Here is a 72089-nt window from a genome sequence, read left to right as displayed (position 1 = left end):
TGGTGAGGCATTGGCATCGGGTGTTGTCTTTCAGCATCCCTAGAGATGTCGGTCGATCACGATACACTTGCGACTTCAGGTAACCCCAAAGCCAATAATCGCAAGGGCTGAGGTCTGGGGACCTTGGAGGCCAAACATGACGAAAGTGGCGGTTGAGCACACGATCATCACCAAACGACGCGCGCAAGAGATCTTTCACGCGTCTAGCAATATGGGGTGAAGCGCCATCCTGCATGAACATCGTACATTCCAGCAGGTGTTTATCAGCCAGGCTGGGGATGATGCGATTCTGTAACATATCGGCGTACCTCTCACCAGTCACGGTAGCAGTTTTGCTGTCCAGCGCCATCTGTCGGACATTTTGTGAACTTTGTTTTTTTTTTGTTCTAATAAAACCCCATGTCATTCCAAGCGTGTGTGTCAATTTTTACCTCTCTATTTACATTATTCCGTGATTTATTAAGTTTTCAAATTTATACTGACTTTTTGACCACCCTGTAGAACGAACCTACTTGTGGACTGACGCATCCATCGTATCTCCACCCACGCGGTGGCAGACATTTGTGGGGAACTGTGTTGCTGAGATACAGGAAAATACAGCAGCTGTGGTGTGGAACCATGTATCTACAATTGGAAACCCAGCTGATTTGACTTCGCGAGGAGTGTCTCCTGCAGACCCGCAAAAAACAGCCTGTCGTGGGAAGGACCAGCTTGACTTAAGGAAGACATCACTTCACGGTCTGTCATAGACACCGCTAGTGATTTTGCAGCCCAGGAGCTGCCAGAAGAAAGGGCTGAAGTCCTCTGTCACATCAGCAGAGCAATTCGAGACGGTATCATCTGTCGATTCACAAAGTTGTCAAGATTACAGAAGATAATGGCATGCTGTCTTAGTTTCATTATTAACTGCAATACTGCAAAGACAATGAGCGTAACCGCTGAATTGTCTCGCAATGAACTGCAGTACACTTTGCTACAGTGTGTCAGGATAGGACAAGAAGATACATACTCAACGGAAATCTACCACTCGAAGACCATAAAGCTAGTGGATAAAAATAGGAAGCTCAAATCACTGGATGCTATCCTCGATGACATAAGACTGTTGCAGGTTGGAGGCAGGCTACAGAATGTTGATCTATCATATGAGTAGAAGTATCAACTCGTACTGCTACCTAACCATCACCTCACATGACTGATAGTGGAAAGTGAACATCGTCATCTTTCCCATGCTGGGTGTCAACTGCTGTTTACGTCTCTCAGAAAGCAATACTGGATACTGGAGGAAATGCAATCCAGTGTGTTCTGCACCAGTGCTCGCACCTGCCACACCCACGTGTAGAAGCTGTAACGCCTTTCTTCAATTGTGGAGTTGATTACACAGGACCGCTCTATGTGAAAATATACTCACAGAGGTCCAAATTAAAGGAAAAGTGCTACGTTGCCCTGTTTTTGTGCCTGGCTACGTGAGCAGTGCATTTGGAGGTAGTTGGCAAGATGACGAGTGAAGCATTCCTGTCGGCCCTCAGAAGGTTTGTTTCATGGCGGAGTAGGTGCCAAAACCTGTACAGAAACAATGGGAAAAACTTCGTTGGAGCTAGTCGGGAACTTCGTGAGTTACAAGCTGCTGTGAGCCGTCATTATCAGCAGATACAGGTGAAAAGTTATATGCGCGAAGAAGGCATTCCTCCTGCATCACCACACTTTGGAGGAATATGATAAGCTAGAATGAAGTCTTTCAAGTACCACTTGCGGCAAACGATGGGAACCAAATGTCCAACTTTCGAAGAGTTGACAACCCTGACTTGCCAGATTGAGGCTTGCTTGAACTCTCGTCCTCTCACACCACTGTCTTGCGATCCTACTGATCCCCAAGCCCTCATCCCAGGTCATTTCCTGATTGGAACCGCAATCACAAGCGTCCCTCAGCCAGATCTAGGTACAGCCAACCTGAGCTTGCTCCCGTGTATTTACTTGTGTTATTTTCTATGATTTACCAGGACTTGTGTTACATGTATTATGTTGGAAAGAAATTAATATTTCTTTGGCGGCCAGTCTGAGACTGAGACTGAGTCTCTGGACAGTGCTGCCCTCTCTGAGGTATGTGTACATGAGGGACAGTGGTCAGTCAGTGGGCCACCCCTCCAAGGGCACCCAACAGTACACTCGCCGCGGCGTGAGAGATTTGGCAGTTATGAATGGGCTGTCGGCCAGGTGGCTGTCCTTAGGTCGTGGCCGCGTGTGCCATGTAAACGGCAAAGATGTATATTTTGGTTGTTGACTTACCTATGAATAATAAGATCTCAACTCTCGTGTTTCATTACGATCTGAATGGATACGAACCATTATACAGTCCAATTCACGGTTCTCTGTTACATTTACGTTTTCTTCTGCAGCCACTAATAATAGGCCTACATATAACCAGATCTTGATCTGAAAATGGTGCTGGTTAAATATCACAGTATGTGAAAGGACATACTAAACGTACACTGAAATAACAACACTGTGACAAAGCTTGTTGCTTTTAAACATTTAACTTGTCTTACTTACCTTGTACCAGAGGACGACGAATCATTACTTTTACAATATGTCCGTCAGTATGAAAAATAGAATGTACTGAACTTCACCATAGGAATAAATATTTCAGTCCTTTTGTGCTGTTGAGCAATGGGTTACAGCCTCTGACAAGGTTTTGCTGCCGATGGATGGTTTAGCAGCTTTTACACAGTGGCTACCAAGTCGTAATTCCCATCGTAATGTTTGGCCAGTACAGTGGTTAATGTTGCAACGAAATGTCTGCCTCCCTAACAACAAACAACGACTTCCCTTTAATCCTCGTAGTAACATTGCTATTTCTGCTTGGTTGACAAATAGCTGCTCAATACTGTAGAATTAAGTGTAGCAATAATGTCCATCCGAGGCCGTTTAACAACGACTGCGCTCATTTTAATCACCACACAATGCAGTACATGGGCATCGCACCACACGCTACTTCACAATACTTCTGACTCACAAAGAGAACTGTTCTGGAACTTTCTGTCACAACGTTTCTCCCAACGTTTCTCTACGTGGAAGTCCCTTTATATTTTAACTTAAGCCTAAAGCCATGAGTCGTTACAGCTTTAATTACCCAGGTTCATAATACTTTCAATACTAAGATCTACTTAATAATATATAGAGATTAATACAAACAACATTATTTACAGATATATATTTAAAACACAGTTAAAGATTATTGGCTGTGTACTTCGCAGGCTGGTGGCAGCACCTTACAGCGGCGAGCTGCCCTACTTTACCCTGCTGTAGATGCAATATGCACCCTTAGCGCTCTATCATCTCACTGCCTGCTTTTACAACTATCCTGCTAGTGATAGTATTTTTTAAGTTAGAGAGAATAACATATAGCTTCTACGAAATGAAATGGAACAATTCGAACACTGTGTGGTGTATACTTAACTCGCTACAAAGTCTGTACCATGGTTTGTGATATGCCAATAGTTAGTTACTCAGTTTCATGTTCCATGTATCATGTACACGATAAATCATAATGATATGGAACTAATTATTATATAAAGATGTCTCTATATTTTTATAGATATGCCTCCATGCTGATCACTTATTGGTTATTACGTTTCTTAATTAAATACAGACAGATGTTAGTCAGTAATTCCTACCCATCACCATTTACACATTATAGTAATGGATAATCTTCCGCAGAATAGGAGATATCACAGAGAAATGTTTTCAGTTTAGTTTCAGATTTTACTTTCCTGTGTGTCAGGCATTTCATATCAGTTGGTAAATGATCAAAACTTTTAGTTGCAGCGTTGTGAACCCCTGTTTCTGCTACAGATAACCTTAATGTGGTGTAACGAATGTCATTTTTTTTCTTGTGGTGTTGTAATTATGTACATCATTGTTCCTGTTGAAGCGCAGTGAATTATTTACAACAAACTTCGTGAGATAACAACTATACTGTGAAACGGATAAATTGCTACTCACACACCGAGCACAAGGCAGGCACGACGAAAAGAGTATTCACGTAAGTTTTTAGCCAAAGCCTTCTTCAGACGGGAACCGCAGCACACATGCTTATTCATAGAGTCATACACACGAAAATCCCGCACACATGACCGCTGTCTCCGGCTGTTCTATACAGAATCTTTTGTTTAAAGGAGGAGGACGTGTGGACAATGAATAATAATCATCGGTGAGAGGAATTTAGGGGCTGCCCCAACAATCAGCGAGGTTACGTTGCCATGTGTTGTGTGGGGACGAGACCGTTGGTACAGTGTAGCCCGGATGTCGGTGCGTTTGCTATTTAGAAGGCAATGTAAAACACAGGAAAGAAGAGAAAGAACGGACAATGAGTAAAGTAAGGCAAATCTAAAGTCAAATGACAGAAATAAAACCACTACAAAAAAATAAAAACTGCAACAATAATTCATGTATACAAAAGATAATATTGCCTGAATTGCTCCACTTACGATTGAAATGTGATTCGTTTAAACTTAAGATAACGCTCGGATCGATTAGTGTAACTGTAAACAACGCAAGTTGGCATTGTTTATGAAATAACTACGTCTCCGCACCATCAAAGCACCTAACACGATGGAAACTGGGGACGGACATGTCAGAGTCACATCACGGGGAAGTGTCACCGCGGGGCGCGGTGTACTATGGGGTACGAATGTGGTGACCCTAATGTTTTGCTCTAGTTAAGGTGGCGGAAATCTGTGTAAGAGAGGTAACTATGTATTACGTTTATTTGTTGAATATGTTCGCGCATTATATTTGTGACATAATGACGCCCTCATCTTTTTTTAAGTCTATCGTTGTCGTGCTCAATATGAATCGCTGTCGTCTTCTAGTACCACTCGCTAGTTGCTAAAAATTATTATAAAACTTAGAGCGGTCATATTAAAAACCCACTTCTGCCCTGGCTTCCTCCCTTGGCTGATGAACATCGAAGGTACAAGTGTCTATTGAGTAATAAATGTGAATTGGTGTTACACATTTTCTTCAAGCATTGCTTGTTCATTACGAACCTTCACTCGCTCAGATATGTTTTCATATTAAAGTGAAGATAAATGTCAGGGATAGGTAGGATTCATAATTGATTTAAAGTGTTAATGTATTTTGTTCTTATCTGGAAAAGCAATTAGTGGAGACGGAACAGACTCATTTCAGTAGCGGTAATAGTTTGGGCCTGCAACTTCGAAACCTATTTCAGACATTATCTTTCACAATAACTCACAGAAAAATCATTTTACATTCTTGGCTTGTGTCACCAGATAAGAGAGGCAACTATGTATTACATTTTCTTGTTGAATACGTATACACACATTACATCACATTGTAAATATTATGGAGGTTTATAATCGGTGAACTTTTATCACAGTGTATTGTATCTACATTTTAGAAGCTGATCTGTAATAAAGCACTTGTTGAAGAGTGGGTAGCAGAGAATAATAGTTTGAGGGCCTTCATAATTTTTACAGAGTACACATTTAATCAATCAAATTTCCTTAAATACTGTCTTGATGAACTTTTATGCGTTTGAACATAGAGAAAGTTTGACTATAAGTGCATTTATACATGAAAACAGTTTGAAGTCCCCTTGCGTCAGTCACTGTGAGTTTTAACAATCAGGGAAACTTTCGCATAATAATAGATTGGCTACATTCTGCATACTGGTGTATGATAAGAGTTTAGTGAAGAGTGCAAGTATACACCATAACAGATTCTGTGTTCGTGTATGCTAAAAACTGTGCTAGATATCATACAAATGATGCTTATTCGAGGACGTAAGAATTACATACCTTCTCCGTTAGCACACGTTACTGTGACAAAGTTTATTGCTTTAGTCTTGCTTATCAACAGACAAATGCCAAGTAATAGTAAATAGTTGAATAGTAGTGGGTTCTCGCCAGATTCCATTTTTCTTTTGCATTCTGGAAGTAGAGAGTTTCTTTCATTCTTTCTTTCATTCTTGGTGTGTAAATACTGTCAATATTTGTTCCAAAATTATCTGCTAGATTTCAATTGGTGATCGTCTTTGTTCATCTTGCCACGCATTGTTGCTATTATTTGAGGAACATTGGTTCTAATCTCCTTATTGTTCAATTCACCCCATTTTATACGAGACTTCGTTATGAAAACACGTTCATAGTCCGACTGCTTACTCCATTAGAAGCATTTTGACGGTGAGCTACAATCCTGTTAAAAGAGGTAACATTAACTGAATTTACGGAATCAGAAATTCAGTCGAGTGTTATATTTGTCGTTGCCGCGACATGACTGCATTATATGAGTATATTCTGTTACTGTGACAGAAGCATTGCTATACCACTGTAGTGTTGCAACAGGTGAAATCGCGCTTTCGTGATATATCCTAAATAAGTTTTTCTCCAATTAGATAAAAGCTGAGCTGAAAGGAAGGAAGTAGTACCAACATTGAGGTCATTTGCTGTGAAAGCTCTTCTGCAGAAGATGAAGAGTACGTCGTTAACGAAGCGACTTGAAACTAAAGTAAAGGGTGCTGATAGAGAATTTGAACGTCAGTACCATATACAAATCTAGAAACAAAATGACTGCATCGTCTAATTCCTTATAAAACAGCTAGCCTTTCGCAGGCAGGGTTCTTACTGACTGAACTACCTAGAAACGATCGAAGTGCCTGCTTGACGACACTTTTGTAGCAGAGTGAAAGATTCATTCTACAAACTTTCAGAAACTTTCACCCAAGTATTACATTTGTATTCTACGTTAAAAAATTTCTCTTGTGGTGAAAGTCTCTTGCTTCAAATGTGTCTCTAAATTTTATTTACTGTTTGTTTCTGCCGTTGTCAGTTATTTGACAAAACTAATAGGAAGACTTCTACTTTCAGTAATTTTTTTGTTGATGTTCATTTTATAACATCTTCGCAAATACTGTCCACTCCTTTCAGTTGATCTTCCAAGCCCTTTGCCATATCTAATATACAATATCATTCTCAAACATAAAAGTTTTTATTTCATTCCCCAGACTTTATTAGAATTCCATAAAAGTGCAGTTTTATTAAAAAAATAAGTGGCGCTAAATAATAAAGCTAGAAAGCCAGAATTTCGGACGGAATGGAGATCGTAAATAACTGGTGCAAGTTTCAAAGTAAAAGAATGAAAATTAAAACCGGAATACACGTTTTTAAGAAAAATGGAAGGCGCTAAAAATTGGTCTTAGAAACGTAAAAATTGGTTTTTTGCCTAAGTTCACCCTAAAAACCATAACTAAGAGACCACGTTAAGCTACCTCTTATAGTTTTTGAGTAATTTAATGAAAAGCAAAGTTATTACTAAAATATACCCATTTTTGCTTAAGTTCACCCTAAAAACCATAACTACGAGACCACGTTAAGCTACCTCTTATAGTTTTTTGTGTAATTTAATCAAAACAAAAGTTGTTACTAAAATATACCCATTTGTAGTAGATTAAGTACCTGTAATTTTAATGATAGAAAATTTTAGTTTCAGCACATGATAAAACCTACTAAATAATAGACCTATACCAAATTGAAGAACCTTAACAGCAATAACATCCAATACAAGTTCTAGTAAAGGTATGGTTCAGAGGTAACGATCTACTGTTAGTTCCACTATAAAGATTCTAGAAGGCAAAGTTTTTATTCAAGCGATCCTATGGAGCTTTCAGACAACTTTCCAAAACACGTGTAAAAATTAAGAAAATTCTGAATTAACTCATAACTTTGTTATTAAAGGTTATGTGTCCGAGAAAGTGGTCGTTCAGAGGCTGCTGCCATGTGCATAAGCTAGATGACAACAGATGTTCTCTCGGCCGCCCTCTACAATACCTACATAAATACAGCCCGAGAGGCAGGAAAAAGGTTTACTTAGCACTCAACCACTGTAAGATCCACGTATGTTAAAAGTCAGATAGCGCTCTGCTTCGGATAACGTCAGAGACGAACTGTGACAAAACGCTTATTTTCTGTAATAACGGATAGTAAACTCGCGAGGACTGTTCACCGTTCTGGATCGCTTAGATTTCGCTAAAGTAACATAGTGTGCCGTCCGTGACAGTTACAAATCCGCGTGGCAAGTGGTGACTATTATTTCCGCTTCTGCAGCGAGCATTTAGTTTGAACATTTATTTGAGTATTAGTAGACAAGTTGGTAAGAACGTACAGTAGAGGTCGCCTCTGAACTGCTAGTTGTGCTGATTAGAATAGAAAGATTTACTGTCAATTGAACATAGTGACTTTCAAAGTGTTTTACGTGAGATATTGTAGTGTCCCCATCGAAATAATAAGAAAAGACTTAAAAACAGTATTTATAAAGAAGAGACATTTAAAAATTGAATAATATACATTTTTCTCATGTACCCGTAAAATAATAATTTCTCTGTGTAAGTTTCGAGTGCAAAGAAATAAACAAAATGATCTAAAGAGACGACAAGATACGCTCTTTTGTTAATTTTTTAGTCGTCTTCATTTCTTCTCTTGTCTTGGTTGCGTGTAGACGGACATCTTGCGAGTGCTGGCAAATGTAAGCATATTTGTACTAATTAAGCAGATAATATACTGATTTAATATTATTGTTTACTTTTAATTTGTAAGAGGTGACCCCGATTTCAGGTCCGCCTTCCTTGAATTAACCTGCATTCGAGTAATTTACAGCGCAACAATCGCAGCGGCCGATGCAGCCAACGACGCCATTACGTGGCGATATTAACTTATAAAAAATTAGCGGAAGCGAAAAACTCGCCCGCTATTAACATAATATACATTTTTCTCCACAGCCGCCCGACGTTGCAGAAAATACGTAGCTTTAAGATTCTTATTGCCAGTACAACAGCCGAGAGCCAGAGCCAGGACTCCGATTATAATGCAATGATTAACGGAGGTAATAAAAAATACTCTCACGCGTATGTGGGCCGCAGTTGTAATTAATAACTAAAGATTTTTTGCTTTAAAGTGAACTGACTAGCCGAGGAAATTAATATGAAAAGTTTATTCCATTGTTCAACTTATATGCTCATGTTTTAAGATTCAGTGACTCTAACGTTCATTAACGTGACAAATAATTTATACCGAAGATTAATATTGATAAAAAAGAGAACTTCACAAAAGCATTTAATTGTAAATCAAAATAAAATGAAATATCATTTTATTAAGGTCCACCACGTAAGTCGGCAACAATCACCATCACCAATAACTTTTTGTGGTAAATAATATATTAAATTACGACGGCCGACGGACGCGAGAATACTTTGCTGAATATATGTTTGAACTAGAACTTTATACCTTCATATACAGGGTGTTACAAAAAGGTACGGCCAAACTTTCAGGAAACATTCCTCACACACAAAGAAAGAAAATATGTTATGTGGACATGTGTCCGGAAACGCTTACTTTCCATGTTAGAGCTCATTTTATTACTTCTCTTCAAATCACATTAATCATGGAATGGAAACACACAGCAACAGAACGTACCAGCGTGACTTCAAAATGTCCTCCGTTAGCGAGGATACATGCATCCACCCTCTGTCGCATGGAATCCCTGATGCGCTGATGCAGCCCTGGAGAATGGCGTATTGTATCACAGCCGTCCACAATACGAGCAGGAAGGGTCTCTACATTTGGTACCGGGGTTGCGTAGACAAGAGCTTTCAAATGCCCCCATAAATGAAAGTCAAGAGGGTTGAGGTCAGGAGAGCGTGGAGGCCATGGAATTGGTCCGCCTCTACCAATCCATCGGTCACCGAATCTGTTGTTGAGAAGCATACGAACACTTCGACTGAAATGTACAGGAGCTCCATCGTGCAAGAAATCACATGTTGTGTCGTACTTGTAAAGGCACATGTTCTAGCTGCACAGGTAGAGTATCCCGTATGAAATCATGATAACGTGCTCCATTGAGCGTAGGTGGAAGAACATGGGGCCCAATCAAGACACACCAACAATGCCTGCCCGAACGTTCACAGAAAATCCGTGTTGATGACGTGATTGCACAATTGCTTGCGGATTCTCGTCAGCCCACACATGTTGATTGTGAAAAATTTTCAATTTGATCACGTTGGAATGAAGCCTCATCCGTAAAGAGAACATTTGCACTGAAATGAGGACTGACACATTGTTGGATGAACCATTCGCAGAAGTGTACCCGTGGAGGCCAATCAGCTGCTGATAGTGCCTGCACACGCTGTACATGGTACGGAAACAACTGGTTCTCCCGTAGCACCCTCCATACGGTGACGTGGTCAACGTTACCTTGTACAGCAGCAACTTCTCTGACGCTGACATTAGGGTTATCGTCAACTGCACGAAGAATTGCCTCGGCCATTGCAGGTTTCCTCGTCGTTCTAGGTCTTCCCCAGTCGCGAGTCATAGGCTGGAATGTTCCGTGTTCCTTAAGACGCCGATCAATTGCTTCGAACGTCTTCCTGTCGGGACACCTTCGTTTTGGAAATTGTCTCGATAGAAACGTACCGCGCTACGGCTATTGCCCCGTGCTAATCCATACATCAAACTGGGCATCTGCCAACTCCGCATTTGTAAATATTGCACTGAGTGCAAAACCATGTTCGTGATGAACACTAACCTGTTGATGGTACGTACTGATGTGCTTGATGCTAGTACTGTAGAGCAATGAGTCGCATGTCAACACAAGCACCGAAGTCAACATTACCTTCCTTCAATTGGGCCAACTGGCGGTGGACCGAGGAAGTACAGTGCATACTGACGAAACTAAAATGACCTCTGACATGGAAATTAAGCGTTTCCGGACACATGTCATCATAACATCTTTTCTTTATTTGTGTGTGAGGAATGTTTCCTGAAAGTTTGGCCGTACCTTTTTGTAACACCCTCTATAATCAGTCCTGATCCCGCTAAATAGAAAGAGAATAGAAACATTTCTTTCAGTGGGCTGGACCAGAATGTGGTCGTGCGGACTGGAAACTAAAGATCTGTATGTTCTCCGTCGCTTTCTGGCTGACCACAAAAATAGTTGCCAGGCTCGCGTGAACTACCAAAGCCGCGCGGGATTAGCCGAGCGGTCTGAGGCGCTGCAGTCATGGACTGTGTGGCTGGTCCCGGCGGAGGTTCGAGTCCTCCGTCGGGCATGGGTGTGTGTGTTTGTCCTTAGGATAATTTAGGTTAAGCAGTGTGTAAGCTTAGGGACTGATGACCTTATCAGTTAAGTCCCATAAGATTTCACACACATTTGAACATTTTGAACTACCAAACAAAACAACCATCATCCATCCGCCTTTCATAAATTTTACCCGCCGGCCCACAAGTCCTTTCTCAAGTAGTGTCCACCTCTCATGATCTGCAGCTCTTGGACCTGTAAACTGCTTTGTGGCCAAGTTGTAGAAAACCTTCCGCTCCCTGCAGTTTAGTCGTCTGATAACTTTAAATTCCAGATTGTTTATTCCAGCTGACACTGCGAAAGGATTTGTTTACATTTACAAATGTTATTAATGGTGTACGGAATGAGTTTTTCGATGAAAAAATCGATTTTTGGGTAAATGCATTTTCGAAAAAATTAGACTCTCCCGTTTAATGCCATGTATAAAATATTTGGATGACGTGAGTAGAACTATTTTAAATATTTTTTAAAATAATTTCGACACACGTCTGATTCATCTTCATCAGTATCTGATGTCCCAGTAGCGACAAACCTGAACACTGGTAGTGATACATTGACTGATGCTGCTGCCACTACACCGGAAAGTGCTTCAAGAAGAAAACTAGCTGGAATTGAAGAAGAATACAAGAAACTAAATGCTGGGACTATAAAATATGAGGTAATTGACGTCTCTTTATTATCAGACGTTTTGGAGAACAATGTGTGCTGCAAACAATGTGGAAAATGTGGTTTTTCATTGAAAACAAATTTACATGTAGGACTTGCTTGTGAATTAGAGTTGATGTGCAGTTATTGCAAACACAGTGTTACTTTCTTCAATTCCTCACATGTTACTGCAGATACAGGTAAACTATACGATATAAACATTAGACTGGTTTATGGATTACGGTGTATAGGAAAGGGCAGGGCTGCAGGTGCCATGTTGTGTGGTGTGATGAACCTCCCTCCTCCACCTTCAAAATTTAACAAACACATAATTGCAATAGGCTCTGCTGTAGAAGATGTGGCACAGGAAAACATGAAAGGTGCTGTTGAGGAAGCAGTTGTTGAAAATAATAATAGCAGAGACTTGTCCATAGCTTTTGATGGAAGCTGGCAGAAGAGAGGCCACACATCTCTGAATGGTGTAGTAACAGATACAAGTGTGGACACTGGTAAGGTAGTTGATGTAGCAATACTTTCCAAGCATTGCAGATGCAAGGAGAAAATGAAAAATAAACATGAAGAGGAGTGCATGGCAAATTACTATGGGTTGAGTGGTGGTATGGAAATTGCTGGTGTAAGAAGTATTTATCAACGCTCAGTAAAATGGTACAACGTTAGATACGTAAATTATCTTGGAGATGGTGACTCAAAGGCTTTCAAAGAAATTGAGGAACTGAGGCCCTATGGTAACGATGTGAAAATTTCCAAACTGGAGTGTGTTGGCCATGTTCAGAAAAGGATGGGATCAAGACTTCGACGGCTCAAGGCTAGCATGAAAGGCAAGAAACTGAGCGATGGAAAAACTTTATATGGGAAAAATAGACTGACAGATGCTACAATAGATCATATTCAGAAGTGCTATGGTCTAACAATAAGACAGAATACAGCAGATGCAGAATTAATGAGAAGAGCAGTCTGGGCTCTTTCATACAGCTTCAAACAATGAGAATCTCCAACATGGGCTGTGTCCGAAAGGAGACGATAGTTGGTGCAAGTACAACAGAGGCAAGGTAACTAAGAAAAAATACAGTCACCCTCATAACCTGCCAGCTGCCATAATGGATTAAATAAAAGCAATATTCCGAGACCTCGTAGATATTAGTCTACTAAAGAAATGTCTTCATGGCCGGACTCAAAATCCTAATGAGTGTGTGAACCATGTGATATGGAATAGACTACCTAAAACTGTGTTTGTGGGTATAAACACACTTCACTTTGGCGTTTATGATGCTGTTTCATCATTCAATGAGGGCAATATAACAAAGTGCAAAGTTCTGCAGAAGTTGGGGCTCTGTGTAGGACTACGAACTGCCGCAGCTATGCTTTATTTGGACAAGGAACGGCTCAGGTCTTCAGATAATGCCATAAAAGTATATTCAAAGATGGCTAGACAGCATAGCAGAGCCATCACGAGGAAGCTGTTGGACGATTCTGATGATACAAGCTATGGAGCAGGCTTATACTGAAGTAAAAACTTTGAAGCTAATTTCCTGTAACTTTAGTTTTTTTGTGTATAAGGTACATTTTCTCAGAGCCTATTTATAGTAGAAAGATGAAATTTTCTGTAGTTGTTCCTTAAGACCTTCTAATATATCTGAATTAAAAGATATGTGGAACTATTTTGTATTAATGGATGTAAATTTTAAAATACTTGTTAAAATGTATAACTTTTTTTAACATTTACAAAAAATAAAATATCTGAAAAACTGTACATTATTTTTTCAAAATTAATAATTCAGCATAAAAGCAGAACATATCTCTGCGTTCTGTGAAAAAATCAAGAGTATCGCCCAAATAACAAATGAGAAAATGTTCCTAACTTTTAGCTCAATTTAACATTGTAAGCATAGGGCGTTCCGTATACCCTTAATATGGATGCTCTTGTCCACATGCTGTGTCCTTATGGATGATCCTACATTTCTCTGGAATCTGAAGTGATATTGTCCATTAAAAAAGGTACACAAATCAATTTTTTATTTTGATTTAGTTATTTTATAATAACAAGAACGTCAATCAGTAATTAGAAAACACCCGTTGCCGTAGTGATCCAGTCGTGGAGGGCGGCGACGTTGGTGTAGGCCCCTGGGTATCCAGGCACACCACAGCCCCGGCCCCAGGAAACGACGCCGTACTGCGTGGAGCCCACGACGAGCGGCCCGCCGTCGTCGCCGTCGCACGCCACGTTGTCGCCGTCGGCGTCGCCTGCGCACACCACGTTCTCCGTGACGCCGGACCCCAACTTCTCTCTGCACGTGGAGCGTGCCACGATGGACACGGTGACAGCGCGGAGCTGTTCGGACGCGTCCTCTCCAGAAGCCACGCTGCCCCATCCGGTGACGGTCGCAGAACTGCCGGCCTCGAGTTCCGACGTTGCCAGGCTCACCGCCTGCAAACGACGAAGGTGTCAACAGTGTTTCTGTGATCAGATAACCATGAATAAAATGCGTGTGTGTGTGTGTGTGTGTGTGTGTGTGTGTGTGTGTGTTCCAAAGAGTCTACGGCCAACGTCTAGGGATGATAGATCACGTAATGGGGGAACAAATTTCGCTAGAAAGGGAGGAAGAGAGAGTGAGGTTTAACGTCCTGTCGACATGGAGGTCTTAGAGATGGAGCACAAAAATACTGGCCGCGCCCATTCGAAGCAGCCACCCCAGCATTTGCCTGAAGCGATTTATGGAAATCATGGGAAACCTATAAAACTGCATGGCCGGACACAGACTAGAACCACTCCCCGGTGTGCTGACTGTTGGGCCACCTCCCGCGGTAACGTTTGTTAGAGACGAAATGTTCATTTAACGATTCTCGGTGACGCTATGTGTTCTTTAGTATTCGCCCGCCCTGGGACGATCAGATTTCACTGAATTAGCAGGGTCTACTAACCAGCCGTGCAGCACAGTACCTACCCCAGTAAACTGATACGGTGGTTTTCAACAAGGAATCGAGAAGCGAATCAGGAACTTGAAGTGGCTCAGCCACACAGAGCAGGTGACGGGACGATAGGCAACACGAATTGCATACGAACGCCTCTAGCGACGTTACAAGTCTTAAATGACGCCTAGTATCGCCAGGAAGTATCAGTGAAAATTTTCTCTCTAACAAAGGTCGTTCCTTTAACGTGAACTACCACCCCAGAAGTCTGTCACAAAGTCTTTGAAACACTCTGCATACATACAGAATAACAGTCGTCAGGCACGTTTCCTGTGGTGTTTGGGCAGATATTTGCAATTTCGTTTTTGTAATGTTCAATTGGAATCAGCCCAAACAAAAACAACTCATCGCGTCTTTTCATGCGACACACAGTGCCGGCGGAAAGCGTCGGTTTGTTTCTCACTACAAACCAAATCATTTTTAAAGAGAGATTTTACCTGCTGGGTCGACAGTGCGATCCCATATTAATCTAGTGCGATAGTCGGGTTATCGGTAGAAATCGACAAATTGGGATAAAACGAGAAAAATGACCAGTACTCCAGAAACGACTGAACACCGCTGCTGCATGGTGCTAGCAGTCAGTGCAGGCCAGGGTGGTGCGGTCGTTGTCGGAATGCTGATTATTTCTCGTTTTTTGCTGTCCCTTTTAATTTATACCGATAGAACGAATATCGTACTAATTTTCGATCACTCTCTCGAATGGCCAAGTAAAACGCCGCTTTAAAAATCATTTCATTTTTAATAGGAAACAACCCAACACTATCCGTCGACTCCGGGCGTCGCTTGAAAGTCCTGATAAGAAACTTTTCTTTGGACTGGCTCCAGTTACACACTGCAAAAAGTAAATTGCACATATCTGTCAAAACATCATAGAAAGTACGCCTGAGAACTCTTAGGTTGACAGACAATTCCTATTACGAAGGAACTTAGCAGATGATGTTTTGATAAGCAATCAATGTCCGAAAATTTGTGGTTTTGATGTAAAATAAGTTTGAATATCGGATCACTTTCAAATCCCTCGGTTCACGGTACACACACAGCAGCTCTGAATTAACCCATGGCATGGATAATGTCAGTAGAAGCCGACCTCGGGGAAGATCAGTTTCGATTCCGTAGAAATACTGGAACACGTGAGGCAATACTGACCTTACGACTTATCTTAGAAGAAAGATTAAGGAAAGGCAAACCTACGTTTCTAGCATTTGTAGACTTAGAGAAAGCTTTTGACAATGTTGACTGGAATACTCTCTTTCAAATTCTAAAGGTGGCAGGGGTAAAATACAGGGAGCGAAAGGCTATTTACAATTTGTACAGAAACCAGATGGCAGTTATAAGAGTCGAGGGGTATGAGAGGGAAGCAGCGGTTGGGAAGGGAGTGAGACAAGGTTGTAGCCTCTCCCCAATGTTATTCAGTCTGTATATTGAGCAAGCAGTAAGGGAAACAAAAGAAAAATTTGGAGTAGGTATTAAAATCCATGGAGAAGAAATAAAAACTTTGAGGTTCGCCGATGACATTGTAATTCTGTTAGAGACAGCAAAGGACTTGGAAGAGCAGTTGAACGGAATGGATGGTGTCTTGAAGGGAGGATATAAGATGAACATCAACAAAAGCAAAACGAGGATAATGGAATGTAGTCGAATTAAGTCGGGTGATGCTGAGGGTATTAGATTAGGAAATGAGACACTTAAAGTAGTAAAGGAGTTTTGCTATTTGGGGAGCAAAATAACTGATGATGGTCGAAGTAGAGAGGATATAAAATGTAGACTGGCAATGGCAAGGAAAGCGTTTCTCAAGATGAGAAATTTGTTAACATCGAGTATAGATTTAAGTGTCAGGAAGTCATTTCTGAAAGTATTTGTATGGAGTGTAGCCATGTATGGAAGTGAAACATGGACGGTAAATAGTTTGGACAAGAAGAGAATAGAAGCTTTTGAAATGTGGTGCTACTGAAGAATGCTGAAGATTAGATGGGTAGATCACATAACTAATGAGGAAGTATTGAATAGGATTGGGGAGAAGAGAAGTTTGTGGCACAACTTGACCAGAAGAAGAGATCGGTTGGTAGGACATGTTCTGAGGCATCAAGGGATCACCAATTTAGTATTGGAAGGCAGCGTGGAGGGTAAAAATCGTAGGGGGAGACCAAGAGATGAATACACTAAGCAGATTCAGAAGGATGTAGGTTGCAGTAGGTACTGGGAGATGAAGAAGCTTGCACAGGATAGAGTAGCATGGAGAGCTGCATCAAACCAGTCTCAGGACTGAAGACAACAACAACAACAACAACGTGGATAATGTCTCGAGCACTCGTCGTTGCATTTTCTTCTACGTGACGACGAATGCCCTCTTCAAAGTCGAGCTCCACAATCAACCCTCCCAGCTGTGGACATCCTAGTTTCTCGCAGGCATTGTTGAAAACAAGAGGTTCCCAACCTTTTTGAGATCAACATCCGCGAACGGGAAAATATGTCAACTTAAGAAAGTTTAGAACCTAACTAAAATTTAAAGTAAATAACAGACATTTAAAATTTCATAACTGATTCTTATGTTACTTAATGAGTGAACTAATAAACTTCTGTGGTTTGCAGGTATTTTATTAAACTAATAATTAGTGAATCAATGAAAAGTTTGTAACTTTAAGGCGTATCATAAGTCATGTAGAAAGTTTATTTGGGTTTTCATTTTTGTTGTCATTTCTGCAAGAACAGAGGATCTAGTTTCACTTATATCAGTTGTAGCAGGTTTAGTCAGCATCCATCAGGCGCTTTTGATAATAACAGATACTCACCACAAACTATTCACTACAATGTTGCCACTTCCGTACTATCAAAGCCTACTTCCAGTGCATTGTCGTCGAAAACTGAGGAATCGTATTTTGGCTTGACTTTTTTGTTACCTGAAGGAATTCTTTCATTTACTGAAAATTGTGTTTGAATTCAAGTATTTACCCGTTGATATTCCAAATTAGGAAATCTGATCCTAATTTAATTAATTACTGATAAGAGTTGAAAATGAGAAGTGGACACACAGTAAATAAAGGGAACAGTAAAACTGACACTGTGTATTTCTCAGAATTAAGCTTCCAACGTATCTGAAACTGGAAACTTCAGTCAGAAGATTTTTTGACTTACTGCAGTGAGATATGGACTTTGATTACGAAAATCATTCGGAAACTAAGGGTTGCTCTGCTAGTAATTGTTAGATTGTTTGCTGGAAAACTAAACAGGATACTGAACAAATGAATTAGAGGCAGTGACGTGTAAACGCTTGGTGAGGGATTATTGAAGACTACATGATTGGTCCTCACTTCACTGAAGAAATCTGAATGCGTAAAAGATACGCACAGTTTCTTGGTGAAGAGCTACCAGGTCTCTTACAGAAGACACCACTTGAAACACAGCATAATGGGTGACCGAGTCATTACTCACTTGTGACCGGGTAAGCGCCCACCTATGCTGGCTTGGGTGTGAAGGCGTTATCAGTTGGTCTGCACGTTCGCCTGATTTGGCACCAGCGACCTTTTTTCTCTGGGGTAAACGCTAGGATAAAAACTATGCACGACTTCCACCGACCCAAGAGGATTTAAAATATTGCTTTGTGACAGCTTCTGCAGCGATATGGAAGGATTCTCTTCAGTCTGTCGAAACGTCCGTCCACCAGTGACTGCAACCGTGTATTGCAGCAGACGTTGGACATGCCACACCTTTCTTAAAGCTTGTGGCATAAACAAAAGCTGTACCGTTATCATACTTAACTTTTGAATCACACTTAGATGTCCGTCGTTTACCTTCTAGTTGGCGTTTTGGTACAACCTCATCTAGCCATGAGTGATTATCTGTTTTAACTTTAATTTTTCTCCACTACTGCGTTTTTGTAAGTACACCCTTAGCTGCATCAGTCTGGAATGTGACTTAAGACTGGCGCAACGGTTTCGTATTACAGTACTAATTAGCATAAGAAAGCAGTCTGTTTCTTATTTAAAATGTATAAATCCAATATTCTAAATAATTCTGTTCCACCAGAACTGCAAATACGATCTTGAAGAGCGAAACGTGGTTGCATTGGGCTCTCTTAGATCTACAATACTAAAGCTTTTCAATTAGAGCCAATGTTCAAAAGTAATACCGCCAACTTCAGTACACTTCTTGATCCGCTCTTCAAATGGCCGTACATCAGACAGAAGCATATCTGCGGGAATATCAGCACAGGCGGTTCTGGTGCAGGACCATCTCTTCACGAGCTGTTGACACTTGCTATTACACCTTATCTTTTAAATAGCCCCACAGAAATAAATCCGGCGATGTCAAATCGGCAACCTAGCGGACCAATTAGTAGTACCACATCTGCCGATCCACCGACCAATGTAAAAACAGTCTAATACCTCCCGTGCTTCAATTGCGTATTGCTTTGGGCAACCGTCATACTAAAATCACATGCGTTGTCGAACGTCCACGGCAGCATCCTGCTTACTACCGGTAGTCCCTGTTCCATAAACGTTCGATGCTTGCTCGCATTCAACGTGCCATCGATAAAAAACGGTCCATTGAGTTTGTTCTCCATGATGTCACACCATATATTAACCGACCAAGGACGTTGATGACCAACTTTCCGTAACCAATGGGGATTGTCTACTCTCCAGTAATCCATGTTATGCCGGTTAGTGGTACCATGGTTTGCGAATGTAGACTCATCGGAAAATAGTACCTCAGCAAAGACCGTGGGGGTCATTTGCATTTTACTGACGTGCCCATTCACAAAACACTACCCGGTTATGGAAATCAGAGCCATGAAGTTCTTGATTCAGTAACACGTGGGATGGATAATACTTATGACGATGCAGTATTGTTACAATACTATCTATGAACATTCAGAAATCGCAGTATAATTGCCGCGCGCTTATCCGTGGGTTGTCGTGCACTGCCGCTAGTGCAGCCATTTCATTAGCATCTCCTGTAACACGTTTCGTTTCCTTTTTACCAGTCTGTACGCTGGCATCAGACATAAACGCGTCCACAACCTTGTAAAAGAACGAACGAGAGCGACTTTTCCCTAGAAAACTCTTGGCATACAAGGTGACCGCAACTTCAGCAGTTTTTCTAGGTTCTTCGTAAATCAGGATTATTCCGGTTTTTTTTCTGTGATTGCAACATTCATCGTCCACTGGCACGTCTGTTCTCCAAATGATAGGTTCAGTGCAGTGCCTGTTTGATACACTTTGTGACCAAAACTACCCGGAAACCCCCAAAAACGTACGTTTTTCATATTAGGTCCATTCTGTTGCCACCTACTGCCGGGTACTCCATATCAGCGACCTAAGTAGTCATTAGACATCGTGAGAGAGCAGAATGGGGCGCTCTGCAGAACTCACGGACTTCGAACATGGGTGTCACTTGTGCCATACGTCTGTAGGAGAGATTTCCACACTCCTAAACATCCCTAGGTGCACTGTTTCCAATGTGATAGGGCAGTGGAAACGTGAAGGGACACTTATAGCACAAAACTTACAGCCCGACCTCGTCTATTGACCGACAGAGATCGCCGATAGTTGCATAGGGTCGTAATGTGTAATAGGCAGATATCTATCCAGATCATCACAAAGGAATTCCAAAATACATCAGGATCCACTGCAAGTACTGTGACAGTAAGGTCGGAGGTGAGAAAACTTGGATTTCATGGTCGAGCGGGTGCTCATAATCCACACATCACGCCGGTAAATGCCAAACGACGCCTCGCTCGGTGTAAGGAACGTAAGCACTGGACGATTGAACAGTGGAAAAACGTTGTGTGGAGTGACGAATCACGGTACACAATGTGTCGATTCGATACAGGGTGTGGGTGTGGCGATTGCCCGCTGAACGTCATCTGCCAGCGTGTGAAGTGCCAACAGTAAAATTCGGAGGCGGTAGTGTTATGGTGTGGTCGTGTTTTTCATGGATGGTGCTAGCACCCCTTGTTGTTTTACGTGGAACTATCACAGCACAGGCCTGCTTTGATATTTTAAGCACCTTCTTGCTTCCCACTGTTGAAGAGCAATTCTGGGATGGCGATTGCATCTTTTAACACGATGGAGCACCTGTTCATAATGCACGGCCTGTGGCGGAGTGGTTATACGGCAATAACATCCCTGTAATGGACGGGCCTGCACAGAGTCCTGACCTGAATCCTAAAGAACGCCTTTGAGATGTTTTGAAACGCCGACTTCGTACCAGGACTCAGGACATCGATACATCTCCCCAGTGCAGCACTCCGTGAAGAATGGGCTGTCATTCCCCAAGAAACTTTCCAGCACCTGATTGAACGTACGCCTGCGAGAGCGGAAGCTGTCATCAAGGTTAAGGGTGCGCCAACACCATATTGAATTCCAGCGTTACCGATGGAGGGCGCCCCGAACTTGTAAGTCATCTTCAGCCAGGTGTACGGATACTTCCGATCACGTAGCGTACGTCATAGTTCACTACATGGTGTCGGTGGCGCGTCGAGCAGTTGCCTGTTTGATATGTCGGAGGAACAGAACTATGCGAAGATATTAAACACTGGCCTCTACTGCCCTCGCAGCATGGAGACGGAATCCAACGTGCATTGGATATTCAAGGGCCATGGAGTAGCATGTCGTAAATTATGATTGTGTTCCCATTTCTATTCCGCCTATTACAGCGCCATCTGAGGCGAAACGAAGAAAATGCTTCAGACAAAACGTATGTAGATTTTGCCACAGAAGCCTAATCTGCAATAAAAAAGGGTGTTCCCACTGAAGATTTCAAAGTTTCTCCCCATCACTCATGCATGGGGTGGGGTGGCGGACGGATTGTAGTAACGTTCGATGTCCCCCTCCGAGACAAACAAATTGGAATTTTGCCTTTTTTTGGTCCGATGTGTAGTTTTCGAGATTTTCAATGTCTTCAGTTACAAGGAACACTTTGTATATATGTACAGGATGTCAGGCGTTTAAATGTAGTGAGTGCAAATATTGTGATCATTCCTAACTTAATATGTAGCCACTTCAACTTGTAAATTGTTTTTCCTCTGCGTCTATCAGTCTTTCTGAAAACACGTTACATAGTTAACTACCTGCTGTTTTCTGTCTAGTTGTAACTGCACCACTAAGTGGACTACACCTGTCACTTTAGACTAACCATTTTCTGTTCATGTGTTCACAGTACAACATCTCAGCTGCTCTCAACGGAAAATAAGCATTAACGGCTTGCTCTTGCTACATGTACTTGGAAGTACTAGGTGTCCTACTAACACACGACTTCTAACAGCTATAGTCCACAGCTCGTCGTCCAGTGGATAGCGTTGCCCCCTCTGGATCACGGGGTCCCGGGTTCGATTCCCGGCCGAGATGGGGATTTTCTCTGCCCGGGGACTGGGTGTTCGTGTTGGCTTCATCATTCCATCATCATTCATGTAAATGGCTAGACTGGACTGTGTACAGATTGGGAATGTGTACAGTCACTAATGGCTGGCTCTGAGCACTACGTGACTTAACTGCTGAGGTCATCAGCCCCTAGAACTACTTAAACCTAACTAACCTAAGGACATCACACACATCCATGCCCGAGGCAGTATTCGAACCTGCAACCGTAGCGGTGGCGCGGTTCCAGACTGTAGGGCCTAGAACCGCTCGGCCACTCCGGCCGGCACAGTCACTAATGGCCGTGCAGTTGAGCGCCCCACAAACCAAACATCATCATCATCTAACAGCTATAATTATTAGCCCTCAAATGAAAGAAATACTAATGTAATATTATTCAGTACACTGTCGTCAGCCAGTAAGAAAAATATCTGCACCTGTAACCCCAACACACTTCATATGTATAATACCAGTGGTCTCCCTGATAAGATGTATTAACAAGTGCAGTCATTCCAGTATTACAACATTTTTAATGATGTTTATATGATGTTCATTGTGGTGAAAGGAGGCGTATGTGGTAATGTATGATGGTGCACTGGTTACAGTTACATGTGGATGTTCATGAATACATAGCACGAAACTTCGACAACAAATGTATCAATCATGCCTTGCCTACATCACAGCTTCCCAGATCCCCAATCTTGATTCCTTTTGATTCTTTTATGTGTGATTGTATTTTTTGTATTTTAGACCTGTTGCTAGTGTCGATGAACTCTGGGAACACATTGAGGCTTATTGTCAACGCTTTCAGAAAATGCATGGTATTAAAGAGGAAAGTCTGATGTCTACCTTTACACGAACTGTGTCAACGTGGAACACTTGTACTTCACCTGTCCTCAAGTGCATTCAGTACTACGGATCATTGGACCTGTGTTTGTTAAGGTTATTCACTTGTTTCATTGCCCTCTACTCACCCTTTCCCTTGTACCTATAAAAGGCAAACAACCTTTATATATTAATGGAAATGAAAAGTTTTACGTTAGAGACACCTTCGCCGAACGCTACGGAACTGTCGAACTAATACTCCTGCATTTCTACACCAGTGGCGTATGCTGACTCATACTTATCCAAATTAACACCACTTCCTTTGGTTTAATAGTAACAGTGTTATATCTCACATACTTTTAAATTCTATCCTGTTATTGTGTTAACACTGTAATTATCTTCATATTTCTGTCTTCACCTAATGTTCTTGTAATTATATTAACTCTGCAATTATCTTTGTATTTTTAACAGTAGCTGTAACTATTATTTAATTTTAGTTACTGCTAACACTATTTTTCATTTGCCCAAAAATTCTGTACCTCGTTTGTAATGGTAGCACTGAAATTATGCTATTTTCCTTGGGTTCATTACTCATCCACCTTCTTGGTTTAAACTATCAATAACAGAAAACAAAACCAAGTTAATTTTAGATAATGCGCTAGTTAAACTTATATTTCTCTGCTGGCAGCAGCGGCCTTGTAAAGTATCCCTCTTTTTCTTTCCATCCTGAGCCCTACATACACTAGTTACGTTTCGTCCTAAAGGAAGAAGGTAAATTGTCTCAAGGTCGACACTATCTTGGCATAATTCCTCACAACGAATACTCCTTCCCTATTTCCCATACCTCCGTAGTACCAGAAAATCTTAACCTTATTATCTCCTTTCATTCAGCGCCCTTCAGTGACAACCAATAGGGCGTGGAAAATCTTGACAACCTCCGAGTAATGTTACTCCCCTGAAATGCCAGTCGCAGCCCTTCACCACAGATAACGGCGACCGAAATGGCGAACCTGTCAAAAAGACTCCTGCAGGCCGCTCGGCTGAATGGGTGAGAGGTGTTAGTAGCGTTTTCTAGCATCCAATCCTTAGCAGCACATTACAAAGAATTGACAGTCCTCTTCCACCGATTTAACATCCACTTAATCCTCTTGTCCGAAACGTGGCCACAGCAGTCATTCTCTGCAGTTGTTCATCTTCCAGGACGTACATTTATCAGGGTAGGCAGACCAAACAAGAGCCGTGGGGATGTCGGCGCATATATAAGAAATGATAGACTCAAAGTCTTAACTACGTCAAACTCTACTGAAGAAAGAGATGGTGATTTGCTGTTCATTGAAATACGTGTGCAGAGTCTGAAATGCTTCAGCGGTATCATCTAGAAGCTACCAAAACTCACCTCAGTGATTTATTTTCAGTCGAAATTACATTCTGCTCAATGTCAATACGAATACATCATTGTAATGGCAGACATGTACATACGTTTGTTGAGATATGCCCTCCACAATAAACTTAAGAGCATTGTTTCGTTACAACAACATGGACATCCTTCCTTTATAACGTACACACCATAAAGTGCACATTCACATCCGTATAGATCTAACCACAACGACAAACATTAACAAAGTCAAAGAAATAGATTCGGCTCCACGCTTCTCAGCACATGATATAATATTCCTGGCCTACTCTGAGTAGCTCGAGAAGCTCAAATCGCTTTCATAACGAGTACCAGGCAGTAATATCCATGAACTGACGCATTATGTTTCAGGTTTAGCAAGAACTTTTCTCATGGCGATATTTTGAGGGTGTTTGCTTTTGTTCCATCATCAATACATTTTTTGTGTCCATGAATGTCAGAGCATGTACTGATACCGATGTTGGACATCCTTTCCGAATAAAATAAAAGTTTAATCATTTACACTCCTGGAAATGGAAAAAAGAACACATTGACACCGGTGTGTCAGACCCACCATACTTGCTCCGGACACTGCGAGAGGGCTGTACAAGCAATGATCACACGCACGGCACAGCGGACACACCAGGAACCGCGGTGTTGGCCGTCGAATGGCGCTAGCTGCGCAGCATTTGTGCACCGCCGCCGTCAGTGTCAGCCAGTTTGCCGTGGCATACGGAGCTCCATCGCAGTCTTTAACACTGGTAGCATGCCGCGACAGCGTGGACGTGAACCGTATGTGCAGTTGACGGACTTTGAGCGAGGGCGTATAGTGGGCATGCGGGAGGCCGGGTGGACGTGCCGCCGAATTGCTCAACACGTGGGGCGTGAGGTCTCCACAGTACATCGATGTTGTCGCCAGTGGTCGGCCGAAGGTGCACGTGCCCGTCGACCTGGGACCGGACCGCAGCGACGCACGGATGCACGCCAAGACCGTAGGATCCTACGCAGTGCCGTAGGGGACCGCACCGCCACTTCCCAGCAAATCAGGGACACTGTTGCTCCTGGGGTATCGGCGAGGACCATTCGCAACCGTCTCCATGAAGCTGGGCTACGGTCCCGCACACCGTTAGGCCGTCTTCCGCTCACGCCCCAACATCGTGCAGCCCGCCTCCAGTGGTGTCGCGACAGGCGTGAATGGAGGGACGAATGGAGACGTGTCGTCTTCAGCGATGAGAGTCGCTTCTGCCTTGGTGCCAATGATGGTCGTATGCGTGTTTGGCGCCGTGCAGGTGAGCGCCACAATCAGGACTGCATACGACCGAGGCACACAGGGCCAACACCCGGCATCATGGTGTGGGGAGCGATCTCCTACACTGGCCGTACACCGCTGGTGATCGTCGAGGGGACACTGAATTGTGCACGGTACATCCAAACCGTCATCGAACCCATCGTTCTACCATTCCTAGACCGGCAAGGGAACTTGCTGTTCCAACAGGACAATGCACGTCCGCATGTATCCCGTGCCACCCAACGTGCTCTAGAAGGTGTAAGTCAACTACCCTGGCCAGCAAGATCTCCGGATCTGTCCCCCATTGAGCATGTTTGGGACTGGTTGAAGCGTCGTCTCACGCGGTCTGCACGTCCAGCACGAACGCTGGTCCAACTGAGGCGCCAGGTGGAAATGGCATGGCAAGCCGTTCCACAGGGCTACATCCAGCATCTCTACGATCGTCTCCATGGGAGAATAGCAGCCTGCATTGCTGCGAAAGGTGGATATACACTGTACTAGTGCCGACATTGTGCATGCTCTGTTGCCTGTGTCTATGTGCCTGTGGTTCTGTCAGTGTGATCATGTGATATATCTGACCCCAGGAATGTGTCAATAAAGTTTCCCCTTCCTGGGACAATGAATTCACGGTGTTCTTATTTCAATTTCCAGGAGTGTAGTATCCATTATGTGACAAACATAGCCTCAATGTTCGATAACTATCGGTCTGGTGCTTCACTGTGTAACACCACTCCCATCAGTGTATATGCACAACATAATTAGCTAGAGACGATTTCACACTATGTTCTTACACAGCGTTTCTCAACCACGGTTCGATACACTGGTGTGCCACGAGATCTTTAATCTATTACAATCTTCTATAGATAAAGCAACTATAACATAAAAAATTATCGTCAAATTGTTTCTTGGAGCATTCCAGTCTACAAGAAATAAGAAGGAAGAAAGATTAGGGTTTATTGTCCCATCGACACTGAGTTTATCAGAGACGGAGCACAAGCTCAGATTGTGTCAAGGATGCGGAAGGAAGCGGACTGTGACTTTTCAAAGGAATCACCCCAGCATTTGCCTGGAGCAATTTCACGGAAAACCTAAATCTACGTAGATGGCCTGGACGCGGGTTTGAACCGTCGTCCTCCAGAATGCGAGTCCAGTGTGCTAACCACTGTGCCACCCCACTCGGTTAAGAAATCGGCAATCATGACACGCGATTATACGAATCTAAACATGTATCATAATCATACATATTATACAAATGGATGAACGTGCACAAGTGTATATTTTAGCTTCAGACAACTAAATATCTTAAATAAGACGCATCGCACGAAAAAAATGTTCTAGATGAAATGTTAATATTACTAAATGGGACATCTAATACCCATTCCAACTTCGTGGTTGAGCTCAACTTCGTATTTTCAAATGGGAACCATCGTTTTATTGCATATGCCGATTCCCTCCGCCATAAAACATCATCTATGCCAAAAAATGCAGACGTTTTAATCAAGCTAATGTTTTCCATTGGAGGTAGTCGGTGCTGCAATTGACGAATATCAAGAATGTCTGTCTTTGCAATTAATAACGGACGTATTTGATTCCTCATTTCGTTTACGATGTTAATGTAAACTTTCTTGTTCTAACAGTTGATATTTATTTGTTTATAAATAAATCATTTGCTACCAGTCACGATTTTCTTTATTTCATTTTCGCACGACGTGTTTCGGGAAATGATTCGCATTTTCAAGTACGTTTTTTGTGTTTGTTATGTCATTCCTATGTATGTTATGATGTCGATGTGTGAGATTCTGCTTCATTTCGTAGACTTTACTGCAATATATAAGAAAACACGCGAGTTTTAGTTGGTTGTGCATCTTTTTGTGAAGTTAGTGGCGAAATTTAGAAGAATTTGTACTTACAGTTTCCTTATGGTCCATTCTAAGTGGGACAAACAGGCCGAAATTTCAACATAAAATCCTACACACACACAAGAGACACACTAAATCAGCCATAGCAATACATGTACAGTCGTGCTCAAAAGTATCCGAACGACCTGAATTGCATTTCGCCTGATTCGCATACAACCCACATAACGCAGCTATCTAGCAGGTCCTCTAATTGCTCCTTGGTACAGTCATTTGACTATTGAAAATGGTTCCAACAAGTCACCACTAGAAAACACTACTCTGTATCGCAATAACTCGAGATGTAAAGTAATACTACGAACCGAGCGAGGTGGCGCAGTGGTTAGCACACTGGACTCGCATTCGGGAGGACGACGGTTCAATCCCGTCTCCGGCCATCCTGATTTAGGTTTTCCGTGATTTCCCTAAATCGCTTCAGGCAAATGCCGGGATGGTTCCTTTGAAAGGGCACGGCCGATTTCCTTCCCCATCCTTCCCTCACCCGAGCTTGTGCTCCGTCTCTAATGACCTCGTTATCGACGGGACGTTAAACACTAATCTCCTCCTCCTCCTCCTCCTAATACTACGATACTACAAATATCAGAGAACACCTTATCACAGGTAAGACTGTCCTTAAGGCTTGTGAGCTCACATTTATTACAATAAATGACATACCTGAAATGTTACCACTCTCATTATTACGTCAGATAGGTAATGCACGTAGTAAGTTCGTCGTATTCATGATTTCCTCTTCAAAGTGACATACCGTACTTATTATTTAACAAAAAATGACATTAAAAATTTAAGTTATTCACGAGCAGCTAGGTGGGAATGTGTATGAACTTCTAATGACACGACGAACCGTTTCGTTCTGCATATGGATTCAAACCCAGGTCATGCAGACTAAGCAAAGATTTGGTGACTGACGGAAACTAACAGTCATTCCTGATTAGGCATACAGAGAGTGATATACCTCGATTTTAGACAGTATCAATTAGCAAATACCAACTTTAAATTACATAACGCAAACATTTTTAACGGACCCGAATTCCTACCCAGCTCCTATTGTCCCTGTTAACGAACTACGAGAGATGTTAAATATTGCTTCTTAACAAGTAACTTCTTTGAAATGCCGTGAGGTAAAGCTTTGTGTTGGACCAGCACTATGAGCCGAAAGTATTTTCTTGCGATTTCCTTATCGATGTTTCATGTGACTGTTAGTAGCTCTTTCATGGAAGGGGTAAAAAGGCTCCACTGAGTGAGACTGGAACTGCGAACGATAACAGTCGCTGGTTCTCAGGTCAGTACGTTACCACTTTTTTTTTTTTTTTAACAACGCACGCTACCGCTTTTTTTTCAACTTTTTTTTTTTTATATATATGCTTTAGGTACGCAACCGAACAAAAAATTGTAGAACACAACTGTTTTTTTTTTATGTCACGCTTACCACCTTTGCTGACATACATGTTGTTGTACTATCGCATAAATAGTGTCTACAAATTCCATATGTTGACAAAAGTGGCTAATTAGAAAATTAATTAATTAAGGAAATAAATAACTCTGAAAATGCTCAAATGAAAGACATGAAGACATTGCGGATAGTACAAATACAAAAGAAACATGCTCCTGTAGCAATGAAATGAAATTCGTGTCGGGGGCGACACCTGCTCACGACCCGACGTTCGATAGAGCAAGAGAGCCATCTATCGACTCGTTCTCCAGACGTTGGTGTAAGACTGGGTCGTCTTCTCGAAATTAACTAAGGGTCCGTAAGTGTGATCGATTTCAATCTCGGCTTCTTCGTCTATCTCATCTCTCACCCGTCACACCCCATCTGGCCGGCGGGTCGGTAAATGTAAGTCGCAAGTAATTAGCGAAGTCTTGCCTATATTTCTTATGCTGTTGCAGCTTCGTGTGCCCATCCAAGAGAAAATGCCAAAAATCAATTTTGTCCTTTTCCGATTCGTTATACACGTAGCCCACCACCATTCCCCGCACCCATGTCACTGCATTGGTTTTTTGGACCGGGAAATAAGATTCTTGGGGGAAAAAAAAGTGTGTCTTATGAAATTGTGTGAGGGGCGGAGCGTAACAGGAACGCCAATATCTGTTGTGTCAACTGCCACACTGGAGCCGTCCCACTACATGCTAAACGATGTTCATCAGTGTCCACTGTTGCGCAGCCTAAACATAGTGGAGTGTCTGCCAAATGAATCGCGTGCCGCCGTTGATTCGTTGCGAACTTCCTATTTATCACCACATACCATGTTGAGCGTACCGACGTTGGGAGGTAAACGTTCCGTATAACGCGCCAGATCTGTCGCCAGTTCTTGTCTGGGTACTTCTTTTCCAGGGTATTCCTGGGACACCGGCGCAGTAAGAGATGGTATACGTCTCGCGTCGTCGGTAGTCGTGTTGTTGGGAAGGAATCTCTGACATAGCTAAGCTCCAAAAAAAAAGACTTGAAGTGTGACAGCTTCGGTGAAATATGGCCCACATCGACTGGTGGCAGCATAGAAGTGGGCGCTAGGACATCGGCCAACGCACCCGAGATATTGCGAAATTGGCCGCGCCACTGTCGGAAAATCGTACTGACGAATAACGCCCGTGCCTTTTCATATACGTTCACTAGACCAAGTCCACCCTCTCCAGGTGGTAGCGTAAGCGTTGTGTATCGGATCTTAAACAGGTGTCCCACACTCACGTAGGTTCCGAAAGTTGCTTGTAAGCGTGATGCCATTGTGCGCGTTAAAGGCAGGACATGCGCTACGTGAGTGAGTCTCGGTGCTAGGTATACGTTAACATAAGTCACCCTCTGAATCATATCCAACGCTCTTAGTTTCTGTAACAGCACCATTGCCCGCATCAGCTTTAATATGCGTCGGTAGTTATCCGCTGCTGTCCGCTGCACATCCGTGTGGAACGTAATACCTAGGCATTTTACGGTCTTAACTAAGATGAGCGGCCCTTCCTCCCCCGGTTGTAATCCTCGACCGACATTCATGCATCGTGATTTTTGTAGATTAAGCACGCTTCCTGCCGCCATCCCGTATCGCTGTATCCATGCCAACGCCGTACGTACTTCTTCGCCTGTCCGTGCCACCAGCATCACATCGTCAGCATAAGCGCGGCAATGAAAGGTCAGTTGTGGCAACGGCACTCCCTCCAACCGTCTTCGGAGACCATATAAACAGGGTTCCAAAGCCATTGCATACAAAAATATCGACAGGGGGCAACCTTGACGAACTGACCTTGAAATAACAATGTAGTCAGTGCCCCGTCCATTCACCGAGACCCTTGATCGTACGCCGTGTAACAGTCGCATGATCACTAGGATGAAGGCCTGTGGGATTCCCAATCTGTCCATCACCGCATGCAAAAAGGTATGATCCACTCTGTCGAATGCATGATCGAAGTCAATAGCGACGAGTGCCGCACGCACTCGGCATGCCGCTGCTAATGCGATGATATCTCGGTAGTCACTGAGCGCCGTATGTACGTTGCTCTTACCGCCGAGGCAAGTTTGATCTATGAGGAGTCTATCAGATAGTGAAGACCGCAGGCGAGCCCCAAGTATGCGCGCGAAAATCTTGTAGTCGCAGTTCAAGAGAGTGAGTGGTCTATAATCTCCTGGATTTCTGCCACCGCGTGGTTTGGGTATGGGGATGATGATACCCTCCGTGAACTCGGCAGGTATCTCAGTCTGCGGCAACAGGAGTTCGTTGTACATCTGAATCCAGGTCCGTCCCATGAGGTATGCAAAGGCGCGGTAAAATTCAATTGGGAAGCCGTCCTGTCCAGGGGACTTGTTCGGAGCCCCCCTGGCAATTGCGTCTGTCAGCTCATCCTCCGTTATCGCTGTGATGAAGGTCTCTGCATCCAGCGGTGGTCCTCTATCTGGCATTTCCGAGATGACATCATGTAGTGTCTCGTGGTTCACATGTACAGGTCCATATAACTGGCGGAAATAGTCGGTAAACACATGCGCAATATCACGCTGGTGCACGACTGGCTGGCCAGTTTCAGAGATTAGTTCCCTGATCAATGTCCTGCTTCGTCGTTGGCGTTCTCGTACCACGTGGTGCATGGAGGGGGTTTCGGCAGCAACTGTGTCCGCCAATCTCGCCCGGACCATTATACCTTCCATTCTTAGTCTCGTCAGCTGTAATAACTTGGCTTTTATCCTGCGCATGGCCGTGTGCCTTTCCGGCGATGGTTGTTGGGTCATCAGCTCCCTCAGGGCTGTAAAATAAAAATCAGCCGTTGTGCGGTGCCACTGCGATTTGTCCTGCCCGTATCGTATCAACGTTCTCCGTAACGTTGGTTTTGCGCATTTAATCCACCACTGGAGAACCGAGGTGTATGCTCGTTGGCGACGAACGCAGGTCTCCCAGGCCGCCTCTATCGACCGGTGACATTCAGTGTCACGTAAAAGTGCACAATTCATTTTCCAGTGACCTTTACTCCGCCATATCTTCTGACGCGTTAGTGAAATCGTACAGACGTACGCCATATGATCCGTAAAAGCCGCTGGCCAGATTTCGGCATCCAGTATCGTCGTCCGTAGAGCTCGTGTCACGTACACTCTATCAAGTCTACTCGCCGAGTGTCCCGTGACAAACGTATAACCCGGTCTGTCACCATGCTGCAGTTCCCAGGTATCCAGGAGTGCCATTTCGGTAATCAACGCACGCAGTTCCATGCATGGCACATAATGAGGTACTTGGTCCTTTTTGTCGACGACACAATTAAAGTCGCCGCCCACTACATAGTTATCAAAGCGTCCAGCGAACAACGGTGCTATCTCTTCGGTGTAAAAAGTCGCCCTTTCTCTTCGTTTTGTGGAGCCAGATGGTGCGTATAAATTGATGAAACGAACGCCGTCGGCAGTGATCGCTACGCCGCGTGCCGAAGGGAGAGACCTGACGTCCTCCACTCCTATTCCTTCCCTGGTGAGAATCGCCACACCGCATCCACTTTCATCGTGCACTGAATAATGTGCCTCGTAACCGTAGAACTCTGGCGGCGATGTGAAACGCACTTCTTGTAAGAGGACAATATCCACGTCCGCAGCGCGTAACATATCTTTCAGCATTTGAATTTTAAGCGGTGACCGTATGCCATTAATGTTTATCGTGGCAACGCGGTACGCCTGGCTTGTGTTCATCAGTTGTAGGGCGGTGTCATTAAGCGTCCATCTGCACCCCCGGCGCTCCTCAACACACTAAGTTGGTCAACATTTCCCGACCCCTCCCGGCCTCCGGCCAGGACTGTCCTCAATCGTCGCGTTCGTATTTTCATCCCGTTCCTGTTGGTCCATTTCTTGCGCCCAGTCCCCCAGAATATTTCCGGAACTGGTCGAAAGATGGGAGGTAACGTTGTCATCGCTCTGATGTTGGACAGTTGTCATCTCCACTTCCGCCTTCCGGTCACCAGAAGGAGAGTTCAAGTTATCGTCGCTGTGTAGTTCCTGCATCGTCATCTCGGTATCTGTTGAATCCACTGGTCTCAGGTCGATACTGTCGTTGTCGTCCACTGTCCCCTCGGGACTATGGCTATCGTCAGCAGAAGTCAGTCGACGCTTCTTTCTTCTCTTCGGCGAACGCTGTTTCCGTTGCCTTGCTTCCGCATCGGCTGTTGGGGTTGCGTATCCTCCGTCTTGGGCCTGGCCTATCACGCTCTCGGTGGAAGCACTGGCAGCCACCACGGATGATCCTGGAGCCGCCGTCAGCTGCATCTCTTCTGTGGTGTCTTGTGTCTGCTGTGGTGGAACCGGTGGTCGGAGTTCCAGTCCGTTGGTGTCCATGTTCTCTATAGGGGGCAGCTGCTGGTGCCCATCGGAAGTCTCCCTCACGTCGCTTCGCAGGGCTTCCACAAAGGTCAACGGTAAGACAGTCGTCGGTTGTGGCGCCTGAACGTCAGCCCGTGGAGGTTGCACTAAACGTCGCTGGAGGCATTCCGAGCGGACGTGACCTTCTTTCCCGCACCCCGAGCAAGTGCGAGGTTGCCCATCATAGATTATAATTGCTCGACAACCTCCTATGTACAAATAAGAGGGGACGTGCTTGCGCAGCTCTATCCGTATTTGTCTCACCCCATTTAAAACGGGGTACGTGGTAAAACTCGTCCATTTCTCGGGCACATGGGATAGAACTGTACCGTATGGTCGAAAGGCGTCGGTAACAAGTTCAGACGGGACCTCAAACGGAAGTTCGAAGACTCGTATAGTGCGGATCCCCATTCCCGCGTGATCGACTGTAACTGCACCAACATTCCCGTCGGCATGACAGAAACGATACCCGTTCGGTGATCGTTGTAGAAGTCTTTCGCAAGCAGCCTCGTCAACAAGCTTGACATAGACGACGCTTGAAACGAGCGATAAATTGATTCCCACGATTTCCTGTGGATCGATTTTCACCTCTTCTCTGAAGAAACGTTCAACCTCGTGTGCCTTTGGTCGTGTATAGTCGTTCGCAAAACTGAACTTCAAAGTCGTTTTTCTGTACGAGTGTGCCATCTCGTTCTATACTCACAACACCGCACACGCGAAGCTGCTCCGGCGTAAACAAACAGGCACGCGCACCACAGCGCGGCCGGCAGGCAACACGGTCCGCACTGTGTCATTGCCGAAGGCAGACTGTCACTGAGCTGGCGAAGAAGTATGTGTCTTAGTTTCCTCTTACGAGACCAATAGTGGCTAGAACTCGTAAACCGCTATTTGAAGGACGATATTAGTTGCGATTTCCACGTGCAACGACTTTCCTGGGCTGAAAACCGTAAATTTACAATCTTTTGTTACACCTCAAGCGATAACAACTTAGATTATTCAATGGAAATAACAAGTAAAATCAAGTGAACTTTGAGGCTTAATTCCGTGCACACCAGGAAGTAACTTGCCGATCACAGAGTTGCCAAACATCCAATGCCTTGTTGCCAAATTTCAGTTACAATACCAGCAGGAAGAAGACGAACAGATGTGATCTTACAGCGGGCTGGGAAGTTACCATAGCTGGTGTCTTCAAGTCACGGCTGCAACGGCTTGGAATACATAATGCGTCTGATTCGCATTTCTGTAACTAGGTTTAGGGACTGGAGCGTAGTTACTAATACTCAGAACTGACTGCAAACTAAGCATCATAAATCAGTAACTCTCATAGCTGTTTTTATATTTCTTTCGTAAGTGTACTCAAAACTAAGAAACTCATTCACAGACGTTTTCGTGCCTCGCCGATAGTCGAGCACAACAAACAAATAAAAATAAAAAAAGAATGTGTGTGTGTGTGTGTGTGTGTGTGTGTGTGTGACAGAGAGAGAGAGAGAGAGAGATAAAAATCAAAAAGAATGAGGGAGAGAGAGAGAGTAAAAAATTGTAAAGAACTCTTTCATTAAAATGACACGTTCCACATCATTACGATAATCGTGTTCATGATCTCTGAAAGAAGAATTAATCTAATCATATCATATTGATGATTATCCATGAAGAGTCATGAATTACCGAAGTTTTTGTCAATACCAGTAACCAAATCTAAACTTGAAAAGAAAAGACGAAAATTTTTGTAATAAACCAGGACTTCTGTCACGACCCTTTCGTCCCTGTTAATTAACCACGAAAGATGTCTGATATACCTCTATTCTGAAGTAACAAAGTTTGCATGCATTTAAAGATGAAGTGCATGATGTGAAGTTCTGTGACAGAGATACGAACCCATCATTTTCTTCATGCCGCTGCTGGAACACTGTACTTGAAGATCATGTGATGCCTTTTGGTCACTATAGAAGTAGTTTCCCAAGAACAGGTTCTTTCCCTGTCTACGGAATCGTTTTCAGGCTAATATCAAACATCAGTAATTACTCGTAGATTACATTAAAACTAAAGTAATTGATGAAGACGTTACTTGATAACAAAAACGCGCTGCCTTTCTTCATTTACTTTCGCCTAGAAATGGCTATCGAGTACTGCCAAACCCAAAGGCAAGAGATCTTACTGCCTTCCGATATACGTCGCTGTCAGTTCTTCCATATGATTTGGTCGACATGACCTGTTTCAAGTTGTGTATGACAGACAGTGTTCTAGAAAATCAATTGTTTTCCTTTGCAATAAACAGAAAGATTTTCATTCTAAGTATCCAAGTACAAAAGTTTCGCAATATTAGTTCAAATTTAATATTCGCTTCTATAATGTAGGAAAGTATTTCACAGTTGCAAAACTCGCTTCCGACTCATTGACCTTGCACTTAGTCGCTGACCATAAATTCTAGCTCAGAGTGACACCAGATTAAGTAACCTAATGTAGCGAAGACTGTTTGCCAGTGCTCCTTCTCACCGCAAAATACGTAATTCGCTCATTGGGCTTCATAAGTACGCTGTAACAGTAATTTCTGTGTGTATGCATTGCATACGGATTAGAATTTATTGGTGCTCTCTCTTCCAGTGGGAGACATTTCGTCCCTCTTTTCCTTCTGTGAAATTTGTCAGAAAGTTTTTTGCCTTCCATCCAGCGAAATGCGGCAGAGTACGGCCGGTAAACGATTCACAAACCACGATTTAGTGCCGTTAAGACGATTTCTTTAAACATTGTCGTAGCTGAAGGAATTTAGTTTCGTCTTAAATCGTCTCAATCAGCAATGTTCACAGACATCTCAAATAGGAAGAAGCTCATTATCAAGGTACGAATGTGGTAAAACAAACTTCCCACAGTTTGTTTCAGGTTGATCTTTTCGTCTGATAGCACTGCGTAAGTATTTGGTCTATGAGATATCACAAGTAGTGTGCCTGTAGCTGTGGGAATCATCGGTTGAAAACGAGTTTAACACCAATGGGTACAGTACTGCTAAATATTCTAAATGATTATCAACCTAAGTCTGAGTTCATCTGCAAACGGAGGCGAATTTATAATATCAAAGCTAGACTGTGTATCCTTGTCTTCCTTGAGTGGGCATTGGAAGGCGTTTATACACACGTATACAATACTATGAATACTTCGAACGCTATAGTTAACGTTGCTCTCATAAACTACTTTTGTTTTTTAATTCTTCTGGGTCTTCAGCGTGCAATATGTGCTGTAGATACAGTCTTAGAGCAAAAAATTGACCGCCGAGTCGTTCACGTAAGGTGGGCAATACAGCCGTGCTCCTCTCAGAATCCTATGTCCGGCAATATGCTGGATCCGACAACATTGTAGACTGCAGCACTTCCCAGAGGAAGTCTTGACTTCAGTCTTAGTACTTTATTCTAGACTACGACCGTAGTCTTGAGGTAAAACGCGAGACTATCTAATACGACGTCTGGTAACTAAAAGCACACGTCGACAAAGTTTTTATCGCCCCTTACCTCTCGGTGCTGAATCTATGAGTGTAATTCAAGCAAATCTACAATAGATTTCGCTTTCTGTCACACTGGTAATAACAGTTTGGTCCAACAATGTTTTACCGAAAGATTTCTTTACCGACCATCTGCCTCTGAACACCGCATGCGTCTGAGTTCTCTGGGACCCGTTTGCTGCCTACCGGCGGGAGCTGAGACACTGCATTGCCTCGCCTTCTGCCGACAATGTCTGCTCCACTCCGCACTCTCGACCATGTAAAATGCTTTAATGTTGTTGAGTGGTGACCCATAAAATCTGTCTACGATTTGTTCAAATGGCTCTGAGCATTATGGGACTTAACATCTGTGGTCATCAGTCCCCTACAACTTAGAACTACTTAAACCTAACTAACCAAAGAACATCACACACATCCATGCCCAAGACAGGATTCGAACCTGCGACCGTAGCGGTCATGCGGTTCCAGACTGAAGCGCCTACGATTTGTGTTTCACTCTTGATAGCAAAGGAGGCACAAAACTGTTTTTATTTGATGATTATTTTATTACACTAGAATGCAATACATCAATGTGGCACAGAATTAATTTCGTTGTTTCTGATCCAGTGCACTACAATTAAAGCGTCACATTCTGTTCTTTTTCCTTTCACGGGAGGTTCCTCAAATAATTTATTATTGTCATGGATTCATACGTGTTAGTCAAGGCACATGGAGTAAATGCAATGTAATGTGTTTGATTTCTTTCTTTGATTATCTATGGTAAATGGATGCAAAAAATTGTGTCAATACCTATTAGAACCTGCTCTATAGCTACTCAGGCAAATTGCTTGGTTCAAATGGCTCTGAGCACTATGGGACTTAACTACTGAGGTCATCAGTCCCCTAGAACTTAGAACTACTTAAACCTAACTAACCTAAGGACATCACACACATCCATGCCCGAGGCAGGATTCGAACCTGCGACCGTAGCGGTCACGCGGTTCCAAACTGACGCGCTTAGAACCGCACGGCCACACCGGCCGGCAGGTAAATTGCTTGTTTTGAGGTCTATACCTTAATTAATGGAGCAGTGAACGCTGTTCACAAGTGATATTTAAAATATTCAATTGGATTTAACGCGACAAAATTTCCCATATTTGAAGCTACCCAGAGAAAAAGTAAGTTGCTAGAGCCGCTGTTAGCAAATGTCTGCAGGGAGTTCGTAATTGCTACTGTGGAAATTTAGCATAGAGGCCCTATAGTAATCAAGAGGTTCATTTCCTTCATACTTATCACCCTGGCATGTGAGTCTTAAGTGAAGAACAATATTGAAATTCGTATCGCTGATGGTCGATTCGAATTTCTTCAGAGATGCTGGTATTGCGAAGCAGCTTGACAGTCAGAAAGCTAAGATTTACGACCATTAACACAACTTACGGAGTCGAGCTACCAAGAGGATTTGATGTCTAAAGGTTTTCTTCCGATTTCGATACAGAATTTTTTCTGGAAATTCGCAGCTCCATAAAATATATCAGAAAAAAAAGCTCGCATACGCTGGCCCCTACCACGGTTACAACTGACGACTGATTGAGCCGTTTTGACCCAAGACACGGGCGGTACCACCGGGCTACGGAGACACTGCTGCCTGTACGCCACTCTCATCATGGTATTTGTCGCTCAGCCTCATAACGCATCGTGAAAGATAATAAAAGTTGTCACTTATCTGAAGAATAGTATATCTTTAGGCAAAAAATTGAATTTTCTGTCTCAGTGTCTTAGTTTACATGAGGATTATGTAGCACGAGTCATTCAAATGGAAAGGGAATATCAAGTGAATTTAGCGAGTCAGTTCAGTACCATACGCGGAAGTGATTGCACTGTCACGGTGTTGCCTAATGTTTGTGACGATGTTGCCAGTTCTCAGCTGTGCTAGGAACAGCTCTGTAGCGTTATAGGGAGGAGAATCCAGTGCTCGTGCCATAGGAGGATATGGAGAGGAGGTGCGGGGTTTGGTTAACATGCAGAGTTTTCTCCTACCAGTTGTGTCAAACATTCAGTGTATAATCTTCCATCACGATTACAGTTTCCTACAAAATATAGACGGATTAAACACATACCTTGTTACTTTGTGACAAAATATTATTTCAGTACAATAAAAAGTCTTTGGAAATCACTTACGCCCACCTGTCACAAAAGTAAGATAACAAACACTTTGCTCCTCAAAATCGATTGCACCTATGTGCAGTCTTGTGACGTTTAAATAAATCGTCTTAACGGCACTAAATCGTGGTTTGTGAATCATTTACCGGCCGTACTCTGCCGCATTTTACTGGTTGGAAGGCAAAAAGCTTACTGACAAATTTCTAATTCTAATTCTAAAAAATGGTTCAAATGGCTCAGAGCACTATGGGACTTAACATCTATGGTCATCAGTCCCCTAGAACTTAGAACTACTTAAACCTAACTAACCTAAGGACGGCACACAACACCCAGCCATCACGAGGCAGAGAAAATCTCTGACCCCGCCGGGAATCGAACCCGGGAACGCGGGCGTGGGAAGCGAGAACGCTACCGCACGACCACGAGATGCGGGCAATTCTAGTTCTAATCCGTATGCATTGCATACACACAGAAATTAATGTTACAGTGTACTTATGGAGCCCAATGAGTGAATTGAGTATTTTCCGGTGAGAAAGAGCACTGGCAAACAGTCTTCGCTGCATTAGGTTACTTAATCTGGTGTCACTCTGAGCTAGAATTTATGGTCAGCGACTAAGTGCAAGGTCAATGAATCGGATGCGAGTTTTGCAACTGTGAAATACTTTCCTACATTATAGAAGCGAATATTAAATTTGAACTAATATCGCGAAACTTTTGTACTTGGATACTTAGAATGAAAATCTTTCTGTTTATTGCAAAGGAAAACAATTGATTTTCTAAAACATTGTCTGTCATACACAACTTGAAACAGGTCATGTCGACCAAATCATATAGAAGAACTGACAGCGACGTATATCGGAAGGCAGTAAGATCTCTTGCCTTTGGGTTTGGCAGTACTCGATAGCCATTTCTAGGCGCAAGTAAATGAAGAAAGGCAGCGCGTTTTTGTTATCAAGTAACGTCTTCATCAATTACTTTAGTTTTAATGTAATCTACGAGTAATTACTGATGTTTGATATTAACATGAAAAGGATTCCGTAGACGGGGAAAGAACCTGTTCTTGGGAAACTACTTCTATAGTGACCAAAAGGCATCACAGTGTTCCAGCAGCGGTATGAAGAAAATGATAGTAATAATGACGGTAATAATCGAATTATCCGGTAACTTCACACATCCCAGTGGGTTTTCTCAAACTAAGAAATTTGCTGAATTTGTGAAAATTTCAAAATACCTAGAAGAGTCTTTACATCCTGCTGAAATGACAATAGCATAATCTCCGCTTCATAAGCTTGCTTCTACTTAACCATTTAATAGACTCGCGTTTTCTTCCACCGTGACTAATTTTGTAAGCTAAGCACATCATCTGTTACAGCACACTCCTGGGGCTGGGAAATGTGGTCACAATGGTCTGGCGGAACGAACTATCACAGGTGTAATGCGTGGGTTCAGGCATTTACTTTTAAGAGGCACAAACAGATTTACTTTACCCCTGGTAACATCAAGAGAAAGACGTTATAATCTAGAATCCGCATTAAACATCACGTTCCTTCACTACCAACTGGGTAGAGCCGGTTTACGTTGGGAAATGACATAGCGGAAGTCATGGTAAACAGAGATTTAGTCGCCAGTAAACTTACTTACATTAGAAAATTTTATTTTATTTGATGAACCGATAGCCATTTAAAGGAACAGGGCTCTTACTTTACTTGTACTTGATTCAACTAGAGACGTTGAAAATTTTGGTGCTGGACTGTGATTCGAATTCGTATCTCCTCTTTCGAGGATCTGAATCTCTCGGAACAGTATAGTTCAATCGTTTCGTTACTTTTCTCAAGACTGCAATCTTCTCTAGGTCTCCTCCAAAGGTAAGTATGTGGGTCCGAATCCTGATCCAGTACAAAAATATTCATAATTTCATTTCAAGTCCTATCACGTGCACACCTGCCTGTTAGTGAAAATTAACGTACATTTATAATGTCTGTTCATGTGTTGCCAACAATCGCAATAGGTGTTGTTATTTCTGGTCAAACACGCATACATATTACTATTGGTGAGCAAGCAACTGATACTTAAGCTATATTCGTGAATGCACGGTAGGTGTGCAGTTCGATTGTAGCTTAGGCACAAAAGTTTGTATCCTTATTTTAGATTCAAACACCTAGCAGCTGGTAAGAAAAACCGATACGAAACATTTGATTTTACTTAGTTAAGAATCCGATTACGTGTTGGGTTCGTATCTCCGTCACAGAACTTCACATCATGCACTTCATCTTTAAATGCATGCACACTTTGTTACTTCAGAATAGAGGTATATCAGACATCTTTCGTGGTTAGTTAACAGGGACGATAGGGTCTTGATAAAAGTCCCAGTTTAGTAAAAAAAAACTGTCGTCTTTTATTTTCAAGTTTAGATTTGGTTACTGGTACTGGCAAAAACTTCGGTAATTCATGACTCTTCATGGCTAGTCATCAATATGATATGATTAGATTAGATTACATTAGATTAATTCTTCTTTCATAGATCATGAACATGATAATCGTAATGATGTGGAACGTGTCATTTTAATGAAAGAGTTCTTTACATACCATGATCAAATTTCTTTACAATTTTTTACTCTCTTTCTCTCTCTCTATCATTGTTTTTGATTTTATCTCTCTCTCTCTCTCTCTCTCTCTCTCTGTCTCACACACACACACACACACACACACACACACATTCTTTTTTTTTTTTTATTTGTTTGTTGTGCTCGACTATCGGCGAGGCACGAAAACGTCTGTGAATGAGTTTCTTAGTTTTGAGCACACTTACGAAAGAAATATAAAAACAACTATGAGAGTTACTGATTTATGATGCTTAGTTTGCAGTCAGTTCTGAGTATTATTAGTAACTACGCTCCAGTCCCTAAACCTAGTTACAGAAATGCGAATCAGACGCATTACGTATTCCAGACCATAGCAGCCGCGACTTGGAGACACCAGCTATGGTAACTTCCCAGCCCACTGTAAGATCACATCGGTTCGTCTTCTTCCTGCTGGTATTGTAATTTAGATTTGGCAACAAGGTAATGTATGTTTGGCAACTCTGTGATCGACGAGTTACTTCCTGGTGTGCACGGAATTAAGCCTCAAAGTTCACTTGATTTTACCTGTCATTTCCATTGAATAATCTGAGTTATTATCGCTTGAGGTGTAACAAAAGATTGTAAATTTACGGTTTTCAGCCCAGGAAAGTCGTTGCATGTGGAAATCGCAACTAATCTCGTCCTTCAAATAGCGGTTTACTAGTTCTAGCCACTATTGGTCTCGTAAGAGGAAACTAAGACACATACTTCTTCGCCAGCTCAAATATCGGTAAGGAAATCGCAAGAAAATACTTTCGGCTCATACTGCAATGGTGAAAAACGTACAATGCTGCACAACAGGTAACGCCTCTTTCCACTGCTGACAAGTAAATTTTGGGTTTCTAGGAATACATAACTTTATTTATGTAATGCCACATTTGCATACATCTTGAGTATGACACAGCATACCAATTAAACACTGACCCAATCAAAATCTAAGTGAGTAGTATTTTACCAATTCGTGTCGATAGAGGCACGCTTGTGTACAGATACTCAGTTTTATTAAAACAGACTTTCGTCGTATGGTTATTTTCGTAAAGTTTCCTTTGGTGTTGTTAAAACAATAGTAAACATGAGAGATAAATTAATCATCAAGGATATATGTGAATTCTCTGATGTTATCTATAGCAGTCTGAAAATGAACATGCAGTTTATTGATTACATGCATGTAGAAAACTTGTTCTGAGTTAAAGCTCTCTAACAAGGTTTGAAGAAGAGTAAAATGCCACTACCAGACAACAGCTAATATAGAAAATACTTTTGCGACGTATTTTGGCACGATGCGCTCTACCCATACATAATACAAAAGTTTCGAGATGCATCTACTGTCTGTTAAACCTGAAATGAACAAAATGTCGCAGAAGATAGCCCTTTTTCCACATACGACTATTTTGGGTTAGGAAGTGAAGGGAATTATGTTACAAGTTTCATTAGATTGATAACTTTAGCAGACAGCAGAATTGCGTTTTAAAAAAAAAAGCAGTGAATGTACTCGAACTCGCGACATCTTATCTACCGTGCTCGATGCTTACCATTACACTAGTAGCCGACACATAGCTACAACAGCTCAGAAGTCAAAAATACATCCTCCAGAACTTCTGCATTCCACAGTGCTGTGGGATAATGCATTTGGCCAGGTCAATACTTATGAGAGACAAACAGTTATACCTTTTCTTTTGCACTGCATGACGTTTTCAACAAACAGATAGCGCAATAGAGTAGCTCAAGTGGAAAGGAACACTTCCTATTTAAATTTCTGCATCCTACACTGTTGGCAGTTCTGTGTTGGTGGCAGTTACGTGATTTTATTTTGGTGATTACAAAATAAAGTTGAATGTATGCACTGGGTAGCTGAGGCAGCTAGTTCATGGTGATTCGGTCAACCAAGTAAATGAATTTACTGAACATGCTGCAAATTGATACAGGGAGCCTGTGTGTCAGAATTCTCAGCCAGTGTGGCGCAGCGGCGTTACGATAGAAAAATGAGTCACAGAGAAGAGGATTTGGTGGCCTGTTGTACTGATGAGAGGTTCATGTATCTATGGTCTGGGTTCGATTCCAACTTCGGACAGTAATTTTAGATATGGAGAGACAGATTCCATTCTCTTCTGGCTACACCAAGTGAAGAAGATATAATGGCATTGTGGTCTGAAATTCACATTAAAAATGATATTCCTTCTCTACCAAGTAGACGTTAGGTTGAGCCACAATAAAGCCTGGAGTGGTGACATGTAGAAACGTTATCACCAGTAACCTTTCTTATACTAGTTATTTATTTCTAGTGACGAAACAAACGCTATGTAGGCTCACAGGACACTTACTCCATCTTTTATCTGAGCTTCTGTATGTCGATAAAATTGGTTCTGAACTGGGAATGCAACTCAGACCGCCCTTAACGCGGAATTTGTTTCCTCCGTGACAATACAGCTCGGTTACAATTTGTTGTTTGTTCAAAACTGCAGATTCCTCAACATCTCCACATATTGCGCGTGAATGGGTTCGAATCCTGGCCCAGCACTAAAGATTTCATTATGTATTATCAAGATCTAGCATGAGAACACCTATCTGCTGGTGGATAATAATTTCGATTTTTAATGTATTTTCATCCGTTGTCAGCACTAACGATATTTGACGCTTTTGACTCCCAGTGAGACACAGAACTATTTGCGAGATCACTGTAAGTTCAACAAGATGTTATTCCGAGCTGCTGGTAGAGAAAAATTCGGTAGCTGACGTCTCTTTGCGTGTAGTCAACAACGATATGTGTGGGGCTCTATTCCCAGTCAGCACTGAACTCTTCGTCATATTATTTCTAGTTCAAACATGCTCACATGTCGCTGCTGGTGCAACAAACCCATATTTAACGTTCGTTTCCTCTAGAATATAACAGCGATAGGTACCGGGTTGGAGTCTTTGGAAGGAAACAATTAATGTTTCGTCTCGTCATTTCAGTTAAAACATCTAGCTACTGCCGAGAAAATGCGATATGTCACAGTTGATTGTGCTTCGATATCTATTCGATTAGGTTCTGGGTTCGAATCCCTGGTCCAACACAAAGCTTTACCTCACGGCATTTCAAAGAAGTTACTTGTTAAGAAGCAATATTTAACATCTCTCGTAGTTCGTTAACAGGGACGATAGGAGCTGGGTAGGAATTCGGGTCCGTTAAAAATGTTTGCGTTATGCAGTTTAAAGTTGGTATTTGCTAATTGATACTGTCTAAAATCGAGGTATATCACTCTCTGTATGCCTAATCAGGAATGACTGTTAGTTTCCGTCAGTCACCAAATCTTTGCTTAGTCTGCATGACGTGGGTTTGAATCCATATGCAGAACGAGACGGTTCGTCGTGTCATTAGAAGTTCATACATATTCCCAACTAGCTGCTCGTGAATAACTTAAATTTTTAATGTCATTTTGTGTTAAATAATAAGTACGGTATGTGACTTTGAAGAGGAAATCATGAATACGACGAACTTACTACGTGCATTACCTATCTGACGTAATAATGAGAGTGGTAACATTTCAGGTATGTCATTTATTGTAATAAATGTGACCTCACAAGCCTTAAGCACAGTCTTACCTGTGATAAGGTGTTCCCTGATATTTGTAGTATCGTAGTATTACTTTACATCTCGAGTTATTGCGATACAGAGTAGTGTTTTCTAGTGGTGACTTGTTGGAACCATTTTCAATAGTCAAACGACTGTACCATAGAGCGATTAGAGGACCTGCTAGGTAGCTGCGTTATGTGGGTTGTATGCGAATCAGGCGAAATGCAATTCAGGTCGTTCGGATACTTTTGAGCATGACTGTACATAATACAGGACACCCATTTGGAAAAATAGAGCAAAATGTCAAAGTACTCCACCAACTAAATAAAGGACATAAACTGGATTTGCTAGAAGAACTGGAGATATATTCACATTACAGAAAATATGAAGATAAAATGTTAAACGAAAAACTTGAAAATGAATCAGTGAATTTCTTCAGATGTTTCGATAGTATACTTAAATAAAAATAGTAACACATAGAAATAATCACAATTGTAAAATAGACATATGTAAATTATGATCAAAATTGTTAAGGTAAATAATCTCTGTACAGAAACACATCATTCTCTGTGAAAGACCTATAGTGTCATCTCTCTTGCCTACTTGAAGGAACATCTGTGTAACTTGTTTGTGTAAAATTTTTTCGATGTTTAAAAGTGTACAACAAGTTGTGTGTGATGGTAGTGTGTGTGAGACTCTGCACAAATGGACCATAAGGAAACTGTAAGTACAAATTCTTCTAAATTTCCCCACTAACTTCACAAAAAGATCCACAACCAACTAAAAATCGTGTGTTTTCTTATATATTGCAGTAAAGTCAACGAAATGAAGCAGAATCTCACACATCGACAACATCACGTAGGAATGAAATAACAAACACAAAAAACGCACTTGAAAATGCGAATCATTTCCCAAAACATGTCGTGCAAAAAATAAAATAAAGAAAATCGTGGCTGGTAGCAGATGAGTTATTTATAAACAAATCTATCGTTTTCACAGACGCAGGCTTTCAGAACCATTTATAATGGATCAAATCAGTTGATATTTATGTTTGGAATTCAGTTAAGTTGTAATGCCACAACGAAGCATAGCCAAGGCGCAGCAGTTGAATAAGTGAACGCTCATGCCATCTGTTGGATAGTTGCGCAAACAAAAACACAGGTGCTTCCACATGGTGGCAGTCAAATGAAATAGTGCTACGAGTAATACAGTATCTGAATAGTGCTGCACTCGGACGACGAAATAAAGAAGCATTAAACTAGGATAATATTATTATGTATAGTAAAATATTAATTTAATATTAGTTTAATATATATAATGACTGTAATTGAATATGATAATGCTATGGTATGTCTATTTGTAAATAGAGAACTTGCCATAGTGTAAATCAATGTTTAAATGTGAGGAAAATCCCCGAGAACGCGGACAATGCAGGTTGGCGCGTGAATTTGGCAGTAGAGAGAGAGATGTGTTCTGGAACTGTTCAGGTGCAGAACAGAGATTACGCGGTGCGAAAGTGACGGTTTTAGTACGGTACAGTAACGTTGCTTATAGACAGTTAAAAGTGAGCTTACAACAAACACGAACTGGATTTATGGTGTGTCAGCAAGTTAAATGGACAATAAGGCTTGCAGGATGCAACATTCCGATGGAGACGGCTAGTGAGCGATATAGTTGCTGTTCCAGCTCAAAAAGCACATGGCATGCCTTGTGGAAGTCTGCGTAATTTACGACGGACTGCAGCGACCAGCAGCAAGGTATGAAGTGACCAGTGTCTGCAGCTAATGTTGGAATGTGATCTTACTACCATATGAGGAGATCCATTGATGAGCTCACGCCAGCACAAGCAACGAACTAGTAGTTATCGTACGACAGTGTTTTTATGAACAGTGCATTTTATACCGCCGCCATAACAAATACATTTATACGTAGCGAACCAGTTTATGTATTTATCAAGTCAAGTTCTCTACAGTGTAATGTCTCAGTGAAATAATAAGTTTGTGATTCAAAGTGCATTCCATGAGTGTCATCAATTATTTACAGAAAATAGTTCATTATTATCCCAAATCCATCACTGTGTGTGCAGCAATACCAGTAAGAAGGCTATATTACGTGAGTATCGGCGTATTAATGCAACAAGTGGATATAATCGGAGTTAACGCCGAAAATGTCCAACAAACGCCGGATTATACAACTGACAGAAGACGCCAGGTACTGTGCCACATTAATTACAGTTCAACTCGATGTGGTGGCTTTTCAGTACATTATCAACGTAAAAACTCATTCAGTTTCATTAGAACAAAATGATTCTAAAGTAATGTTTTTGGCATCTCTAGTAACCATCAGTTCTATAGTGTTCATTGATTATTCAATTAAAGAATTTATTGCCACCACAGTACTCATTGTACCTTCAGTGCAATGCAAATTCAGTAACATTAAAATCATTACTGACGGTTGGTGTAGATGAATCTAACTTAAAACAGCAAGTTCAAGTGATTATCATATGTGTGTGTATATTGTGTTACGTAAATGTTGTTCGCCTGCTAGGGGTGATTAACGTACACCAGTTAGTGCATTCTGTACAGTCACTTCAAAGAGGTTATTTTTGTTAATGAAAATCAGAATTCATTAAACATTCGATTTCTTGTACGCCATCGCCAATATTTATTCAGTAATTCCGTGTAGTAGTCTGAACTACATAGCAAGGCTATTCAGGCTTATTACACGCGATAGCCGCTTTCCAGAAGTCCGATGCCGCATGGTCTAAAAATATTACAGTACATTCGGATAGTGGCATCGCAAAGTGTTCCAAATCTTACTGTACAGTACAATATGGCCAGCCGTTTCAATGTCTGGGTACAAACCACGTTTAGCGTGATCCAGGAACAAGGACGTGAATGTAATAGTTTTCGATGTCGGTGAATCCTCTTGCCTCTCACCATTGGGGTGTTTGATTTCGGCTTGATGGGAACAGAAAACTATAGCATCCACTTCGTTATTCCTTGATCACCCTAAATATAGTTTCTAACCACACACAGAAATGGCTAAGCGTATTGTAACGTACAGCCAAATTTATAACACTAAAATCAGTTTCGAACGTAAATATCAACCGTTAGAACACAAAGATTAACTTTTACATCGTAAATGAAATGTAGAATCAGATGCATCCGTTCTTAATTATAAAGACAGGCACATCTGTGATTTGTCGATTACAGTGCCATCTACCACGAATGTAAAATAATGGTTTAAGTAAACCATATGTATTTTTTGTCTTAGAATGCGAATACGCAATAAAAATAGTGGAATCCCGTTTGAAAATACAAAGTTGACCCTGCCCACGGAGGAGGATTGGTTAGGAAGGGGCCAGTTGCAACACAATGCCCCCTTTACAAAAATCAACTTTTCACCTAGATTTTTTTTTGTACGATGCATCGTTTTCGAGTCATTTACTTGTCTCAGGTTAAAACAAACACCGTGCATGTGCATTTATGTATGTGTGTGCATGGTGTTCGTAAATTCCCGTTACAAACTTCTAGGACTTGCAAAGGAGAATGGGTATATAATATTTTGAACACGAAACCATTTTCAGTTCAGATATGCAATGCGTCCATGTCCGCTGAGAGAAAGAGAAACGTCTCAGAAGTGCTTGTCCTGCTATGCAATAGGGTAAACAGGATGACACGTACTACGTCAGACGGTCACCTGATTTCACTCAACGTCTACCTTGCTGCGACACTTATTCATTGCCTAAGTCTCCGATACATTAAACATGGTTTGGTACGAGTTTTCGGAATATACTGACACGCTCCTTGTGTACGACGCAGCTCGAGGTAACGAAAGAGCTGCTAGTCGGCTGTATCACGGACGTTTTCACAACGTAGCACCCAATCGCACAAACTTTTTGCCCAAGTTACGCAACGGGTCCGAGAAAGAGGTACCTTCACCGTGAGAAGGCATAATTGTGATGCTCCATGGCAATGCCGCACACCCGAATTTGAAGATGATGTTCTGCATCGCCTTGAAAAGAATCCGTCAACGAGTACTCGAACAATTGCGCTTGAAACGGGTGTGATAGTCGTATCGTGGGACGTTCTGCGTGAGCAACAATTACATCCGCAGCAGTTGAAAAGGATCCTCGCTACGATCCAACCGATTTTCTACAATTTATTGCCTACTGAACGTGGTTCCTGCACCGCTGCATCGACACGTCTCTGTTCCCACCTCGAGTTCTGCTCACAGATAAATGTAAGTTCCGAAGAGAATGTGTTCTGAATTTGCGAAAAAACATGTCTGGGTAGACGAAAACTGTCGTGTGACACAGGTGCAGGGATTTCAGCAGCGGTCTGATATTAACGTGTGGGCAGGTGTCCTGGACGGTCATGTCACTGGGTCACACCTCCTTCCTGCATACTTGATCTTCTTACAAAGCGTATGTGATCTGTTCTTGAAAGCTGTGTCACTGAATGTCCGTCAGCGTATATCGTTTCATCATGATGGTGCACCACCTTCACTTCTCACGTGCCATTCAGGGACATCTCAACAGACAGTATGGTGAGACATGGACAGGCCTAGGTGGTCCAATAGTGTGGCCGCCGAGATCGCCGGATTTAACCCAAATGGACTACTTCTTATGGGGTCGTATGCTATGTTTAATTTACGAGACTCGTGTAGAGACAGAGAAAGATCTGCTTGCAAGAGTTCTGGCCACTGGTCACTGCTCTAGAAATTAAAGAGGGACCAGGTGGGATTGACAGTGTGTACTAGAACTTGCTTCGTCGGTACAAGGTCTGTAATAACGTTGGAAGTCTGCACATCGAGCCGCTGTTGTAATGCATCATTACTGTTCTGTATGCACAGTATGCTGGGTTCTTTTTTGTTTTGGAATAACGTAAACACGTAATGTTTAAGTGTTAATACAAACAGAAGTGATAAATGGATGTTGCGTTATGTTTCCTTTCGAACTGTTACCTAATAATTGTACTGCGGCAAGCCCAGTTCAGTTCCTCGAGCGACTCAACTGAAACCGTCGTAGAACGGAAGCGGTACATTTCTGGACATGGCTTCCTATTCAAAATATTATTTACTCAGTCCCCTCTACAAGTCCTTAAGCTTGCAACAAAAATTTATGTATGTACGAGGGGGAGTTGGAAAATAAGTTTCCCCTCTCGACTGTGGGCAGAGTCGTGCGATATGGGCGAAAGATGACACGGCAGGTGAACGCGCACGTGCAAGACACCCATACACCATTGGATAGAGGTCGACCGCGATCAAGCAGATGGCGCTGTCGCAGTGGCAGTGAAAAGGGGAGGCCAGACGCTCGGTCTTTTCCCGAAGCTATGGATAGAAGGTGCGTTTTGGAGTCGTGGTCAAAGGCGGAAGTAAGAGCTGTTATCCGCTATGAATGGGCACGTGGAGTATCAGGCACAGAAATTCATAACCAGCTTGTTGAGGTGTATGGGTCAGGTATTATGTCGAGGAAAATGATGCGGAGATGGTGCCAGCAATTCAATGATGGACGTTAGCAACGGCAGGACATACCGAGACCTGGACGGATGCACACGGTCACTATAGATGCAAATGTCAGGAAGATGGATGACATGATTAAAGCGAACCGGCGTATCACCATCGATGGTGTAGCGGCAGAACTTGGAATCGGACATGAGCGAGCTCACAAGATCATCCACAACATTCTTCGATACAGGAAGGTGTCAGCACAACGGGTGCCCCACCAACTGAGCGCGACACACATGGAACAACGCTCGGCGTTCAACCTGGAACAGCTCGTTCGTTACCATGCTGGCAATGACCTTCTGCGCCGGCCGCGGTGGCCGAGCGGTTCTAGGCGCTTCAGTCTGGAACCGCGCGACTGCTACGGTCGCAGGTTCGAATCCTGCCTCGGGCATGGATGTGTGTGATGTCCTTAGGTTCGTTAGGTTTAAGTAGTTCTAAGTTCTATGGGACTAATGACCTCAGATGTTAAGTCTCATAGTGCTCAGAGCCATTTGAACCATTTTTGAATGACCTTCTGTTTCGGATGGTGACGGGGGATGGAACGTGAGTCCACCATTACACGCCCGAATCGAAGACCGCATCCATGGAGTGGAAACATATGTCATCACCTTTCCGAAAGAAGTTCAAAAGCACTCCATCTGCAGGTAAAATGCTACTCACCGTTTTCTGGGACGCCAAAGGAGTTTTGCTGTATAGTATCAGGAAGAGTATCCAGCCACCCACTGACACTAACAAGGCCTCAACCCATATAACAGTACTGCCACCATAGAAAATAAGGAGGAAAGGCAAAGGAGTATGAGAAGAAGAGGAAAAAGAATTAAAGAAATTCCCAATACTCATGCAACAGTTATCGTTTTAATATTCGATCAAGTGAAACAATAAAACACATGTTTTGAACCATTTTATTTAATTTTATTTTTGTGCGTACTTCGTAAAGTTTTATCCAGTGGATTTCCGCTTTTTTCTGCATCATACATCAAGTGTTCCACCATTCACACATGGCTGGACAACGGATCAGTTTGGTAGCAAACACTTCGTTCGAATTAGATTTACTAGAATCATGTGTAAAAATGTTTTGGATATTGCTGTCAGAAATTACATCCATCTTATGTATGTAACATTTTCACATTTAAGTAGAGTTTATGTTTTATAACTTTACTTAAGCCAACGCCTATAATGAAAAAATATTTAAGCAAGGGATAAAATATATGAGAAACTTTCTTATTGAGATAACAGTGGTAGTGATACAGATACTATTAACAATTTGCGGCCTTCGTTAGTCACTGAGATCCAAATCTGAGGTTAAACATGTATTCCAGCTTACTTGTATTCCCAGTACGGAGTGACAAAATGTTTCTGCAAATTTCTATAATTACACAAGATGTCATAAAAACACCGACAAGTTGTAGAGGTAGTTTCCTTACACCGAAACAAGAAATAACATCAGGAGGAGGTTGTTTGGGCCAAAACGAGACAAAAATGTCTAGTAAACATGAGCTATAAAATGCATTCGTTAAGAGCTATGGTTACTTGTTCAGTAGAATTTAGTGAAGATGAACAAGCGGTCTTGGCTCTTAAAATATCCATTTTAGTCCCCATGATCACTGGACCTTTTTTCTTGGTTTGGTCCATATTACCTACTCATAAAATATGGAAGGCAAAGTCCTCGTAGTAGAAGAGATCGGCTCGATAGTATCAAAGATCAACAAGTGCTCATAGCTCTTGAAGTATGTATTTTAGATCCCATTATTAGTAGATTTTTTTTCTTGTTTCTGTATAAGGAACCTGCCCCTAAAGCTGGTCGTATTTTTTTGGGACACCCTGCATATACCAGACTTTGCTAGTAAATTTTTGCTCTTAATATAGGACTATTAATGCTCTAATAATAGCAACCCTTAGTCAGTAGCACTATTCGTGGTGCATCTCAGAGATTTTTATGGAAATTAAATCAGACTTTAGTCAAATGTATTTTCAGATACAAAGTAACTACATTATGAGATTTTCACTCTGCAGCGGAGTGTGCGCTGATATGAAACTTAAACTGAGTGCCAGACCAAGACTCGAACTCGGGACCTTTGCCTTTCACGGGCAAGTGCTCTACCATCTGAGCTACCCAAGCACGTCTCACGCCCCGTCCCCACAGCTTTACTTCTGCCAGTACCTCGTCTCCTACCTTCCAAACTTTACAGAAGCTCTCATGCGAACCTTACAGAACTAGCAAGGTTCGCAGGAGAGATTCTGCAAAGTTTGTAAGATAGGAGACGAGGTACAGCATCATCAGATGTAATAGTCCCAGGATAACGAAAAATCTGTCCCGAAATACCTAAAACTGATGGTATCTACTTCTTAAATCCATACTACGTACTGCCACAAGCTATCAACGGGCTCTATGGTGCTGGGTATGGGGTACACATCTGTTAAAGTCTTACTATTTAAGACGGAGGTAATGATTGAAAATCACGAGATCCCATTACCGCTTCGTAATAGCACACAACTGCTCCCAAAAGAATCTCGCATTCTTCAGCTTATTACACCTCTGCAGAAGTCCCTGTTACAACAGTTCTAACTACTCCACCTTATTCAACTCGTCTGTATATTTCACGAAAGTCTTCTCCTCTCCCGTTAAACGCAGATTCCCTACATGCAGCAACTGTTTATCGGACCAACACCCAATACTCGCCGACTTTGTCAGCTCCTCCACAAACGACATCAGATCCTGATAAAATCTTTTAGAAAAAGGAATAACTAGCTTAGTGACAGCTGGACCTATTACAAGGTTCGGTACCCTGAGCAAAGCAAACTCCTCACCTCTATCTACAAGCTTATTAATCAATACTATATTTTCTGCTCTCCATCGCGCTACCTCATTAATTAATGCCTGAACTGCCTCTGACTCAGTGACGCCCTGCGTCTCTGCTATAAAAACAAATTTATTTTTCATTCTCATGCAATACAAATACGTAATAACTACTAACTGATTAACAAAATTAAAAATAAAGAAAAAATTACACCTTGAGTCTTATTATCTACTATCTACATTGCCCACACTGCTTCCCAACATGACCCAAACAACGACATGTAAAAGAAGTTACATCAACAGATTGAGCACAAGGTGCAGAATGCCCAAGCAGATTACATTATGAACACCTCACAGGTTCTAAACATTGCTCTTTACTCTTACCACGTAATTCAGAAAGATCAGCCAGTTCTTCTGCTCTATACAAAGTCACCTTAAAGTTACGATGACACTCACTGTTGGAATTTATGCCTGTCACACACACAAAAAGTAACAAACAGTTTCTCCACTCAACCTCTATGTCGATACTGACGACCGTGGTCCAGGCATCGTGCTGTGTGGACGACGCACACCCTGCTACCCACTGAAACGACGTCAGAACGACACCACTACATAGCCAACCCTAGGTAGCAACGCTGACGGGGGTTAAGTGGCCGTGGGCGAGATTGGACGGCAGGCCGATAGGGTCCAAGAAGTGGCTGCCGGAATTAACACTTTATTTCCAATTGCCACGTCGATTCTGCGACGTGGTGAGGAAGCGACCACACACCTGCCCCACAGAAGTGAACGTGTAGTCAGTCGGCTGGTAGCCAGTGTCCATCCAAATGGCTGCAGCTCGTGCTGGCATCCTGCTTTGCTAATGTCTTCAACCAATACTGAGCCCGCATTTGTTTTGCGTGAGCTACAGCACTGATGTCAGCAGTGCATACTGGGGTCTTGCATACGCAGCCACTCCGTGCTAAATGAGCGCACACAGGTGGCCAAGGCGAGCAGCAAGAGATGCGCCCACCATGTCCTCAGTAGGCAGCTGCTGTGCATGGGGTGCAACGCATTGGGAGGCAGACAGCCCAGCTGGGAATCAAACCTGCGGCTCCAGCTGCAGCTGGCGTCTCCGTGTCTTCTCCTCTTCTGGCAAAGTACCTGTATTTTGATGGTGCTGCTGGACTCCAAATGACTGCTACAAAGTAAAGGGTTACTTGTACCAGATAGCAGCACAATTTTAGTAGCTATTTCCATTCCTGGTCGCAACACCATGGAAACCCCAACAATAGAGCTATCGCTTTGCCTATGTTGTATATTGTTGCTGTGCTGCACTTTATGCCAACCAAGTAAGGCTAGCTTACGATCGTATGGGATATTAAGTGAAATTTGTGACTAGAATGAAAAGTTTTGGGTAGGGAGAACACAGAAAGCTATTTTTGAGAGAGTCATTGACAGCCGTAGAAGTAACTTGGAGTGTGCCCCAAGGAAATGTGTTGGTACTCTTGTTGTTCATGTTATATATTAATGAGCTTACGAACAACGTTAATAGTAACCTCAGACTTTTTGCAGATGATGCAGTTTTCTATAACGAAGTCCTGTCTGAGAAATGCTGAATAAATTTTCAGTCAGATCTTGATACATGGTGACAGTTATTAAACAATATCAAATAGAATCGTCATAACTCCTTAACAGTTTCCGTTAGGACGTTCAAACTACACTGTTGTTCACAGGGCATAATGGAAATTATTAGAGTTTGGTATAGCAACGTAGCCCACTTTCATTTAGATAGTTTCGTGACTAAGCAAAACTTGCGCATTTGAGGGAATGAGAATCAGCATTTCGCGATCGAGAAGGCTCTTCATTCTCAGCGGGTGACTGTGTGGCGTGCAATGTCCAGTCACGGAATAATCGGTGCGATATTCCTTAATGGCACAGTGACTACCGAACGGTGCGTGAAGGTTTTGGCAGATGATTTCATCCCCATTATCCAGAAACACCCTGATTTCGACAAGATGTGGTTCATGAAAGACGGAGCTTGACCCCTTCGAAGCAGGAGAGTGTTTGATGCCTTGGAGGATCACTCACTCTGAGCACTACATTCTGGCTCTGGGGTACCCAGAGGCCACTGGAAAGGTCTTCGATTGAATTCTCCGGATCTGAACACATGAGACTTCTTTCTGTGGAGCTATATTAAAGACAGGATGTACAGCAATAACCCAAAAAAATTGCTGAGCAGAAACAGCCATCCAGAAGGGCATCGACAGCATCGATGTTCCGACACTTCAGCGGGTCATGCAGACTTTTGCTATTTATCTGCGCCACATCATCGCCAATAGTGGCAGGCGTATCGAACATGTAATAACTTAAATTCGAATATCTGCAGTGACTTTTACGTGTCGAATAAAGTGTGTGCACGCTGTAGTTTGTAACTAATTTATGTTTTTTTCCATATAGTTCAATAACTGTCACTGTGTAAGATCTCAGTGTGGTGCAGAAACTGACAGCTTTTAAAACTGAGCACTTCACAGAACGAGCAAACGTATAGTATCAGTGAGTCGCAGTTGGAAATAGTCAACTCACATAGATACCTGGGTGTAACACTTTGTGGAGATAAGGACTGGAATGATCACATAGGCTCAGTTCTGGATAAAGTAGTTGACATACTTAAATTTACTGGCAGAATACTGGAAAATGCAATATGTCAACAAAGAAGATTGCCTACAAATCACTCGTGGAACGTACTCTAGAATATTGCTCAAATGTGTTGGACCCATATCAAATAGGACTAACAGGGGATGTTGCAAGTAAACAGCGAAGGGCAGCACGAAAGGTCACAGGTTTGTTTCAGCTATGGGAGAGTGTCACTGAGATACCGAAAAAACTGAACTGGCAGACTCTTGAAGATAGAAGTAAACTATCCTGAGAAAGCCTCTTACAATGTTTCAAGAACTGGCTTTAAATGATGAGTCTAGTAATATACTACAACACCACACATATCTCTGCAGTAGGACTGTGGGGACAAGATTAGGTTAATTGCGGCATACATGGAGGCATTTATACAAGGGCAACTCGAATTGTCACAGGTTTCTTTGACCCACCGGAAAGTGTCATTGAGATGCTGAAGAAACTGACCTGGCACACTCTTGAAGACAGACGTGAAGTTTTTCAAGAAAGCCTACTTGCAAGGTTCAAGAACTGGCTTTAAATGACAACTCTTGGAATACGCTACAGCCCCCTACGTATCACTCCAGTAGAGATCACGAAGAGAACATTAGATTAATTGCAGCTTGCATGGGGGCGTTTATACTGTCATTCTTCCTGTACTCCATACAGGAATAGAACGGGATAAACCATAATAACACACACATTAGGACGTACCCTTTGCCATGCGCTTCACAGTGGTTTGCAGCGAATAGATATACAGTAGAAGTAGGTCTAGAAAGGTAATCGTATGGCCACTTACACCAGTAACAGATGTGAAAGGAGGAAGGTAATGCGTAACAAAACATTCGACAAGCTCCTGTCCCAGAAAATAGATTCTGATCCATTCCTCAATGGCTTCAGTAAAATAATATCGAATCAGATGACATGGGCGACTTATTGCAGGACATAATGACAAGTCAGCTGCAATCTTTGAACAGTACTGTGCATTTCCAAATAATTTGTATTTGGACAACTATGAAACTGAAACAATGAAATACATCATACCATGGTTTTATTAAGTTCACTGACAGATGCTAAGATGTTGACAAACTTAAATAGTTGAGACAGGTGTCGTAATGGCATAGAATCATGGGTCTTGAATCAGAAGTTGTAATTGTAGTAGCGTTAGTAATTAGTATTGGTAGAAAAAGTAAAAATGAAGAAGTAGTAGTAACAATTGTAATATTATTAAATGTCAATATAACAGTAAGTAACGAGGGATGATAGGAGCTTGTCACCACAGCATGATTCAACCAGAAGTAGCTCACTCTTTTCGTCACACAGGAATATACAACTGACTATGAAGGTAAATGAGGCAAGAGGAAAATTATGCACAAGATAGTGGCTGAAGTGGAAAAACAGTATATGTGGCGTACATTTATGCATGACAGACCGAGGTAACAGATGCTGTGATCATTTAACCAACTGGACAAGTCAAATGATTCTGTCCATATCTAGCAATCTGTATTAATTTTTGAGTCAGTCCATGATGTATGCCTGCATACACCAATGGAAAATGACACATTTTTGATTCCTAGTTCTGGTACAACACAAAGCTTTAGCTAACCACAAATCTTTAAACAACATATACTCAGCGAAGAATAAAAACGTCATTGTTCTGAAATAAGACCATTCCGCCTGTAACTAGCTGCAGCACCATAAAAAATGACGTTGGATTTTATAACGCTGATATCATCATGGTGGTCTAAGTAGATTTCCTGAGTGGCTGGTTGATGAAATGGAATCAAAATTAATAAATAGATGTAATCATAAATACTCCACGTTAAATGAACGTTACTGAAAGTTTTTTCGCAAATTTCTCTTATTTTCTGAAGCAGTGCCAAATAATTCTGTTTAGAGCTATGCTGTATTATTTTCAAGTCTTGTGACAGACAGTTTTAGAGTATCTATGGAATCATCCAACGAATTTTGTGCCATAGATAATTTGTCGCATTTGTTTCGAGTACAGAGCATTTGTGTGTGTGTGTGTGTGTGTGTGTGTGTGTGTGTGTGTGTTTACAGGAGTGGAGTCTTCCTTAATTAAATGATGCAGAACAAGAGTGGGTGATGTCTCAGTAAAAATAAGAATATTAAATTGTTTCGATATTCATATCTATGGAAAGATCTTTTACGCTCAGTACAGACACATTAGTATAAAAGTAAATTAATTATCCTAAGAAAAAAGCTTTTACATGAAATGTTTGTGACTTTCACGTCCACAATGCGTTCCTAGTGAACCAAATTCCTAGGTGTCTCAGGACTACGAACCGAATTCCCGTCACTAGTTTCGTAAAAGGTGATTACAACTACTAAATTACGTTCATCCAGACAGCTCCACCGAACGCAAGAGTACAATTAATTTGTAGGCCTGCAATAATACGATCTTCATATTCGTGGCTTATGAGCAAGAACTAGTAATATATTCTGCACCCATGTACTGCACTTCCCTGACTGTACACTGCAATATGTTAGCGAGAATTTTCATATTTTCGTATTTTATGGTCATTTAAGAATCATGTGTATATATTTTATCACAAGAAAAGTCCATTTTTCCCACTTTTCACTAACTTTTCATCCACACAGTAGACAGTTCATAGATCTAAGAAACACCATCCAAAATAAGTCTGATATCATTCAGCTTATCACTACACCTCCATAACAATTTGTCTGCATTATCAGATCTCATAAAAATTAATGTTGAAAATTTTGACGAGATCGTACACACAGTTCGGTAATTTGATAGAACTCCAAGAACTATACCACTCAAATAATGAAATAAAAAGAAGGAAGTGTCAAGAGGCTGAAATTACATACAGAGCACAACGTGTTTTGTGAAACCGATGGCTTAGGATTGATGGTGCGCCATACTTTCAGCTACTTTTGTAGTATGCATGATGACTACTATAGGTGATTTTGATCTGAAGAAGCTAGTTTATTCTGCATATTCTCAATCTGTAATGGGTTATCTAATTATTTTTTGGGGATACTGAACTTGAAGGGTCAATATCTTTTTAAACAAAGGAGAATGGTATGTCAGTGATACCTGCTTTCAATTTTGGAATATCCTGCCAAGACCTGTTCAAAGAAACTTATTATTTTAACAATTTCTTCACAACATACATCGTATATAATACAACAGGACCAAAAATATCTCTCAAAAGTCTTCAAGGTGTTAACTTAAGTTGGGGATGCATGTATTCAGTGACTTGCAGGAGCATTTTAAATGAAATGTAGATAATGTGATGGATTCTACGATTCAATAAAAGAGCTTTCTATTGGACAACTTCTACTCCACTAAAGAGAATTTTTATAGAAACTCATAATTTAATATTTTAGGTAATTTTGCAGTTATAACTAGCACTATAACAGATAATCTTCATCAGTGTAAGTCATTACATTGTATTGTACTTAAATTACATGGATGTCTTTGACTTGTTTCTGTTCCAAGATGCCACTTTCTGTGGTATCCACGGAGCACTATTAATGTAAGGAAATGTGAAACGAACTGCAATTTATGTTCTATACTATTCTTTTGTGTTGCAGTATTTCAGATGTGTCATAACTGCATTCTGAGCGATGAATACACAGTCAGCAAAGAATCTATGATATATTTCTAAGTACATTGAGTCTTGGATTAAACACCAAAGCAGTTGAAATACTGTAAGTCGAAAAACATAAAAAGGACTGTCCTTGGCACTGAATTAGCATGCCGATTTCCTAACTTGTCTTTTCTACATAATGCTGAAATAGTGGAAGAGGTAACCCCTGATTCCCTAAATCTTGTGTAGTACCACTCTATGGTTCATGTACTTGATAGTAACATACCATCTTGAAATATTGTGGGAATAGCTCAAAAACATTGATAAATTTCCGTCCTCTATGTTCTGTAATAAACAATGCTAACATGGTGCACTGATAACTGGCGTTGTAATTCGTATGCTGTAACATTCGTAATTGTTTATTATTATTTCCTTCGTGTTTGATGTTCAGTGTACTCAGAACTATAATTTACATTCTGTGTTGGTTGTAGATAATTCGATTGATGGTAGAACATTATTGTGTAATAACATCGCTGAAACAATGTGCTCTGGAGATGGACTTGTTGGAAAGTGAAATCTAGATCTGTGCAAGAAGGACTTGTGGAACAAAGGTAAAAGTATATTTTCATTTCTCGTGACCACAATGATTCATCAGTTGTGCAATGGAGTGTACACTGTGATGAACTTCCTGACTGCTTGAAAAATTGTCTCGAACCGAGAGAGAAACAAAGAACCTTCCCTTATCAGGCAACGCAATTAACCCTTTTTAATCCTTAATTCCATGTAGCTTTGATCTTCATCCTTTATTTTCTCCTTCACTACTCACTTTTTACCTGATAAAGCAGTGACAATTAAATCATCGAAGTTAATAGTTTCCAGTTTTAAGAAACAAGTCAGAATAATGTTGGGAATTACCTCTACTGTTTGGTAACTAAATAAAACGTCATGAGCAAAGATCGCTAGAAAAAACATTTTATTGAATGGCCGTGTTTGACAGAACTGTTCTCATCAGATCTTATGCTTTTGAGTTTTTCAACATATTATCTATTCTGTTACCATACACTGCAGATGAATGACCATGACCATGACCATGACAGGAATATATACCCCTTCTGTACCGAAATTAAGTAAACGGCTTCTCTTCTGGCAGCTTACTAATAGCAAACAAGACCTGAACCTCAACACTAATAATAAATTTATAGCCTTGCTCTCTGAAAACTGAGATAAGCTTGAGCTCTATTGTAGTCTTTGGCTTTAGACAAAAAAATTGGCTCTGAGCACTATGGGACTCAATATCTGAGGTCATCAGTCCCCTAAAACTTAGAACTACTTAAACTTAACTAACCTAAGGACATCACACACATCCAAGCACGAGGCAGGATTCGAACCTGCGACTGTAGCGGTCGCGTGCTTCCAGACTGAAGCGCCTAGAACCCCTCGGCCACTCCTGCCGGCGGCCTTAGACACAAAGGATTTTTCCGCACTAAGGTTATTGTTTATTGATAAATTACTTCCTCTGTTCTTAACTTAATACATTGTACGATAACTTTTGCTTTAATTTTATGTTTATATATGAAACCTTCATGAATTAGTACGATGGTGTTAGTAATAGAAAAATGGTTAAGATATAATGAAAGTTTCATTTATGCTTTCTGTCTGTTTCGTGGTGATCCATTCTTAGGATGTATCAATAATGATAAATTCGTTAATTTGTTAAGGAATTACTATAATTTTCTGTAAGCCAGTTTTGCGTAATCCATGTTGAGATAGAAAGCCTTGCCATGGTACCAAATTTGTTTTGGGTTGTTTATATGTCTGCAACAGTAGTTGTAATGCTACCTAATTTTTATCTGGTCTGTTGCCAGACTTACTTAACTGTAAAGTCACAGATTCTGATCTTTTGATGCATAGAATACAAAAAGACACATAAGTTTTCGCCAGCTTATCTACTGTCTATTTTATATTATGTAAAACTGTAATAAGCTTTGTATTTATTTGAAATGTTAATACGTCAGATGTTGTGTTATATAATGCATATTTCTTAATATCAAACATTGTAATGATACTGGGTAACTGACAATGATAAAAGAGTAACAACTAGGCGAAGAGCACAGTCTCTGGTCACTCAGACGCGACGTCAGAGAGACATTCACTGAGGGCATTCACTGAGGGCTGAGTGATGGAAGAAGTCTGACGCGCAAGTGGCGTGCTCTATGTGGCTACGGTTATGTGAAGCCACTTAATATAATATACTGCGAGGCACTGTTCCATGGCGGGTGCGAGCAGATTAAGGAAACACCTATTACAGCGAGATCGTGGCCCTACATCTGCTGTGGTTAATGCGAGTGCGCTCGTCGAAGTTGGAGTTGTTGGAGCACTGTCGCCTACGCCGACTACAGCATTTCGACGACTACAAAAAGCTGCAAGATTTTATACAATCATTCGCTTTGTGTAGACACTGTGAGAAATTTCCCAGTGACTTGATTCTGATCATTTTCCAAAAATAAGTGTGACAATAACATTTTCCTACTACATTCTTTAACCTAAGTCATTGTAACCTAGCTAGGGTCCACACCTTTCCTGTGTGTGCTAATCCGAGTGTCCTGAGTGGATGAAAAGAACTGAATAACTAAATTACAAGTCTGTCAGTTTGCTTTTCTATTTAAAAGTTAGTTAAATGTAACCGGTAGAAACGCCTCTTTTCTTGCATAACAATCAGAGGCACTGTTCACTTTGAGTTTTAGAATAAAATTTAATTAGCAGTTGCACATAAAAATTTCTGAATGTCATTACCCTTGAGTGCATGGGCTTGGTTCAAAGTTCATTATCGGTATATGTTGCAATTCCCATAATCAAGCACATGATTAGTTTCCAGTCCAATTAACTTTCAAAAGTGATGAAGAATTCTATTAGAAACTATTTTATTAAACTTCAATTAATTTATGTTTTCTCAGAACTGCAAATATCTAGTTACCAGTAGCGTGAGGTTCCGTAAGTCTTGTCGAGCTACACTTCTACTAAATTCAGTGTCGTGTATTTCATAGCACATTCCTAATTAATTCATTTAACTATATTATATTATCTTAAGTTATTTCTGGCAGCATTCACGAGGCCATTACTAATTTATCGAGCAGTAAATGCCCTACTGGGCTGGTGACCGTAATTATTAATTATCTTAAATCATTACGCATGAGCTGTTATGGCCTAGCCGATCCTTATGATACCCCTTTCCTATTAGTATTTCACGCGAGCGATTGCACTAATTGTCAACTGAGACAACATAAAGTACAATAGCAGCAGAGTGCTAGGAGAGGAACAAGTTATTTTTTAAAGCAGCTTGTTGAACACGTCTTCCCTGTAACCGGTGTCAGATTTCTTCGGAAATGGCAGCCTTATTCAAAATCTTATATTTTCTGTTGGATACACTCGAAACATAATCAAATTACCACAGTAACGGTTTAATGAAAAGGCGGGGGGAAGGGGGGGGGCAGACACGTTACCTCATTAGAGTCTGGAAATGATCGTAAGATATTCTGGTTTTCATACCTGAAATGAGATAGGGTCGGAGAACACGACGAAGCCGATGTCGTACTCTCCCGTGGCGAGGTTGAAGCCGCTGTGCAAGAAAACACCAGAGGCTTCGTACACGGTCCCACCGCTGTTGCGCGTGGAGCTTCCTGCACGAACTGAGAAATAACTCCAGCCGACGCCATAGACGCAGTGTGCAGCAGTCAGCACATACGCGGAACTTATGATGGAGCCGCCGCAGGCGTGTTCGTTCAGATACTGCAACGAGACCATATACGGGTGCTGCGAGATGTCCACGAGATCACCAGAGATTATACGCCCGCCGGGACGGCGTCCCAGGGGGCGATGCCTCACGGAGGGCGCAGCGTTGCACGCGGCAGCTAGCAGGAACAAAGCAATGGCTGACTTCATCTCTCTGGCTGGCACTGCATAGCACTACGATTGTTATATGAGCCGCTCTTATCAGCTATCTGACACACTCCAAAGCGACCGCTGCTGTAGCGCAAACAAGTCAAGAACAACTACCAAGTTAAGAGGCTACATCACGGAAAGCGACACTTCGGGTTTAAGGAATACGTCATTTTATGACCACAGACGATACGATCACTCAGGTAACAACTCTTAACGATAGCGATCTCCAAATGACAAGAAGAGACGGAAAACACTTGAACGAGATTTGTCGTTAAGCGTGTGCAGGTCCTTTAATTATGAGCGAATGACTGTACGAATTTCTGATTTTAGTAATGATTGTTCGAGTCCTTCTTGCGTCATTGTAGCTCTAAGTTTTGATTCCTCTTCAGCTGGGGTGTTTTGGGTGGGTAGTAGGTTTTCCAGGCTTCTGTTTACGAGCTGTTCACGCTCTTATTTGAAGTTTGTATCCCTTGGGTGTTGACGTATCTCCAACAGAATTGTTTTGAAAATATCCGCTTTATCACTATCGCCTGATGTGATTTTCCTTCAATGAGGAATGGAGGTTCTGCTGTGCGAGTTAATCCTTCCGTCTTTTTAAATGTGTTCCAGCTGTGGTCAAGATACTGGCATACGCTTGCGCACATTTCTGAGCTGTATTCTTTGAGTTCTCGTTTCATCATGGCGTTTGCTGGTTCCCAGACCTACTTTAGTGATAAGCCCACAACGTAAAACAGAATAAGTTCCTTTTCTTCTGTATTCCAGCTTGCATCAGATTCACATTTTACGCAATTTCGGGCCAAGTATTCTCATTTAAGGATACAGGATACTTTTCCAGCTCTATATTATGTAAAAATCAACACCTATTTCTTTCAGGCACTGTTTATAATGTGTATGTTTTACAGATTTTTTTTGTTGATATCAGGTAGTTCAGCACACTTTCTAAGCAAATTAAAAGTATTTTGAATATTTTTGAACCTGCTTAGGGTTATTAAAAAAATTACAAAGAAATTGATGCATTTTTTTTCCAAAATGCTTCCTCAAATTGAGGTACCATTTAATACAATGTTATACATTTGAAGGAGAACAAATTTGTACCAGATATCCATGACGTGATGACTGCATGATGCAGCCCCCACCCAGCTGCCCCTCTAATGTCTGACTTCGACTACCACCGAGTTGACTGGGATGCCTACTAGGAATCCATTGCCCCACAGGCCGAACCCACCTCCTCACCTTCCACCACACCTGACGCTGTGGAGGCCCATGTTCCCACCAAACTCATCCACCCAAATTGCCCTACTCTTCCTCCACAGGCATTCCTTCTTCTCCGTGATCCCACAGGCTCTACCTCTCCTTCCTCCATACCCGTGGACAGAATACACTCCTCCGCCACAGGAAATTACATCGACACATCCGAACTTCCTTACACCAAAGAAACGCTGAAACTGATGCCAGACATGTACATGCCTCAACTCCACCCTCCCTGCAAGCTCCTCCAAGTACTGGTCTGCCGCCCATTGCCTTACTGATAGCCATCCCAACCCGCATTACCCTCTTCTCCACGACAACGGCCCCTTCCCTGACAACCTCAGTAAGGTGAACCATTTTGCTTCCCACCTCTCAGAGGTCTTCTCCATTACCAACGATCCCAATTTTGATTATTCCCTCTTCCCCACAGTCCTTCAACGCGCCGATATCTCTGTCCTGCCACTCGCCCGCAGTTTCCAGTACTTGGATAAGTTACCCCCATCAGACAGAACTCTCCCATTTCCGCATACGACATCAACCCCCTCCTACTGTAGCGTCCCACGTTGTTCCAAGCGAACGTTTGTTTTAGGATAGCTTGCTGCGTGTAACTTCGGGGGCTGACATCTAGCTGCCTACTCGTGAGACACATGTGCACCTGGCACTGCCTGCCATGGGAAAGCTATTCAATGTCTCTTACTGAACACGTACATTCACCACCTATAAGAACCTAAATAAACGATATTAAATATTATTCAATCAATTTCAAAATCGGTACACTACCTTTTATTATTCAGGAGAAGATTGTATAAAAATTTCACGATGTAACTATCATAGTTTCAGAGATAGAAAAAATTACTTGAAAAGTCAAAAACCGACACTTAGGGAATTAAACTCAGTTAGGAACAATAGTAGTTTATGTTTTGGTATAATTTAAAAAAAGCATAAACAGAACTCTCACTGTGCAGAATTAATTAATTCAGATTTTCATATTAAATCTTTAAATATTTTTCGTTTTTATAATATAAAAATCAGACAAAATTTTTATTAATTGAAACCCTCAGCTGCCGACAGGTGTAGTTGATATACCTCGATGGGGACAACGGAAAATGTGTGCCCCGACCGGGACTCGAACCCGGAATCTCCTGTTTACATGTCAGACGCTCTATCCATCTTTTCTTATCTCATTTTGTTCTACATTGTTCGTTCAATTCATTCAGGGCGGACGTCCGGTGACACCCGTTCATGTTCCTCGTTGATCCGTTCACTCAGTTTTTTTATTACAGAGGTTAGCTAACCCTCTGACCGAACATGCTGAGCTACTGTGCCGGCAGCTGAGCCACTGAGGACACAGATGAATAGCGCGACTGCAGGGACTTATCCCTTGCCCACTTCCCGTGAGACCCACATTCCCAACTGTCCACAGTCTACATACGTAATTTACGTAATAGATATCTTCATATAAAATTATTATTTCTGTCTAATATTGTTGTGGGAGTAAATTTGAGTAAATGAGAGTGTGTATGTCGGACATTCGTCAGATTTTAATGTTGCATTATATACTGTCTAAAGTAACCTGCAAGAGTTACACAAGCCTGTCGTGGGAAAATGATCCTAGGGGATTTACCTAATTTTGCTGATGACGTAAGTCTAGGCGTGATTACTATTGTAACAGAGCAACCAGATAGTCATCTGGAGTAAAATCTGTATGTAAAGAATATTTACAGAATTATTGTCTTTTCGTTTTCGTTTATTAAAAATTACTTTAATATTTCTATGTCAGATTGATGCAAATGCATCTGTGTGTAAGGATTTGTGCAGGACAGTTTTGGCGTGAGTATGATCATGAGCGAGCAATCTGATTGGCAGCGAGTATAGTCAGCTAATCAGAATTGAGATGGTTCCTGCTCATTACCTGATAATTATACTGGGAGTGAGGCTGGAAGAAGGGAGTCGCTAAGTCGATAGCAGTTGTTGTTGGGGGCTGCTTGGCAAAATTTCAGAGATTTTGTCTAAATCTGTTGGACACAAATTTGCGTGTGAAATATTGGCCTTCATAGTATCTGCGTGGCATGTTTCAGTATTCGAGCACTGAGCATTTTTTTCCGAGCAGGTTTTTTTTAGAAATCCAGAAGAAGGACTGACTGGAATAACTCATAATTGTGGTGAGATTAATGACTGTGAAAACTTCGTTTAATTCAGGTCGGGTTTGGACAGATTTCTGGCTGCTGTGCATGTGAAATGTGTGTATGAATTGTGAACTGGAAGGAAATAGCCAATAGTTCAAATGTAAACTGAATAGTACCTTTTCTTTGCCTATCACGGACAAAATAAACATTTTTGTGCGGAAATTTCGGACATTACTGTCCAGAAGTCAATCCATTTTCTTACCACCTAATAAATTTTTTAATACTGCATTTCTACAGAAATTTCTTTCATAACTAGAGTTACGAGGCCTCAGTAATTGTAGATATTAGGTGGTCTTTTTCATCAACACTTCTTTCACATCGTCTTGTAAGTATCTACATTGCCAAGTGAAGGGACATTGAGCAGACGCCGTTCTGAAGTAGATGAATTTTAATTTGCCACTTGCTTCAGTCAGTGCTAGAGAACATTTCAACACCACCACGCCGCAATTTGTGCTTTATCGGCCGCAAAAAACAATAGTAAAGTTCGGATGTGTTTCAGATATGTTTGTGAATATGCTTCAGCATATGAAAGAAATGGGATCAGATTTTAATAGTTAATTAAATGGTTTGGGTTGCGAAGTTAAAACGTCCTTGAGTTCTGATATTGACGAAAAAATAAATAAAATGGGATTAAATATTGACGCTAAAATGAGTCAAATGGGTTCAGAAATTAAAGCTTCAATAAGTTCTCACATTGATACTAAAATGAATAAACTAGGTTTGGATATAAATGAGTTACACAGTGAGGTTGTACAATTGGAATCCAAAATGGAAAATAAAATTTAGAATTTGAGGGAACTGTGGAAAAATAACCTGACTCTGTTTGGCAATAATATTAAGAGCTATATTAATCAGGTCAGACTAGAATGTAATGCTGTAATTGTAACAGTGGAAAGTGATCTAACTTCCCAAATTAAGCAGGTTGCTGAGGGTAGCGAACACTTCAAAGAATACATCAATTCCGATGTGGATAAAATTCATGAAAATGTAGAGCTCGTAGAAAATTACTGTGAGGTTAACCATGCTGCCTTAGAAAGTAAAATTAAACAAGGGAAAGACAGGTGTACAAAGTTTGGAGCACAAGTGGCTAACAAAATCACTAACCTAGAAACTAACATTAGTCAGTTAGGTACCAGTGTGAATCAACAGTTGTGTGAACATGACAGTAGACTAACAAAAGTAGAACCTTGTGTCAACAGCAGTAGTGGTAGTACCCTATCTAACAGTGTAATAGACTCATCTGAAATAGCATATGTAACTGATCGACAATTTTTGAAATTTGATGCAAACAGGAATGTGGATCCGAAAGAATTCTGGAGCGACTTCGATGATGTGTTACCTAAAGTATGGAATGACAAGCAAAAAATAGGTTTTATTACATCTAATTTAATGGGAGAAGCTAGAATTTTTGGTAATTTCTGATAAATATGATGAGTTGGAGGACTTCAAACAGGCATTTTTGGAAGAATATTGGGGCAAGAGGAACCATGGATGTTTTGAATAAGTTTTGGTCAGGGGAGAGATACGATCCCAAGAAAGATAATATTAAAAGGTCTGTACAAAAATGGGTAACTACTTTATCGTATCTAAGTTCAAAAGTAGAAACTGAGCAAATAATTATAAGGATAGAAAATAAGCTGCCTTTGTACTGGAGAAACAAGAAATTACAGTTCCTAGAGATAATCTTAATAGATTTATCCACTATTTGGAAGAGGTAGAAAGTATTTTAAAGGAAGAAGAAAATGCTAGGAGAGAATATAGGCTTACTGTCAGACAGAATGATAATAGAGCTGAATTTAATGTAAACAGAATTAGCGTCCAAAGAGGTAATGGATACAGAGGTAGATTTAGAGGACGAGGAGATTCTAATGGGAATAGGTTCAACGAACGGGTTCAGTATTATGACTGCCATCAGCTGTTGGCTGATGTAACAGAAAGGCGATGCCCACCCGATGACAGGCATTTTAGACATAATAACAACACCCGACAGGAAAACTGTTAGCTGTCTGCGATGAAGCTGGCGCTCGCAGACGTAAACATTACAGGTTAAACCCGCTAGCGACATCCTTTCTAAGGAAGGCGCCTACAAAACAAAACCTTGGTAATAATGATTTAGCCACTGAGAGAGCAGAGGAGAGTGACACGGAGAAACTAAAGGTATATCCGGTAAATAAAGTAGCATTATATGATATAGATAGTGCAAATAAAGATCATAAGGACCATAATCATAAGAAACAAATAAATTTAAGTGAAGATTCGGATGAGGAAATGGGGGTGAATTAGCACTGTTGAACAGATGAGAGGCTACCAATGAATTGTGGAATTAATGCGGGAATATGGGTCGAGGAAGTTTTGAGTAAATTAATTGAAATAATTTCTGAAAGTGAGAATGGATAATCGAAATAAGGGGAAAAAGAAAGAGGTGTAGAAATTTCTGACAATATCTTGGAAGGGGTTGCAGAGTCAGAGGAAAATTATGGTGAGAAGTTGGAGGAGTATTTTAAGTCGTCAATAGTGGACAGACTTGTGGAAGCTGCCACTACTAATAATAAGCAAAAGGAGGACCCAGTAAATGTAAGTTGATTTCCACAAGGGAGGTAGGATTTGACAGACGAGAAGTGGTGCAGGATTTGTTAGAGGAGCCTGAGAATGTAATCAGGGGAGAGTATGTAGGACAACCGATTATTGAAGTAATGTTGTTTGAAGAAAAAGTTCCTTGTCTAATTGATACCGGTTCGGAAGTGTGTGCTGTATTACAGATTTTGGTAAATACTCTCTCAAAGAATAAAGAAGTTGTCACGCCAGAGACTGGTTTACACATTATTGCAGCTACTGAAAAAACTAAGAAAGTGGTTAAATAAGAAGTCCTATTACCCATAACTGTAAGTGAGGTAGCCATAAAACAGAATTTTCCAGTTATAAATGGACTCAGGGTGGAAATGTTGGTGGGTGTCGACTTCTTGCTTAAAAACGAAGGATGGTTAATTTTGGACCCAATGATGTAATTATAGGAATCAGTGGAAAACCTGTAATTATTCCATTCATTGGAAAAAGACAGAGTGTAAACGAATAACAAAGTGACAAAAAAATGGTTCAAATGGCTCTGAGCACTATGGGACTTAACTGCTGAGGTCATCAGTCCCCTAGGACTTAGAACTACTTAAACCTAACTAACCTAAGGACATCACACATATCCATGCCCAAGGCGAGATTCGAACCTGCGACCGTAGTGGTCGCGCAGTTCCAGACTGAAGCGCCTAGAACAGCTCGGCCACTCCGGCCGCCAACAAAGTGACATTCCAATACGATACTGTAGGGTGGCTACATTGATCGAAGGGTATAATGAATATGGTGAAAGAAAAGAAGTGGATCCTTCTGAGCTAGAGAGTGTCAGAATTAGGATCGTGGAGAAATTATAGGAACTTACAGATTAACTGAAATGCGAAAGGACAATTTAAGATAAATTTTGAATAAACAATGTGAGGTATTTTCAGCTCAGCTTGGATTAGTTCGAAATTACGAATGCTATTTAACCCTGAAAGAAGATGCATATACAGGGCTATTACAAATGATTGAAGCGATTTCATAAATTCACTGTAGCTCCATTCATTGACATATGGCCACGACACACTACAGATACGTAGAAAAACTTATAAAGTTTTGTTCGGCTGAAGCCGCACTTCAGGTTTCTGCCGCCAGAGCGCTCGAGAGCGCAGTGAGACAAAATGGCGACAGGATCCGAGAAAGCTATGTCGTGCTTGAAATGCACTCACATCAGTCAGTCATAACAGTGCAACGACACTTCACGACGAAGTTCAACAAAGATCCACCAACTGCTAACTCCATTCGGCGATGGTATGCGCAGTTTAAAGCTTCTGGATGCCTCTGTAAGGGGAAATCAACGGGTCGGCCAGCAGTGAGCGAAGAAACGGTTGAACGCGTGCGGGCAAGTTTCACGCGTAGCTCGCGGAAGTCGACGAATAAAGCAAGCAGGGAGCTAAACGTACCACAGGATGGTGCTCCACCGCACTTCCATCATGATGTTCGGCATTTCTTAAACAGGAGAATGGAAAACCGATGGATCGGTCGTGGTGGAGATCATGATCAGCAATTCATGTCATGGCCTCCACGCTCTCCCGACTTAACCACATGCGATTTCTTTCTGTGGGGTTGTGTGAAAGATTCAGTGTTTAAACCTCCTCTACCAAGAAATGTGCCAGAACTGCGAGCTCGCATCAACGATGCTTTCGAACTCATTGATGGGAACATGCTGCGCCGAGTGTGGGAGGAACTTGATTATCGGCTTGATGTCTGCCGAATCACTAAAGGGGCACACATCGAACATTTGTGAATGCCTAAAAAAACTTTTTGAGTTTTTGTATGTGTGTGCAAAGCATTGTGAAAATATCTCAAATAATAAAGTTATTGTAGAGCTGTGAAATCGCTTCAATCATTTGTAATAACCCTGTATTTTCAAAAAACCGTTTGCCGTTCCAGAAGTGCATAAGGAAGCCGTTCGGAACATAATACAGAAAATACTCGATTGGGGGATAATTAAAAAGGCTGTTAGCATATACAATAACCCATTGGTTAGGCTGTTTTACCAGAGTGACCGGTCAGAAAACATTGAAGAACTATTACAAAAGTTCAAAGGAGCTAAATTTTTTACTTCTATGGATACTGGAATCTACCTCTCGCTAAGGAATCCAGAAAGTATACAGCGTTCCTATTTGAAGGACGATGTTACCAGTATAAGGTTGTGCCTTTTGGGTTGAATATCAGAGTTTGTGCATTTGTCAGGGCAATCTCTCAGGTTTCAGGTGCTCAGTTATTGAGGCGAATTACTAATTATGTGGACGATGTATTGATTTCGACTCCCACTTGGGAAGAGCACTGTTTGTTGTTAGACAATGTGTTAAATGCTATTAAACGGGGGGGGGGGGGGAGATGAAAATGAAGTTAGATAAGACAGAATTTGTGAAAAAAAGAGATTAAATTCCTGGGACATATAGTA

At 41.7% G+C, this 72089-nt stretch overlaps 1 protein-coding gene across 1 annotated transcript; it reads right to left on the bottom strand.

Moving 5' to 3' along the window:
- Positions 1-13646: 13646 nt before the first annotated feature.
- Positions 13647-63641, bottom strand: LOC126176211 (trypsin-3-like). The gene is made up of 2 exons (XM_049923356.1): positions 63249-63641; positions 13647-14239 (listed from the first exon to the last, which is right to left on the bottom strand). Exons 1-2 carry the CDS (start codon positions 63639-63641, stop codon positions 13874-13876), a joined length of 759 nt encoding a protein of 252 aa, XP_049779313.1. The 3' UTR covers positions 13647-13873.
- Between the last annotated feature and the right edge of the window lie 8448 nt (positions 63642-72089).

Source organism: Schistocerca cancellata, chromosome 3 (genome assembly GCF_023864275.1).
Source record: "Schistocerca cancellata isolate TAMUIC-IGC-003103 chromosome 3, iqSchCanc2.1, whole genome shotgun sequence".
Lineage (NCBI taxonomy): Eukaryota > Metazoa > Arthropoda > Insecta > Orthoptera > Acrididae > Schistocerca > Schistocerca cancellata.
This window is presented reverse-complemented; position numbering and strand designations above follow the sequence as displayed.

Coding starts and splice junctions, on each gene's coding strand:
- LOC126176211 (XM_049923356.1), bottom strand. CDS start 63,641: ATGAAGTCAGCCATTGCTTTGTTCCTGCTAGCTGCCGCGTGCAACGCT. Junction 14,240..63,248: donor CCGACCCTATCTCATTTCAG/GTATGAAAACCA, acceptor CGTCGTTTGCAG/GCGGTGAGCCTGGCAACGTC.